Genomic DNA, 59,386 nt, shown 5'->3' with positions numbered 1-59,386 from the left:
CAGAGTAAGTTCACCCTCCAAGATCCTCCTTTCAGGTGCTGCCTTTGTCCTCCCATTTACTTTATCTTCCTTTTATCTTCCAGTGATTATAGCTTGGAATTGCGCAGTTAATTGCAAAGTTAATTGTACTTAACTTTGGATTCATTCTCTTGTCATCTGAATTGGTTTTTTTGTGTCTTTAAGTTATATAAATCTTCCCCCTGCTCCTCCCCAAGAAATAGAAGGTGAAGAATTGGATGCTCCTTTTTTACTCTGTTATGCAACACTGTCTCACTCTGGAAAGGCTTTCATTTGTGTGTGTTGTGCGGGGGAGGGGAACTCCTTAATTTTGAAGCAGCTTTTACTGCATTAAAAGAAGAGTGAGACCACCAAATAACACTTGATTTTTTTAAAGTTGGACACAAAGTTTTAATTTGATCTTCTGCACAAGGATTCTGAAATGCTTCATGTTTAAGGCTCAGCAACAGGTAAATGTTACACAGATTTCCATCGTTAAGCTCAATTGACAAAGGCCAACACAACTTTTTTTTTTTTTTTGGTTGTAATTTTATAACCATTTATGTTTGAGGTGAAGATGTTAATATGGATATTTTGGGAGCTGGGAATGACTATGGACTCTATCAGTGTAATTTATGACTTTACATTTAAGGCCAAATGTAAAGGCATCTGCAATTGTTTTATATCTCAAGGCCAGCACATAGCAGTTGTATGAAATTTGGAGTGTTAGACATAAAGTTTTATTACCAAATTATAAATAATTTCTACCACTTACAATGTTCACCTTTCAAGTTCATCTTGATTAAAACACAAGGGCAGCTTCCCACTGATTTCACTGAATTATAAACTTCAAAAAGGCTTTGTCCTAGTTCATGATGAAAAGAAAAAGCAATACGGTATTTAAAACAATCTATTGAGATCGAAACATACAAAGTTTTAGATCTAAATCCATTTTCATTTGGATGAGTGAGACAGAAAAAGATAAAATAAAGTCTAAATTTTATTTTCATTTTTGAAGCTTTGAAATCATTAAAAATTCCATTAAATATGGATTATGTAAATCCTTCAAAGACCACCTTTCTGAGGTCACTTAGATTTTGTCATTCAGGAAATGTAGCATTCTTTAGGCTGCCCATTAACAGAGGTGCTTGCATTATCTTTCTGAATATATTAGCAAAGGAATTCAACAGCCTTTCATCCCAGATGCAAATCGCACTACACCAAAACGCTGAACAATATACATCTTATTGCACTGAGGTCAATTCATCACACAGAACGGCTCATGAGACAGTTTCAAGCCCTAAAGGAAACACTACAAGTCACCAAAGAAAGGGAACCGGGGCTGAGTTCGGATTCCTGATTCAGTATCTTTCACCCTGAACTGCAGGGCACCAAGTATGTACAGTTCACAAACTCAATTCCCAGGCCTGAAACTGGGCAGGTTAGGGAGGTTGTAAAACCTAATCTTGTTTGTGAGCTCGATATGACATCAAAGACAAAATCAAAGACATTTCACCTGTTGAATAGTATAAAATAAAAAGAATAGGAGAAAGAGAGAGAGAGAACCAACATGAATAGGGAGCCATCTATAGACTAAATGGTTCTGCAAATCAGGATCCTGCAGACTAGTGATGAACAAACAAACAGAACTTCTTTAAACACAATTAACATAGAAAAATAAATAAAAATTACAAAAATGGATAACCTACAATCACAAAATACCACTAGTCAGATTTGCAAAAATTGTTATGCAAATTGAGCAGCTCACAAATGCTCTTCGCCCAGTCTTTACCACACTGACTATTGATAATGGGAAAACTAGTATTTTACCATCAAAAATTTTACACACTGAAGACTGGTGGCCAAGTTAAATTTTGCAAGGCTGTCCCCAGCAATGACTATTTTAAATTCCTTTTCTGCTTCAAGTACTAGATATAATCACGTAGAGTTGGAGGCTTTTGATTAATATGATTGTTGCCTGGCAACCCAATTACAATGTGGCTCCATTTATTTGGCCATGCCCATTCCAGAACTCCTAGGTCAGTAAGATTAACTTTATCAGGTTCACAGACCTTGCTTTTTAAAACACTTTTGGCTTAACCTTTAAGAAAAATGTTACCAAAGAATGTAATAAAAATATATGTTAAATAACTCCAAAGAGAAGAGAAGGAGACCTTCACCAACCTGTTTTCTAAAGCTCCACACTCCACTCTCTTTTTATTATTTGTCATTAATCATTTAATAAGTTATTAATACAATAATGACTGATGAGACAGGATGAATTAAAAAATCCACATCCCAGGAACATTTCTAAGTGAACACAAGCAGTCCTGTCCTAGTCCTACTGCCCTAAAGAGAACGATGCATGGTTCAGTGATTAGGGTGTTAGCCCTGGAGACTCAATTTTTTGCTTTGCCACAGTCTTCCTGGGTGACATTGGGCAAGTCACTTTGGGTAGGATTCATAAGGAGTTCGGTGTCACTGGCATTCACAAAGCCCCTGCTCAGCTGGTGCCTATATGCCCTAGGTACTTGTTTTCATCATAAAAGTCCCAAAAGTGCCTAAATTTCAGCAGCTGGTATTGCACACAACCACCTTGTTCCAACACTAGCAATTTGGCACCTAACTCATGAGTAAGCTTCAGCAAGATTCACAGACTAGGCTTGTCTTTTGGGCCTCTTCCAATAGGCATGTTCCAAGCACACCTAAACTCACATAAAACAGCCAGAGGGTGAGGAGGTGGTGCCAGGATGTAGGAAACCCAAGTTTATTTCCCCCCTCTGCCTAGTGTGGAGAAGGGCTTTGAACTTGGGCTTCCCCCCTCCCATGAGTCCTCCCTATGAATCACACCCTTAGTTCCTCTGTGCCTCAGTTCCCCATCTGTAAAATGAAGATAATAGTATTTCCCTACCTAACGGGTGTAGTGAGGATAAATATACTAAAGATTCTGAAGTACCCACATACTTCAGTAATAGGATCCTTATGAATACTTAAGATAGAAACAAGAACATTTGGGCGTTAATAGAATTATATTCTACATCAAGTAATTTTTTCATAAGAAATCTATTTACATTATTTTCTGCTATAAATGTGAGTAAGACACAAAAAAACCCTCCAAAGTAGATTCCAAATGTGAATCATCCTTGGAACATTCAGACAATTTTCTTAGTGGTTTTATGAGAAATCAATATTGCTTTTGCATTGTCATAATTCTAAAATAGGTATGACTTATGGTCTTTAACAAGATGAAATTTCACATGATATAAAATAGACATGGAATAACAGTCCAAAAATCTCAGATTTAAGAAGTAGAGAGTTCTTTCTGTGAGCCAGAGAGGCTTTTAATATATTAGGAAAACATACAATGTAGAATTTTGACAATTTCTTTCTCCTCTTCAAATTTGTGCATAATTCTCTATTAATGGGAAAAGCAAAAAATGACAATTATAATAAAAGAACTATTGTAGGTTATTTCCCAGGATGTTTATTGCATAATCTCAAGACTTCAGATATCTGGTTGGGAGGATCTTCAAGGTCCATTTTAAAAATACTATATAGCTCAAGATGGAATGTAGAATTCTATATCTGAGTTTTGTCCAAGATTAATGTGGAGTATGCTAGAATCCATTGCTTACCATATTGCAGAAGAATTCCAAGGCAGCTGCTGCAGAGAGGTCCAGTACAGTGGTAACTGTGTCCTCACTTCATCTTTCCAGGTACAGTAGTAGAAGGACAGAGGTCAAGGGAGAGAGTTATGGTTAACTGGGGATAAATTGTGGAGTTCTGTATGTTAGGAGAAGGCTTGCAAGGGGAAGATGCTTATCAGCAGATACCTCTCTGCCCCCTCCAGTGATAATCATCCCACCTCTTTTACAGTTGAAAAGACCTTCTGCAATGGCCTTTGTAGCACTAGCCAATTTTCTAGGAGCTGCTCCAGTTATTTATAAAACATCAACAAAAACAATATCACAAATTGTGCCAAATAGTGCTTTATTGACAGTAAAAGCCAAGAACTGAACAGGCATAGAGATTAAACCAGATTAGACTAGATTAAACCTAGGGATGGTCCCGCCAAAACACTCTGAAGCACACTCGGAGACTCGTTATGAGGAAGCTTGCATGCTGCTGTACCTGTTCTGTAACTAGAGGAATTAAATTTCCACTGTTGTCAATCAAAAATCTTTCCTAAGCATAACATTCAATTACAAAATACTGATAAACACAAGTAGAGATTTTTATGCTGATAAAGTTCATATTAAGCACTGTCAAATAATGGGCAAGTAGAACATGTTAGAGAAGTTTTCAGTATCAGCCATAAGCAAGTCTGTGCCAGAAGTTAGAGCATGGCTGGAAGGCATTCATACCACATGACTTGCCACTACCCCTGCTTCACACATTCCAACACCTCGGACTCGACCAGATAACAGCTTTCTTAGGCCATGTCTACACTAGCACTTCTGTCGGCAAAACTGTTGCCAATCACGGGTGTGAAAAAAAAAGACGCCCCTGAGCGACATAAATTTTGCTGGCATAAGCGCTATGTCGGCAGAAGATGCTCTCCCGCTGACATAGCTACCGCCGCTCATTGAGTCGGTTTTATTGCAATGGGAGAGCTCTCTCCTGTCAGCATAACAAGGCTACACGAATGCTCTTACAGTGGCACAGCTGTATCGGTACAGCTGTGTAAGCTTGTAAGTGTAGATATGGCCTTAGAAACAAGACAAAGGAGGTAGTGTATTTGAAGTTTGGACCATTAACCTGTTAGATGATATTATCCTCTGAAAAGAGAAGTGAAGACCAGGGAGAACTTTTCACATGGCTCTAAAATTAATAGTATTGCAACAAAACATATATGAAACACCAGCAAATTAAACCTTTCAGCTCTCACAGACATGTGTTAGATGGACAGATCCTTTGGTCTGGTCATTATGTACTGAAGAGACAGATGCGACACAGGAAGAGGAGGTGGCACATGGGTCACATGCCCCCCCCAGATTTCTGCTATGGTGGGAGTCAGGCTGAGTGCAACTGAGGGGAACATACCTGGCAGCACATCTCCACCAGAGGAAGCACAGGGAAGCCCCGAGTCCTGTCCCTTCCTGGCCCACAGCTACAGTTACCTGCTCAGCAGTAGGTGTCCGGAGGTTGCTCTGACTCATACAGTACCCACAGCTGGGAGGTGATGGAAGAAGTAAATGGGGAGCTGTGACCAGGGGCAAGGTGGTGTCAGCTTGGAGCAGGTGTGGAGGATGCAAGGGGAGAGGGAAAGGGGCCATAGGTGACACATAGGGCAGTCATGTGTTCCCCCTTAAATTATGCCCCCCCACCATCAAGAGATACAGGTCATCTCTACCAGGAGAACACTAGCCAGACGTGATTGAAAGCAAGTCCATACGTACAGAGGGTATGGCTGAGCTCTGTGTTACAGCAGCTGGAGTGGGCACAGACTAATGAGACTTTCTGTATTGGGTGACCAAGTGACTTAGGGTGGGATCCATGCAGGCAGGGCTGTCCCTAGGGGAGTGCAGGGTCTGGGGCAAATCACATTCCCTCAAACCCCTACCGGGGATGACTGACTGGCAGCTGTGCACCCCAAACCCCAATCTGCACAGGTTGCAAATCACAGCCAAGGTGGGCTGCTCCTGCTGCTGGGTCCAGGCGAGCAAGGGAAGCATGCTGTGGCTGGTCGTTGAACTATTGATAACGTGTGCAGGGGATGCAGCACAGGCGCACTGCAGCATAGACTCTCCCCCTCCCTCGGGGTGAGGACAGGGAGGAGGGTCGCTGATGGGTACATGTGAAGAGATGTAACATGACACAGTGATGTCGAAGCATGGGGCCGGGGGTGGTCACCCTAGGGACAGCTCTGCATGCAGGAACTTAGGTGTTGCAACATTGAGCACCACAGTACCTACATTTTAGTTGCCTAGAAAGTCACAGGAACAACACTGTGATCCACAAAGCCGAGTTAGTTGCCCAGGCTCCATATACAATAAATGGGGAGACAGGAGCCTTAGAATGTGACCCACAAAAGCCAGCATGGTAGGCAGGGAGCCACCTAAGCTAGTCAATAGAAGAGATGCTCATGAGAGAGTGTGTGCTGAGTGCTGCCCCTCTCTCGGAGATAGGCGCTTTAGTCTATGCTGCTGGGAGGCACCTATTCTCTGTTTAGCTATCCAGGAACAGGAACCAGTGCCTAAATTGTTTCTTGCAGAAATGAGTTATGTGCCTTCCTTGCTTCATGCAAAATGGCTGGAGGAGGGGGAAGTGGTCTCCTTCTCCTTCTCGCTTTATGGTCCAATGACTGTTCCACTGTGGATAAACACTTAATAGGCATTGAGCTAGAAAGAAGAAGAGCGTGAGAATGACTCTATAGCGTGATGGTTAGGACACCCACCTGGGAGACCCTGGGTCCAGCCTCCCTGCTCCAATCACTATTTCATTATTTATCCAGAGTGGAACAACTTCAACAGGCTAGACCAGCATTTCCCAACTGGTGGGATACGGCACAGTGATGTGCCATAAGACATGAAGAGGTGTGCTGTGGAATTTTGGAAAAGTCATACATGAGACAAATAAATAAATTAATAAATTAAACATTGTTAATATAATTTAGTTTTGTGGATGGAACTAAATTGTATTTTGGTCATTTTACTCTTTCAGTGTACTAATACAGACATGAGACGCATCTAGTAAAACTGTTCATGTGGGAATCGCGTGTTGGTGGAGTTTTTGCGGGTCATGCAGTTGCAATGGCAGTTTTTTAATAGTGCAATTACCAAGCCTGGTGTCTTCTTAGCTTTGAAAATTCCCCGTCGCTACAGAAGGGAGAGGGGAATTTTGTAAAAGAAAAGATTCTGATGCTTCCACATCTATATACAGCGACAAAGCTGAGCCTGAGCACAAGAAAGTAAAATCAGACCCTAGTGTGAGCAGACCCTAGTGTGACCATTATTTGTGCTATAGATTTTCTTATACTGGGGAGCCATCTTGCCTGATTCCGCTATGTCTTGTGTGCAGGGAGAAACTTTCTAATCATGCTATGGTTCCAACTAAATTGAAATGACATCTTATGACCAAGCACCAATTTCTTATTAAAAAGTGATAAAGACTTATCCCTGGTCATTTGGTACAGTAGATCTTATAACAAAGGCAATGCTATAGTCAATCCCATAATAAACTATCTAAGAGTTTATTAACTGGGAAAAAGAAATAAGAAAGTTATTTACAGGTTAAAGCAAGCAAACCTATACACACAATGACTTGCCATCTAAATCCTAAAAGTGATCTGTCTTTCAGGGCAGTTCCTGGGGATCTCTTGCTTCAGTTTAGAGTCTCTGGACCTTTTGAGTTCAAACAGTCAAAAAGATGGAAAATTTTCCTTTTTTTTTTTTTTTCCTTCATTCAACTTCAAAGCCCAAGGGTGGCTTCCTTGCACATAGCATTTCCCAGGTATGACAGGGCCATTACCCATCTTTTGTATTGGTATGATTCTTGATGACTCATCTGATTTTGTAAATCCTTCTGGATTAGGGGGGGATGATTCTTGGGCCTGAGTTCACAAATTCAGGGCAAACATTTTCAAAGCTATAAAGCCAAGCGTACAAGTTTTCGTATAGCGTGGAATACCGACACGACTCGTGAGACTAATGCATGCAGCACCTTCAGAGCATTTCACAGAGTCTAAACACGCACCACAGTCTTATAGGACTAATACCTATCTCGAGGCAAGCTGACATACAGATGACCAGGTCCGGTCTCCGGCTGTGAAGGGATCAGTCCTTAGCTACTGCCTGCAGCCTGGGCAAGAGCTGGCGTCTGGCCTGCCAGCCTCACAGCAGTCTCTTGGGAGGTGGGACACCCGGATACAGAGCCTTGCTCCTACTCCGGCGGGGGGGACTGAACCTGAGCCTCCCACCCCGCGGGGTACGCTAGACAGCAGAAGCTAGCATCACCCCCGCCTCCTCCTCCTGCGGCCCGGCTCTAGTGACCTCGTGGCTCGGTCACTGTGCGGCTCAGGCGGGCGGTGGCTCGTGGCAGGGAGCTGCTGAGCGCCGGCCCGGACCTTTATTGTGAAAACGCAGGCGCGGCCCAGCGATCTGAGGCGCCTCCAGGGGGTTCTGTGGGGGTCTCGGTGGAGCCAAAGCCGGGCCCGAGGCCGCGCCGGCAGAGCAGGGCGGGGCAGGAGCTGGAGGCACAGAGAACGGCCGCAAGGACTCGGCCGGGGAGGTTGGCGGGCAAAGCACCCGTTACACCCAGCACCGGCCACTCCAACAGCTCCCCCTCCCCCAGCCAGGAGCAAAGGCTCGCTCGCTCCGTCGCTCGTTGGGCACTTTTGGCTCTGCCGGCTGACCGTAGCAGAGCCGGAAGTGCAGGGGAGAGCGTTGATTGGTTAAGCCGCACGCGCCGCTGCCAGTCGCCCGCTCGGGAAGGGAACAGGCGGGCCGACCGACCGACCGTCTCCAGGCCAGCGACGTCGCGAGGTAGGCGCGCGGGAGCTCGGGGCAGCCGGGGACAGGTGGCGGGCTTGACCGCCGCGCGCCCGCCCGCCCGCCCGGGGCGCTCCCTCTGTCCGCACCGGCCTCCACACATGGCCAAGGCCGGCGCGCGCAGCCGGAGGAGAGCTGGGGGCGCGCGGACCGGCTCCTCTGCCCCTCGCGCCCTGCGTGTGCAGGGGACCCCGCGCTCTCCGTGGGAGGGTCCCGCTGCCTGCTAGTGCAGAGGGGCTGTGGGGCTCCTCCCCGGGCCGGGGCAGCGCCTAAGGGCGGCTGAGCCCAAGCGGCAGCAGCCACTGGGGCTTGGCGTAAAATCCCAGCGAGGGGGGCACGGCGGATGCGAACCCCTGGTCTAAATAGGGATTTCAACCCCCCCCCCTCCCCGCACCCAGCGCCTGGAGCGGAGTGGCGCTGATTGGGCAGCGCTGCCACCTCTGAATACTCGCTCTCCGGGCTCCAAGGAGCTGCTGCGTGCGGCGAGCGAGGGGTGAAGGGTCGGGCTGGGCGCACTGACAGCGAGAGGAGCCCCAGTAACTTACAGACAGGGTTGGACGGTAGCAGGATCCCGTCACAGAATTTGGCTCTGTAGAGGCCCTTCTGCTCCGCTCCATTGTGAAGCACAGAAAGGATCTAACAAAGGGGGTGGAAAAGCCCCCAAAGGAGGGTGGGGAGTGGGTAGTAGAGTCCGTCCAAGTCCCCCATGCCCACCAGTGGCTGTTCGTCTCATTGGGGGTAGGGGTGTCTCACACTGGGACCTTTTAGCTTGGAAAAGAGATGACTAAGGAGGAGATATGATCAAGGTCTATAAAAACATGACTGGTCTGGAGAAAGTAAATAAGGAAGTGTTATTTATTCTTTCTCATAACACAAAAACCAAATGAAATAGGCGGCAGGTTTAAAACGAATAAAAGGAAGTATTTTTTAACACATTGCACAGTCAACCTGTGGAACTCTTTGCCAGAGGGTATTGTGGAGGCCAAGACTATAACGGTTCAAAAAAGAACTAGATACGTTCCTGGAAGATAGGTCCGTTAATGGCTATTAGTCAGGATAGGCAGGGATTGCTGTTTGCCAGAGGCTGGGAAAGGCCAATAGGATGGATCTCTTGACAATTACCTGTTCTATTCATTCCCTCTGAAGCACCTGGCATTGGCCACTGTCGGAAGATAGGATACTGGGCTAGATGGACCATTGGTCTGACCCAGTATGGCCATTCTTATGTTCATTATCTATTTCTGTTTCTGTTCTGTTGCAAAGTCAACCTTTGTCTGGTGTTTTTACATATGGTCTGTGTTTTGCATAGGTTGTTCCATTTGCTGGGGTTTTTCTACATGCTGCAACTAAGTTCAATGCAACTATTACTAGATGAGTGACAACGTGTGAAGTCCCATTAAAATCCATAGTACCATTTCTGAACTAGAGTATTTTAAATGAGAGATGAAAAAATAACCCAATATATGTGCCTATTAATGTAATGCAAAATTGTTACCTAGACAATATTCTCAAGTATGTTTTATATCTCTCAGTCAGTGGGGCCTCTGCTGCTTCCATTGGGATGCTATTACACAATTTTGTATAAAGTAAGGAAGCATTGCTTGATCTTTGTCTTATTTATTGGTATATCAGAGTGTGCTTGATGCTAACCAATGCACAAATATAAAGATTGTCCCTGAGCCAAGACACTTTCCTTTTTCTTAATTTCATCCTGTTGTTGCTGGTTATATCTCCTAGAACCACACTAAACAACAACTTCCTTCTGCTTTACACTCAAACTTCTTGTATACTGTTATATTCCTCAGTCATCGTTTAGCCAAGCTATACATAGTTATTTCAACCTCTGTGGCTCTTGATTCACTTTGCTGCTCTTGTCTAGGTTCTCTCTAATTTATCAACATTCTTCCAGTTTTGAGGTGCCTGGAAGTGGACATAGTAGTTTAGGTGGTGTCTTACCAGTAGGGCTATGATTTTGTCATGGAAATTATTAATAAATTTTGTGGCAGAGGTGCAGACAGAAAGGAGGGAGTGGGAGGGATTTGGAGAGCAAGCCCACCTCGCACTCTCCCCACAGCAGTGCCTGCTGTTCTGGGGTGCTGTGACCTGGCGCATGGGGTTGGAGCACCACTCAGGATAGGCACATCCCACCAATCTATCTCCATCTACAGAAGGGTGGCTGGGCCAAACCTGAGTGGCGCTGTGATCCCTTGCACTGGATTGCAATGCATGGAGCTGGGAACTGGGGTTGGGGTCATGGACTTTATTCAAATTAATTATTACCATGACCTCCATGCCAAAATCATAGCCCGTGTCATCTAGGGAAGAACTGTAATAGTTCCTCTTTGTGATGCTGCTTTGTATGCTGCCTATACCTGTGCTGTAGACTCATCTCTAGCGAACTGTTTACTGCCACCCCTGAATTTCTTTTGGAATTGTGGATTGCCAGTTAACTTTCTCCCATGGGGTTTAAAATAATTTTTTCCCGTGTGTGTTAGTATAGGAATATTAACTAATAGTTTATGGACAGTTACAAAAAATAGATGTTGAACAGCTGCTGGCTCAATCAGATTACAAAGATAAATTGACACTGTCAGGACTTTATGTATCGTGCCTTTCTTGTATTGATTGTCTTCTCACCCTCACCCAACAATTTCTTCAAACTGTGTAGATATTGTTTATTTCCCCATTGCAGAACAGTGCGGTTCATAAATGCAGAGGTAGTGAATTTCAAGTCTCAGTATCCTGTGGCAGACATGCAGTTTGTAAACTGTAGCACTTGCTGGTGGTCTGAGTAGAGTTGGCTGGTTGCATGGTTCTGGTTCTGCTTGTTTCCAGCTACTTCTGCTAGTGTCCAGGCTCAGTAGCGAAGAGCCTGGAGGCCTGTAAAAGCAGCTTGGAATGAGAAGGCAACCTAGTTGCCTCTCCTAGATGCTTCTGCTACTTTGAAAGAGGGGAAACAGGAGCTATCCTAAAGACTGGAGCTGCCAACCACTAGTGTCCACAGTATGCCTAGGGGAAAGAGGAGTTAAATGTTAGGGAAGCATGTGCCAGGGAGAAGAAGACAAACGCAAGTAGGGAGGAAAGAGGAACTCTTGGGAGAGTGTCATGGATGAAGGGTAGAAATAAGACTGTTATTTCCCTTTATGAAAAGGACAAAACGCTTACTACCTTAGGGTATGTCTATGCTAGAAATGCTACTGTGGCACAGCTGCAGTGCTGCAACAGCACCGCTATAATATTATAAATATTACAGTGATAAAAGGAGTTCTTCCTTTACTGTAATAAATACACCTCTCAGAAATGGTAGCTAGGTGGACGGAAGAATACACCAGGGCTTAATTCGGCTTAATAAAACCACACAGAGTTGAGTGATGAAGTTAAGCCAACCTAACTTTCAAGTGTAGACCAGCCCTTAGACAGTTAACATCTATTAAATACACTCCTAATATTTTTCTTTGTATCTTTTGCTGTAGTTGACACAGAGATGATAGTTTGTAATCACAACAGAAGGGGAAGTGGTCCATGAAACACTATATTAAGATGCAGTCCACACTGTACAAAACTTTGCTCTACTTCCCCCCCCATTTAATAGATAAGTCATTAAACAAGTCATTGGGCTCAATACAAAAGTAACAGGAGGAAATCCTGTGGCCTGTGCTATACAGGAGGTCAGACTGGATGATATAATTGTCCCTTCTGGTCTTAAAATAAATGCATCTGTAATCCACTAAAGCCCATTAGCAATATTCTTATGATTCGGTCTATCTTACCTGTCTATATAATGAGAACTACTCCAGATTTTCTGGCTATATAAACCTACAGGGAAGAATTAAATACATTTTGCATACAAAATCTCACACACAAAGTAACATACCTTGAGAATATTCAATACAATAAGCAGAAGTGTTAATTTTAATTCCTAGGTCTTTAAGATAAGATGTTCAGCCTTCATCTTTGATCAAGAAAGTCATTTTATGCCATTGGCTTCAGTCAAGGTTCTATGGTATTGTATTAGTCCAAGCCTTCTGCCCTGGAAGATGAGAAACAGTTTATAGAATTTCTGGTCTTGTCTTAATTCATTTAGAATTTAGAAGATGAGAAGTAGAGAAGGGATGTTAGAATTCACAGATGCAGAAACCTAGTGCAGGTATAAGAACAGACTTGATAATATATATTCTGACCTACTGAAGAAGTATAACCCATTACTTCCACCCTTGGCTGTCTTGTATATTTAGATTACAAAAGAAAGTTCCTGTAAATTTACAATGTGATTTGTACAGTGCATAGCATAATGGGGCCCTGAATTCAGTTGGGGTCTCTAGATGCTACTATAATAGAAATAATAACTAACAGTAGTAATGTAGGAGTGTTCCTAAGAAGAATTTCCAGTGTAAACTCGTAATATTTTTAAGGAGTCCTAAAACTTGGTTGTTTAATTCACATCTTACAGAAAATTAGCAGTGAACTTAATGTCAGCAAGTAAAATAACATGGTGGTAGACCTGAAATTATGGTCTTCCTCTAATAAAGGATAGACACATGCGTTTGCAGACACACCATACTGATTTTACTATTGTGCCCATTGCAGTAACCTTAAATCCATTTTAAAAAAAACTTCTGCATACCCTGGACTTTGACATTCCAACTTTTGCATTCCCTCTTCCTTCTCATCCCCCATTCTGAGGAAGTCTTTTTATATTGGAAAAACTAGTATACTAAAGCTGATCCTTTTTTGAGGAGGTAATGGGTTCATGTAAGCTTCAACGAGGGGTATGTGAACCCCTTGAAGTACGCAGAGGTCTTCCAGAGGGTATGTCAGTTCATTAAGATATTTGCTAGTTTTACAACAGTCTACATAAAAAGTACCAGCAAAGCTGGTACAAACTAAAATGTCATACATGATTTGTTTATACTGCTCTATATACAGTTTACACTGAAATGTAAGTACAATATTTATATTCCAGTTGATTTATTTTATAATTATATGGTAAGAATTAAAAATAAGCAAATTTTTAGTAGTAATGTGTGACACTTTTGTATTTTTATGTCTGATTTTGTAAGCAAGTAGTTTTTAAGTGAAGTGAAACTTAGACAAATCAGACTCCTGAAACATTGAGAGCCACTGATGTAAGCAATGTGCGATGCTAGACATTGGTTTTAGAAACTACTTTTGCTTTTTTTTTTTTTTTTTTTTTTTAAAGCAAAAGTCACTGAAGAATGTAGTCATGTTCAGATACTTCTTAGGTCTTTTCTGTAAAAACATCTTATTAAACTACTAAAACAAAACTCTAAATATATTTTAACAAAACTAAACAGAAGAAACATGTTTTTTTGCTGTTATTAGCTTGGTTTCTAAAAGTGAAACTTTGTAGCTGAGTCATAATATAGATCAAGTTCTTAGTGTGTTTTTAATGGAAATTAGAGCATGTACAGTACATACTCATGATTATTTCTGTATGTTGTGTACATGATGCAAAGTGGCTCAATTCTGAACTCGCATACTGGTGTAACTTCACTAAGTTTGAGAGAATGATTTCAGCCAAATTTTTCTTAATTTGCATTAGTGCAACTAAGATCAGAATCATGCCCAGAATTTTACTTTTAACACAGTCCCTTTGCTCTTTCCATTTTAACATAGCAGTCTGCATATAAAGCATGTATTGTATTTCTCTAATTTTTTTAGATATGAAACACTCATTAGCTATTCTTGATTCCATGATTCAGGTAAAGCTACTTTAGCAAAAAGTATTATGGAAAATAAAAGCCTTTGCTGGCTACACTGAAAGTTTACAAGATGCATAGCATGGTGAACAGATGTTTAACAGAAAAACATATGAGAAGTCCTCTTAAGAATTTCAGAAATTACAAAAAAGTTAAATGGAAAATTTCATGCTATGGCTGTGGAACTGCTGTTTTAAGTCTGTCCTCTTTTTCTGAAGAGTTCACTTTTATCTACTTCTTTGATATTTTTTCCCTAGTGAACACTTTGAGAGCCACAAGACTGCCTGTCTTAGCTGAATATTTGTTTTAAGATCTGTATCTGAGTTATTTATCTAAACATTTTTCTCCCTCCCAGCCCACCAGGATCATCACAATGAGTCTACGGAAGCAAACCCCTAGTGACTTCTTAAAACAGATTATAGGAAGGCCTGTTGTTGTAAAGTTAAATTCTGGAGTTGATTATCGAGGTAAGTTCTCCCCACCCTCTCCCATGGTCTACATTCTCACTGTTTAGGGGAGGAAGGAGCAAATACAATGCTTTATTTTAAAATAATGACAATCCCATAACTAATAAAAGCAAAAGGAACTTGACAGGAATGTTAATTTCTTGGTACTTGTATTTGCTTTCTGAGGTTGTGTTCGTATGGTGCCTTCCCTATATCAGGAATTATTGCTATAGTAGTAATAGCTTGAGTTGGATTTTCAGGTTTGTGTTGACTGATGCAACTCTTGTGGCCCCAGAGTTACAGTTCATTTTAGTGATTTACATAAGCCCCAGAGAGAATTTTGGTTGGGAATCTTGAACTACGGATCCGAGTTAGTAGTGCAGTGATTTGAAGTGTCAGAATAGCCAATTTTAGATTAGGCAAAAGTTGTCATAATGTTAAATAAAAATAAACAAGTCTAGAGAAATTGCTGATAGAAAAAACACTTGGTTTAATGACTAAAACAATTTGTCTAGGTCAGTGGTCTCCAGAAAGTTCAGGATACCATCAGAGAGAAGCAGCATAGGAATTTTGAGTCCTCAGTTTGAGGAGTTGAAAATATTGACTCAGATTTCAACTGTGGAAAGTTCCAATTCTCATCTCCCCTTGGAACTGCCCTTTTCCTCATCTTTCCCTTCCCCAGTTACTGGGTTAGGTCTAAATCCAGAAAAGCATTTAAATGTGAATTGTCCTATTGAAGTCACAGGTGTTCCCTTGCTGTGCAGAAATCTAAGGGAATAGCATGGCCGGGATTGAAGTCAGTAGGAATACTCATGTGCTTAGTTATGCGTATGTTTAACTGTTTTGTTGGATTGAGGCTTTAGGGTGGGATTTTTGAAAAGCACTTAAATAATATAGGAGCAAAAGTTCCAATGGCTCTAAGTAGGATTTTTGCTCCTACATCACTTAAATGCTTTAGAAAATCCAAGTTAGTCAGGATTATGACTTCCTTTTAGTGGAAGGAGAATCTTCACTTACAGGTGTAGTGTCCCATCCTGACTTCTAGGAGTACCAGTCTTTCCTTTAGCAATGTCATCAGAGGATTATGCTGATTTGCATTCAGTGAAGAAGAGGAGACTAGCTGGGACCCAAAAAACTCTGTCTAACATTAAACTATACATTTCAGTCCCCCTCTACAACTCCTTCCCCCCTCCCCCCCAAAAAAAAAAAGAAAAGAAAAGAAAAAGGGATTTTACGAGAGCGTCAAATATTTAAACATTATGGGCCACATACTGATCATAGCAGTTTTTACATAAGTATAACTCAGCTGATTTCACTTTATACTACTGTGAGAGAATAGTGCATGTGTTATGGTGAGGAAAATTTATTTAGGAATTTATTGTAGTACATGAAACTGTAATGTAAGCTGCATTTGTGAAACTCCTTAAAGCATTTTAAAAAACTTTTTGTTCAAAAAGGTTTCCAGACTCCTGTTACAAATTTGTCAACAAATCTATCTACTTCTGTTTCTAGACTGTGTTGCTAATTGTACTTTTTTGACAAATGTCACCTAATGCAGATATGGCTGTGTAATTATAAAATGTCTCGATTTTGTGCCAAATGAATGCCTAATAAGGGAAGAGACAAAGAAAAAGTACAAACCATATTTGGTAAATTACACATACAGGTATGCAAGTCACACAGTGTATACACATTTAAAATGTAAATACAAGTTGGGTAACAATAACATTTAATGCCAGTAGTGGCACTAGAATGGAAAAATACAAGGGAGAAGAAGAATCATGAATGTACACTAGGAACAAAAAAGGCTGGGAAAATACTGCCTTTTAGGGCATTCTGAGCGATATTTTTAAAAGGGATACAGTCAAGTTAAGTCTCTCTTGCCTGAAATTATTTTTACCTACTGTTAAAAGTAATACCCAAGATTACGATAACAGATCAGAGGGGGGAAGGGCCTTTCATTTTCTATATTTTGTGCAATTAACCGCACTTTGTGTGTAGTCAGTTTCTCCTGTTTGTGTGGAAAGAGGAAAGAAAAACACTTGTAGGAAAATGTGATCCTAAGACCATACAAGTTGGCAGGAGGGTTTAAATTCCCAGTTATTTAATGGAAGATCTTAAAGTAACACTGCTCAGACATGAGCGTGTGCTAGAGGAGAGTACAACTGGGCAATTTTTTCCACATAACTGTCTTGATTAAAGAATAGCAAAGTTATAGTAATTATTTGGAACTCAAAAAGTACCAGGTTCTTTCTGATCCAGATGAGAGCATAGTCCCAACCCTAAAGAATACAGTCTGATGACAAAAATGATGAGGAGTAGGGGAAAGGCACACAACATAGAAAAATACCAGAGTGACAAGGCACATATCTTACTAGTTGCAAGTTTAGTGTGTTTAGCAAAAAAAAAAAAAAGAGAGAGAGAGAGAGAAAAAATTCTATTCTTTGAGCCATCCTCAAGCTGCAGTTCTAGTGTTCCTAGCACCTGTTCCTCCCAACATTAAACCCCTGCCCTCTGCATAAATGAACAGTTTGTTCATCAAGTAAACAGAATAAATAAGTAGATGGCTAAGATCTTGATTTTGCCTTGAGTTCCATGGTGGTGGAGCCCTTTTGAAGAAACGGCCTTATGTCGCTTGTTTCCTGTGATATCACAAAAGAAACAGGTATTGAGGAAAGATTTAAGGGGCTTAGCAGACCATCTCAGGAAATGCATTCCGTACATAGAGTGCAGTACAGCAGAGGACTAAGAGAAAAGTGGGAAAAGAAGATAGTTTTTCAAAAAGCAACATTGCACTTGTATTCATTTGTTTAAACTCAAGAAAATAAAATACTGAAGTTTGCAGCTGACACAAGAATTGGGGGAGCAGTAAATCATGAAGAGCACAGATCACTGATTCAGAGCAATCTAGATCGTTTGGTAAACTAGGCACAAGCAAACAATGTGTTTTAATACAGATAAATGTAAATGTATACATCTGGGAACAAAGAATGTAGGCTACACTGACAGATGGGGGACTCAATCTTGGGAAGCATTGATTCTGAAAAAGATTTGGGAGTTGTAGTGGATAATCAGCTGAACATGAGCTCCCAGTGTGATTCTGTGATACATAAATAGGGGAATCTTGAGTAAGAGAAGAGAGATTATTTTACCTCTGTATTTGGCACTGGTACGACCGCTGCTGGAATCCTTTGTGTGTAGTTCTGGTGTCCACAGTTCAAGAAGAATGGTGATAAATTGGAGAGGGTTCAGAGAATAGCTATGAGAATGTTTAAGGGATTAGAAAACATGCCTTATAATGATAATTTCAAAGAGCTCAATCTGTTTATCGTAACAAAGAGAAAGGTTAAGGGATGACTTGATTACAGTCTGTAAGTACGTATATGGGGAACAAATATTTAATAATGGGCTCTTCAGTCTAGCAGAGAAAGGTATAACATGAGTCAATGGCTGGAAGTTGAAACTGGACAAATTCAGACTGGAAATAGGATGTAAATTTTCAATGGTGAGAGTAATTAAACTTTGGAACAATTTACTAAGGGATGTAGTGGAGTCTCCATCAGTGACCATTTTTAAATGAAGAGGGGATGTTCTTCTAAAATATATGCTTTAGGAATTATTTTGGGGAAGTTCTATGACCTGTGCTATACAGGAAGTCAGACTAGATGATCACAAATGGTCCCTTCTGGCCTTAGAATCTGTGAATGTTGGCGCAAGAACAAATGTATATAAATTGGTTGTGAACAAATTCAGGCTGGAAATTAGAAGGTTTGTAACCATCAACAGGGTGAGGTTCTGGATCAACCTACCCATAGGAGTTGTGGGGGCAAATGACTTAGAGTTTTGAGAAACAGCTGGACAAATGTATGAGTGTGACTGTATGATTGGGTTGTGATGGTAGGGGGCATGGCACATTTCCAGTTTGTGTTATGTTCGTGAAAGCTCATGCTTCAGGATTTCAGCCAGCCACTTGCAGGGATCAGAAAGGCTCTCACCCCCCACACCCCACCCCCAGTTCCCCCCTCTCTCAAATATCTTCTGTTGATGTTTTTTGTTTTTAAATCTCCTTTCTCTGAAGCATGGGGGATGGACACAGCTGGAAATGGGACATTGGATGGGGGGGGCCAGGGTTTTGACTTGGCCCCAAGCATGCTCTCTCTCTGGTCCTTAGCTGGCTGGTTTTTGCTTACCTACCTAGGGTCTAACTGATCACCATTTGTGGGGGTCGTTAAGGAATTTTCCCCCAGGTCAGATTGGCAGTGACGTCGGAGGTTTTTTGCCTATCTCTACAGCATGTGGGTGTGGATCATTTGCCATGGTTATCTGGATATAGACTCATAGACTCTAAGGTCAGAAGGGACCATTATGATTATCTAGTCTGACTTCCTACACAGGCCACAGAACCTCACCCATCCACTCCTGCAATAGACCCTTGACCTATGAATGAGTTATTAAAGTCCTCAAATCATGGTTTAAAGACTTTAAGGTACAGAGAATCCACTAGGAAGTGAGCTGTGTCCCATGCTACAGAGAAAGGCGAAACCCCCTCCCGAGCCTTTGCCAATCTGCCCTTGGGGAAAATTTCTTCCTGACCCCAAATATGGCGAACAGATATCTCACTTAATCATTTCCCTGCCCTTGTGGGAGACCTTGACAGTGGTACACCTTGGTCCCTTCTTTTCCCTGCTAGTGGCACACAATAGTCTAGTCTCCTATGGGCTATAATACTTTCATCTAATTTCAGTTGTTGAGTTTAGTGTGAGTGCTGAGTGGTGTTGATGGCCTGTGATACACAGGAGGTCAGACTAGATGATCTGGTTGGTCCCTTCTGGCCTCAAACTCCATGACTCTGTTATGTCCCTGACATGTCATTTAGATAAAAAAAACTCAACCTCTTTTATATAGACTTTCCATTCAGTTAATTTAAGTGTCCCCAGTTCCCTTCTAATGCATGGGGCTCTATATTGTCTATATTCTATATAATATAGGATATTAAGGGATATTTATCTCTTGCTAATACATAAATGAATTGCACGATTTTCAACTTTCAGAGCAGAAGTCATTGATCTTGTGACAAAGTTCTGCTTTATCACAAGCAATAACGAGGCTTTATTTTTCATTTACGGAGCAAGTGATCAAGATTTAATCGCTAGCTGATGGATGATGAGGATATGGTGACAATTTTTCATTGTACCATTGTTGACCTGCTTTCTAATTGGCTTAGAGTAGACTGTATGCTTCAGTTAATCAGAACAGTTTATCTATAGAGAGAGGTTTGATTGTTAGTATGCTATATTTGATGAATTCAAGACTGTCAGATTTATGTTTACTCTTTATTTTGAAATCTATTCTGTTTTGTAGAATTTTTTTTATTCTTTGTTTAAACTTCTTGTTAATGTCTTCAGGTGTCCTGGCTTGTCTGGATGGCTATATGAACATAGCACTGGAGCAGACAGAAGAATATGTAAATGGTCAATTAAAGAACAAATATGGGGATGCATTTATTCGAGGAAACAATGGTAACTCTCCCTCCCTGCAATACTTTTAATTAGGAGATTGGTTTTGGCATGGAATTTTGCATTTGATGCATGTATAAGAATAAAATTAGGTGACTGCCTGTCTCCAACCACATCCATTTCAAACTTTCTCCTCTTGCTAGAGGTGTACATGATCTTTCCTTTACGTACCATCTGTGTTCTCATTTCATTCTGCTCCTCTATTCTGGTTTTATGCTCTTTCTTATTGATCCTTCTGGCTCCTTCCCCTCTCCCTATCTTTTACCAAGCACCCTCTCTTTCCTATCTCTCCCTAAAACTGACCCATCACATGACCTTTTCTTATCTTAAGTCATCCAGCCTATAACATTCACCCGAACTGTCTTGTCTATCTAGGCGTCCCTTGCTTCACAGTGCTTACCACATCTTGCTCTGTAAAGCATTATGTAAATTTATAAGGTTCTTTGGATGTTGATAGCACTGTAATATACTCTCATAGTTTGGTTGTCCAAAACTGAATGTTGACTAAATTAACTGTCTGGTGCAGTTTATTAATATTTAAGACTGTGCTTACAAGTAAAGACTTTACCTTCAGTCAAGAAGATTGCAATAATTAACACTGACTGGTGATGCATTATAATGAGACTTTCCAAGGCTCAGCTACCATGGAAATGGGTGGAGTAAGAGTATAAGCAACAAGACAGATAAGTTTTAGTGTGGTTTAGGGACAGGTAAAGTCCTATGCCCACTACAAAATGGTCTTATTTTTAACTGTATTGAGGGATAATGGTATTGTAACCCAACTCCTTGAGATGGACGTATTTGTAATAGAGGCATACTTTTCACCCTGGTAACATGAAATGCCAGGAAGAGAGGTTGGGAGGCAAAGATTCAACAATGAAGTGAGAAGGAGAGCTCACATGTGCTGCAGAGGAGTCAGCGTAGAGAAGAGAAGGCACGGGAATGGGTGAAGTCACCCAGGGGCAAAATATAAAGGGGAAAAAAGGAGAGGTCCAGGAACTGAACACTATGAACACCCAGAGGCAAGGACAGAAAGAGGAAAACCAGGAGAGCACACAGCCCACATAAAAGAGAGAAGTTACACAGTCTTTCAATAGGAAGATGAGACTAGAGAAGCAGCCTTTAGGTTTGGCCTGGCATCTCTTACAGAATTTGGATTGGTGAGTTTAAAGTTGAAGAAGCAAATAAGGTCAAGGGGCTTTTGTCCCACATACTGCCCTCCCCTTTTTTTAAAACTTGGAAATAAGAGCATGGTTTAAAGGCTGCGGGAAGAAGCTGCATGATGGCGAGGTAGTGAGAAGTTTTACCTCACCTCTCATGATGGGGTGGGCTGTAATAGGATCTAGAAAACAGGTTGAGCTGAGAAGTGAGTTTGAGAACATGGTTAACTCTGAAATATTTCACACTCTGGGCACCCAAGCTGCAATTATCATGGCGTCCTCCTCCTTTTCCTCTATCCTAAAGGAGACCTTTTCCTAAAAACTTGTGGGAAACCCTTCATCACAAGACACCCTAGTACTGGCCCAATAAGTGGAATGTGCAGACTACTTCATAAGTTACTGTTAGCTTTGCCATATGTTTTAAATGAAAAGGAGTGAGGATCCTAAATCTTTTGTTGTCAGATCAAGACTGTTATTTTTGACACCCTTAATCTCGGCATCCTGAAAATCCGGTTGCACTCTCCTCAGCATCACAGAAGGCAGTTCCAATTAAATTGGTTTTAGGAACAGTCACATTATAGAACCCATCTGCACACCCTCTCTCTCTTATAGTGCACAGTTTGACAAAATAATATATTAAGCTAGGTGCTCAACAAGAAAACTGGAATAGAAACTACATATATGTAATTTGACTCAGTTCATATTGCTGTTGGAACCTCAATTTTTTACATTTCCTGATTTCTTGATTTAATTGATGAGATGGAAATGTGATGTTTCGAGTAAACATGGTACTTTATGTACTGGAATTCTGTAACATGTTTCACTTTTTCCTTTTTACAGTTCTGTATATAAGCACACAGAAGAGGAGGATGTGAAGATGCCTAAAGAGGGATATTTTGTACTGCTGCATTTTTTCCTGAATGATGACACCCATTTGATTTGTAGTTAGTAATTCTTGGTTGAAAAATACAGCTGTTTAAATATTGCTCTTATTTGCTGTAAAGATGGATTTATTGCAGTGACTATGGAGGGAAGGGTTGTTTTTTTTTTAAATCCAAACTAACAATACAATTGTAAACTTTTCTGAATACTTTAGTTGTGAAAAAGTCCTTTGTTATACTGCACAGAATTAAATAAAAAATGAAAAAGTATGTGATGTATGTATTTCTGCAAAACTAAATTTGAAGCAACATTTGGTTTGGTTACTTCTGGTACTTCCAGGAATGTAGATTGGAAAATGAGCATTTTGAGAATAACTCCACACTGGAACCTTTAAGTGTTGGTAATGTGATAATCACCACTCCCTTCCTACATCTGTACAAATGCTTTGTTGAAAATAATGTGGCCCAGTTTGGGGGGAAAATAGGGCCAAATTTAAATACTGAACCATACTTAGAGTCAACAGGATAAAAATGTTCAGCGCTGACTGGTTAAAATGGCCAAAAACCCCTTCAATTATCAGTCTGAATGGGGGATGTAACAGTGATACTTCAACAATGGGGTAGGGAAAGAATTGAATCAAATGGAAGAAAAGCTCCAGGGATTAACACTGTGGCAGCTATAGAAGTCAGTCAGGCAAGTGAACAGCTTTTTATCTGGTATGCCAACAGAGCCAGTAGGTCACTTCAAATCCTAGCAACTCTTTCCCAGATTGCAGTTACTTTTAGTTTGCATTCCTTCTTCTTCTCCTCCCCACCAACACAATAACGAATTTTTAAAACAAAGTTAAAATTTGTTTTATTTTAAAATACATTAGCTTTTTTTTTCCAAATTGCTCCTCAGATGAGGCTATTAGTCTCAGTGCTGTGTACTTACATAAACACATTGTGTCTCCTGTTCATGTCTTTTATTCCCACCCCCTTTCTTATACTACACACACCCTTCCATTCTTCAACTATGCACTAGCCAGCAATGTGAACAAATAGATATCAAGCTCTCAGCATGGAGTGTGTCAGCAGGATGGGGAGAGAGAGAGAGAGAGGAATTGCTGCACAAGCAATGAAGTAAAAAACTGTTTGCATGTATCCCACAGCAACTTTAAGAGATTAAGTCAAAGCTCAGTGAGTAAACTTGGCTAAGTTTTGGATGGCTACTTGCAAGCTTATAAAATACTTTTCTCTCTTTAATTTCTGCCTGATTGCAACAAAAATAGTTTTAGGGTACCTATGAAGCTAAATCAGAGTGGAAAACTACACACATACCCATTACTTAAAATGCTTTCCTGTTGTTCAGTGATAGGTTACAACTTTGGGTAATGTGCCTCATGCTGAGATTGTTTAACCAATTTGTTAATGAGTTTTCTGAAACTCTGCTTTATTCTCTGAGCAGTTTATGCTGCCTTCAGGAACAACAAATACTTCTGACTTGTGGATGAATGAGCACCAAACAATTGTGAGAATATTACATTGGCCCATTCTCCCCAAATACCAACAGGTTCTCACTGTATGTAGGCAATGGCAACATTTCAATTATCCACGGGAGGGAAATGCATGGTGTCTTTAAAAAAAAAAAGATCAGGGAATAATTCCAAACAATTTTGTAATTAATAGTTAACCTTTCTACATTAAACATTGTGGAGGACTCTGCAGAACACATACAGATACCACATTTATAATATGCTTCAATAATTTATCATTTTTTGACAAGGATCCAGCATGTAAGTAGAAATCACCAATTTGCTTTTCTATAAATGACTTCTTTTAAGAAGAAAACTGATGTGCCTCCAAGTGGAGCGTGCAGTTTCTCATTAGTTTTGTAGTATGTGTGTGGTTGGCAGATTACTGTGTCCTTCATTAACTGAAATTGCTTTTAGAAGTAACTAATTCTTTTTTTACAATATCTAGAGCAACTTATTTTGTGAAGCTTTTATTATAAAAATTCTGCATCTCCACCTTCATAATTGCAGTTTTTCTACTTCCAGGCTTAACCATGGAACAACTTTTTAATCATGATAGCTATATAAGATGCTACTTCTGAAATGTCACCAGAACACGATTTGTAATCATGCAAGTTGTTTAACATTGAGAACGAGAACTTGCAGAGTATCTGCCAAGTGCTAAGATTTTCTTATTTACTAAAAGAATAAAAATTAATAAAATACTTACCATTATCTTCAGAGTCCTGGAAAAATATTGGTTAATCCCCTATGCCTCCTGTGACGTAGATAGGCATTTCCATGTTATGGATGTACAATTGAGCTGTTCATTCATCAGGTTAGTAATTTTGATTATTTTTTTTTTAAATTATTCTTTCTTGGTGAGATTTCCAAAAGTGCCTAAAGATGTGCGACTTTCAAAGGAAGTCAGGTGCCTATCTCCTTTAGCCAATTTTGAGAAATGTCACCCTTAAGTCCCATTTCCCCCTACCCTCCCAAGGAAAACCAAGAAGCTATTAATGAACATCACTCCGGTCTTTGCCAAGAATTCCCATGTTTAGATGTAGCTCTCTTTGGATGTCTGATGTCTTTCACCTTGGATTTAGTTCAAAAGCTAAATGAATGAAAGGCTGTTGTTTCACCATCGTTTGTACCACAACAAACTTGTCCACTGCAAGTGAATCAGGCAGGGATGGTCCCCTGCTATCCAAGCATATGTTGTAAGATTTACAAGTAAAACCCATCAACATGTAAAAGCAAAATAGCAAGTGTACAGACAAAATAAATCAAAATGGGCCATTTCAGTATATAGTTACTGTGGAAAACGTAGGAAATGTCTATTTTTATGCACTGTATGTGACTTAGTTTCCCCACTCACTTTTGTAGTGTTACCCACTGGGATTAATTTTCTTTCCAGGCACAGAGGATCAACAAGGAAGTGACTGGCTGTGAGTCAGTAGGCATGTCAGGATCAATATGATTAGTCTTATCAAGAACTGTCAATATGTGAATGGAGACCAATGGATGGATTTTAACAACTGCTGGCCAAGGGCCACTACTTTTGAAAACAGCTTAATTGGTACTAGAGACAAAGAACGGAGGTCTGAGCAAACTGCAGTAAGATTCCTGATGTTTCAGTGCAGAGATTAAACTCGGAGGTTGTGTGAATGTAGGCTTTGCTTTACCATGCTCATCTAATGTTCCTAAATACTATGTTCCAGCTGACTAATACATTGTCTTGTTTTGAAGAGGCTGTTCTGTGTTGCTGTAAATATCTGTGGGTTCTAGAACTCCCAAGAGAGTACGTCCATGGTTACACTAGGGGAACTATAGTGGCATAGCTACGGCAGCATAGCCATGCCAGCATAATCCTACCATGAAGATGCAGCCTACAGGGACAGAAGTGGGTTTGCCATTGCTGTAGGACCATCACCACACTGAGCGACAGTAGCAAGGTGGACGAAAGCATTTTATTTGTTGGTGGGGACCAGCTCCTTCCATGAAGAAATTGGCCCTGATCCTTCTGAAGCCCAAGATCCTAGCTGTGGAAGGAAAGGATATGCCACTTCATCTCCCATCCACACTTAAGTTCAGAAATAAATTCTAGAAAGTGTAGACACCTAGCATATACTTGATCCCTAAATCTGACTATAAACACTATTTCTCACAAGCATGTGAAATTTGGGAAAACCAAATTTTTAGCTATAGCCTCTCAGCCAATAGCCTGATGAGGATGAGTACATATGAAGATGTGCTATACCATCAGGAATGAGAAAAGAAAGGGGAAAAAATCCTAAAGGGGACTAATTACTTACTAGCTGGAAGAGATGGTGTTGCATCCCATAGCAGTCAAAAGCAAAGTGACCCTTCTGGGCCTGCAGCTGGCTGTATCTCCCAGATTTAAAGGGCCAGTTACCACAAGAGCATGCTGGGATCCCTTTAAAAAATCCCTTTGAAAAGGTAAAACCCAAACCAATGGCCAAGCAGTCAGTTCTTAGGGAAAGGGCAAGGAACAAACGTCCTATTGCTGAGGGAACCTCATGAAGACCAGCCTACTATGTTTTATATTTGGGTTAGGCTACAGCTACACTGACGGTGGCAAAGTCACCGCCGTCAGATTGATTGCTCTGGATCGACTGAGCGGTCAGTGAAGACCCGCTCAGTCGATCCAGAAATTGACGTACTAAGACCACCTTCGCAAGTGGTGTAGTGCTGCGTCGACAAACGCGGTTCCTGCCGGTGCAATGCAGTGAAGATGGCGCGCAGAACAGAAGCACAGAAGTTGACGGGAGTTACGCAAGTTTTTTGCATAGCTTGCGTAACTCCCATCGACTGCCACTGAATCCCACAGGTAAGTGTAGACAGGGTCACAGTTCTGTCCAGCTTTCCTGTGCTTCGACACTACATTGACAGATGTCTAGATCCCTTTTGGACATTAGTTGCTGCCTTTACTTGAGATTTGTCATCATGCTATAGCCCCAAGCTTGCAAATACACCCACTTTAGTACCATACGTAGTCCCATTGACTTCAATGGGTTAACTCAAAATTAAACGTGTAAGTGTTTTCAGGACTGGGACCTAATAGCGTTGGAACAATGGAAGCAAATAGTGCTTACATCTTTAATTTGTATCCCTTTGCTTGTTGCCAGCTTTGACCCATTGTCATTTTTTTAAAGCAAGCAGTTGCTCGGTGAATTGGTTGATACTTTGTTATTCCAGTCAGTGCCACTCTGTTCTCCCAGTTACACTGTTCCTGTACAACCCTGTTGAAGTCAAGGGAAATATATAGGCGTAAGTGGGAGCGGAACTTCTCCCATGATCTTTGCAGACTGTAGCTATTCACCAAATGAAGGGTTTTTAAGTGTTCTCTTCTTTGTCTCCAGCCTCATTTAGACATAGGCCATTGCTATCTGTTTTAAAGATGAACTGAGTGCTTTTTAAAAGAAAATGAAAATAAGTTTTGCTTCGACCATAATTATTTAAGGGCCCGTTACTGTAACTCCACATGTGGCACTGCCATTGCTTACATTATGCCCACAGTGCAGCACCCCTGCCAACATGAACATTTACCAATGCATTTTAAAGTAAAACATCTGAAAATTTCTCCTTGAGCTTTTTTTCCTATTACAGTTAGCACTATTACTGCTGACACCCCTAAACTGAATGTTTCTCCCACAACCATTTTAGATATTAGTGTTATCAGCTTTTGAAGGTGGAACACAAAACCCCGATTTCTGGCCTTTGCAGGTAAAAAACTTTTCTGTTCACCTTCGCGACTCTCCTTGAACTCTTTCTGCAACATACGTGGAATTTTAGTGATAGCTAAAAAAATGTGTTGTGTAGTTTGCAAGTAGAAAGAATGTTCTGCGCAAATGCATGGGACAGGAGTATTATTGGGCGGATGCTGAATCTGACCCCCTAAATTTGATGAAATTTAAAGTTGTGACTTAGTGGTTTGTTTGTTTGTAACTTATCGAGCTGCTATAGAATTATGTCTGACATTTTTATGTCTGAAATTAGGTTTCACAATAGCTTTCTTACAGAGAATAGTGATGAGAATAAATAGGATGCAGGTTGTCTCATCCCCTGCAAAGCAAACCACAGCAAAATCAAAAAGGAAACTATTTTCCTGTTGACAGAAATGTAATGTGATATCTCATGTGTGTCCCATTATGTGTGTGAGTGCTATCAAGTGCCTTACCAGTGTCTGGTTGACACTGGGGCATGGATGAGTCTTGCTGGCAGAAGAAGAATCCAGAAAAGGCAATGTGCTCTGTTGGGAGATGCTACCAGAAGATATGGTGAGGACTATATCATCTTTTCATTGAATGTGTATGCCTGCTGATTGCTATTGAAGTTCACACTTAGAGGTTGCTGTTGAGTGATCATGTAGCAGTACTGATCATGATGGCTTTTTTCCATTTCTGTTTGAGTAGAAGATTGTGAATATTTTATTTGGATGCAGACCTTGTAGCTTGTAAACTATGCCTTTGACAACAAAGAGTAGACTACTGTGATGTGCTTGACAGAGAGTTACACTTGAAATCAGTCCAGAAACTAAAGGTAGTTTAAAATGCTGCAGCCTGCTTCTTAAACAGTTTCTCTTGCTGGGAGCATAGGACCCACTGCTCTGTGTTCTGCATTGTCTTCCTACCAGTTTCCAGGTGAAAGCTGCTTATGAAACAGAACTGGGAGTCATTGCAGACAGCTCGTGGAAAACCTCTGGTCTCTGTGCAACAGCAATGAAAAAAGAAACCAAAATATTAGGGTGCATAAAGAGTGGGATAGAAAATAATACTGAACATAAATTGCTATTATATGAATCATATGTGCTTATCTGGAATATTGTGTTCATTTCTGATCACTTTGACCTAGAAAGGATGTAACGTTAGCCATAAAGATGATCAAAGGCATGGAACTACTTCTATAATAAGAATAAAAAGAGAGGGACAGTTTAGTTTAGAGATAATAGGGGATATGACAGGGATATACAAAATAATAATGGCACTGGAAAGGTAAATTTGGTCTGTCCAATTTACCCTCTCAAATAATACAAGAACAAGGGGATTGATCAGTGAAACCGAAAAGCAAAAAATTAAAACTGATAACAGGAAATACTGTACAATGAACCCGCAGGACTCATTGCCTGAGATATTACTGAGGCCAAGAGATTGGTAAGATTCAAGAAAAGCTTGGTCATAGGGACAATGAGAACATCTGTAGTTTCTTTAGATAGGATTTAAAACAAAATTTTTGAACTGAAATAAACAGTAATTCTTTCAAGGCATATCTGCTAGTAAATGATGAGAGTGAGGAAGAAATTTCCTCTGAGCAGGCTTTGTCCATATATGTTATGAAGTTTCAGAAAGCAATTTTCTATGAAGCAGCTGGTATAGGCCACTGTCAGAGGCCAGCTACTGGACTAGGTGAGCACTGGTCTGATCCAATATGGCAATTCCTATGTTCCTGTATTCCATGAAAAATAAGTACGTTGCGGTGAACTGCTTGTGGCACCTCAAGGTATGGGAAGCCCTTTTGGAGTATGGGATAAATGTTCAGCAGTGTAATTCTGCACCATGTTGACATTTTAATTGTTAGCATAAGTTTCCAGAGTTAATCCAGCTAGATGACTGGAGTGAGAATTTATGCTTCTCGGAGCTACTGCCTCATCATCTTTGCAGACTGCATCAGTTTGCACTTAATTCACATTAACAAAGTTTTCTTGCAACCCCGAAGGCTAGAATTTTTTTATTGCAATGAACGCTTAGAGCAGTATTCTGTAGCAAGAATTCGATTCCACAGTCGTGGAATTGCAAAGTACCTGGGGCCCTGAATGTTAGATACACCAACAATACTGAATATTATGTGGCACTATATGTGTATATCATTAATATGGAAAGTCTCAGTGAATACATTTTAGTATGGGAGTAAGCAAAGTAGAAACCTGTTATCAAGGGCTGCTGCTTTTCCTCTGGACAGTGACTTATCTGTGCTCTATCCTACTAACAGATTTTTATGTGATGCAGTATTATTTATACACAATTTTATGTTAACCTTAAAGTGCATTAAAATTAAAAACAAGAGTGTTTAAAATACAAATGATTTAACTTTAAAATGGCAACAAAATTATTTCAAACCTCAACTAAAATTTGGTTTGAAGGATGGCTAGTGATTCATATTTGGTTCTCATTTATTTGAACTGGTTCACTCAGCTCTGAAATGAACTAGTGTGGAGCTATTTGGCTGAGCTCAGCAGTCTGAAAGTTCACAGAGAAAATAGCACTTTTCCCTATATGCAAACTGTTTAATTTATTTAAAATGAATACATCCATAGCACTAGATACATGTACTCATGGGTGTACAAAATAGAGGCAGCTACAGATTGGAACAGCAGCAGCCAAACAAGATATTGCTGCCATGACTAAGACTCTCCTTCCTTCACTTGGTCCCCACCACTTAGGAAAAGAAGAAAAATATATCCTGAAGATCAGTGCATTGAGGCATGCTCAGACAAAGATAGGTAAGAGAGTTCCTGCTGAGAACACACTGCCACCAGCTTCCTCACAGTTAAACCTGGGAACTGTTAGCTTGCCTGAGAACATCCACTGACCTCAACTGAGGAACCAAGTACTTTTTATGGTAGTCAGCATTCAAAGATTTTAGAGCTTTATCGGTCAAAACCAATACCTGAGAACAGACTGGAAGTCTGTGCTGGCTACTGAGCACTGGGGGACACTGCTAAGTAAGTGGGATTCTGTATTTTGCCTCAGCTGAGAATTTCAAATTGTTTTCTGGCGAAGCCACCAATACAGTTGGTTACAATAATCCACTCTGGCAGTGACATGAGTAACAGTGGCCAAATGTATGTGTGAGAGAAAAGGTATCTCCTAGCCAAGCAAAATGGAAAAATGCACTCGTGTCTGCTGGGACTACCTGGATATCCAGAATCAGCCTAGGATTCAATAATGCCTCCAGTTCATGAACCTGAGTAACAATAAGACCCCACCCTCCTTTAACTGAGGGAGTCAGTACAACCCCTCCCGTTTCCTCTGGTTTATTCTCCCCAGCCTACTAGCGTTGCCTCCTTTCAAAGCATGTTGAGTCTGGGCTAACTAGCTTTCATTCAAACCTGCAAGTGCTGGGGGAAAAAAATCAAAGAAACATACTATCTGCATCTCATGAAACAGATGTACAGCTGAGTGTCACCCACATATTGAAGTCAATTCAGGCTGCGATGCCTCATTATGTACCTTAATGTCCACCTATACCCATTGGATAAGAAATGTGACAGAACAGAGCTCTGTGGTATCCTGCATGAGAGAGCTGTCAGTACAGATGAGAAATCATCCAAAATTATGCTTTTGGGATCTCACAAACAGAAAAAATGGACCAATCAAGTCATTCCTGCTATCCCTGCCAGAGTCTGCAGCATATCAATGGTATCAAAGTCTCCTATATCTGAAAGCTAATGGTGCAAAAGTGCTGTATCAAAGTAGTGAATTTGGCAGCTAATCTTCATCCATTGCTAGGAAGAAGTCACCAACCAATGATAATAGTGTATTCTCTGTCCCAAACACAGGCTGGAAATCTGTGGTGTGGAGTGATGGATCAAGGAAACCTGAGAACTCCAGGTATTATGCCATCACCTTTTACATAATCTTTTATAAAAGAGGGAGATTAGATCGGATGATAATTTGGTAATATTCTCAGAATCAAGTGAGTGTTTCTTGAGCAAAGAATTGATAATCTTCTTTTAAGGGATACTGTCGCCTGCTAGCCTCTTAGGGCATCCATGACAATCTCCACATCTAAAGTATACAGTACATCTGTCTGCCTTTAATCTGCCTAATACCTCTCCAACCCACTGGGAGAAAGGGGTAAAAGCACATTTCCTGAAATTGTAGACATATTTTTAAAATTTATTTTATTAACATTGTTTTAAAGGACATGCTATTGTCAATATTAACTCTAATGAAGTTTGTTTTTTTGGGTGGGGATTTTGTGTCTAGGAATATGGGCCACATTTTACACAGCACCCATCTGCAGCATACATACTACTTAGTCTGCTTTCATGCTGAGAATTGTGGCACCTACATTAATTACTAGTACCCAGGACCTAAAGACAATGAAATGAGCTTTAAGGATGAAGTGAGAGCCTTTTAACTTTGAAAGGCTTGGCTCTGGTACATTTAAGTGTCAGTTGCTTATGGTTACTCTAATGCTTTTTTCTACCTGCGTGTTGCTTTTGCTCCTCTGTAAATGTGAGAGAGAGAAAAAATTCAGACAGGGCTTTAATGACTAAAAAAAGCTATGGCTTTGTTTTGCAAATCTTTACCGTGTGAGTTAAAAAAGAACAAGGGCCCCATCCTGCTAAGTGTAAAGGAATCGCAGGGTGATCCCGTACAGAACCTATTGCTTTTTTATTTCTGTCTTTATTTTCATCCCAGAGACTACATGGCAAAATAAATGGGTGGGATATGAGGAGGAAAACTAATACGATTAAAGCTGATTTGGGCACTAGCTGTGAGTTCCTGTGGGTATTAGTAGTAACAGCTGGTGCACTTCCCATTAGAGGAGAAAGTGAAGGACTTTCCTTAAAGGATGTGTCTCTGGCAAGCTGAGGGGGAAACAATTACAGTGAGCCTGAAGGAATGTGTCCCAAGGTAAGTGAGTGTCAATGGCGGGGTACAGAGCTGCAAATGGTACTGGGGACTGTCTGGTAGTCACAGGAGTTTGTAAAGGTCTAAGACACAGGGGGAACAACCAAGGGAAAAAAGCAGGGAGTGCAATCTGGTGAATTCCAAAGGCAAAAATCGGCAGTTCAGAAGTATTGTTTTGAAGTCCAGGGAGACATCATCTCTTGCAAGGATGATTTAGGCAGATCCAGGGAGAGAGAGATTCCAACCCAGCCAGATTTCAACCCACAGCAGTTTTCTCTTCAATTTGGGATTGGAATTTTAAGAGGGGCAACTACTAGCTGCCACAAGCTCCTCATGGCTCTTAAATGATTGGCGTGATGGAGTTCTATAAAAGGTTGAACTGCCTAGCTGCTCTCTGCTTGAGGCTGAGAACAAACTTTCATGTTCAGTGGCAGTTTTTCAGAATCAGTGACAAATTCAGAGAGGATGTGAAAGGTGATGTAAGTGAGACTCCTTTAGTCTCAGACTCCCTCTGACTTGTATATATCCACTTACTGATGTGTGAGCTAAGGAAAGCTAAGCTGCTATAATTTACACGGTGAAAAGGAGTTATTTGAAAGTGTACATTAAAGTAGGGACAGCCTGCTTTAATGGACACATTCATTCACACGTGTGAGAAATATTTGTGTATGTGTTCGCTTTCATTGCTTTTCAAAAGTATATGATAAAAAACTGGAATCAGTATATTTTGTCTGGCTTAGGCATTTATTTAGTGCCAGTAACCGTAGAATCTGGGCAACAAGAGCTGTAAGTACTTGGATAGATAGCAGGCATTAACGACTTTGTGAATAGTGCTTCCTCGTATTAATATTAGAGTTTATAGATGAAATCTGGATATTAACCAAAAATAAGGAGATATTTATCTTAAGCTACAACTGTTGATTTCAAATTTAGCATTGTGCATGTTTCACTATCACTAAACAGTGCCAACAGAAGAGGAAAATTTAGAAAACTAGTTAAATATTAAATACTGATGGACATAGTTAGCCTAGACATGCTGGGGTCAATACAACCCATGCTTCTAATGCCTTGAAGGGTTTGCTTTCAGCAGAGCTGCTGTGTTTCTGTTGTGCACAATGGAGTCAGGATATGCGCTCTCCTCCACCCATGGCCATCCGATTCAGAGCCCAGCTCTGTGCCATCTCCATGGTGCAGTGTGAGATGGAGCAGGGACAGAAGATCTGCTGCAAAATGGAATCTTTCACATGGATGGGCATGAAGTAGTTTCCATGGAGCAGCTCCACTGACTTGTGGGGTAGATGTTTTCCTCTCTTTCCCCATCTAGTGTGCTGCTCAGTTACTTGGGCAAGGTGGTGAGTGTACTCTTTGTAGACGAATGAGAACTTGCAGAATCCTTTCTGCTGACACTAATGGTAATAAGAATCTTTAGCATGATGGTTTTCCAGCTTTTTTGCTCTGTGGAAAACTTCACAAGAAAAAGAATCCTCATATATATCATCTTCCTCTGCCTCTCAAGCCACTTCTTAAAATGTTCCTTTTTGTGGATTACCAGGAAGGGCTCCATGAGTCATGGAGAACATTTTTTTTTTAAATTAATTGAAAGGTTTTGGGAAGTATTTATTCCATGTTTCAGTTAATTCAAAGATGACACATGTGACATGCTTGCTGATTGTATCTTCCTAGATATTATTACTTTGAACTTAACCTGTTGTTTTGAATAACATAAGGTGGAAGATGGGATGAAAGTCCAGGTAGTTATCATTGGATGGGTGTGCACCACCTTGTGCTTGGTTTCATACACTGCTGCCTTCTCCCATGGGGCAAGTCTTTCTGCCTGTGCTGACATGACACCCAAACATATAAGAGCTCAGCTTCAAAATCCGCGGAATAACTATATCACTCTCCACACCAATATGTCCTTCTACTTGCCAGGTGATAAAGTACCAGGTAAGGAGAATCAACTAATTTTACAACATAGAACATTTATGAAAAAGCACAATACCGCTAGTAGTTCTTTCCCGTTGTGGGTCAAGACCATAAATGCAAATCACAGCAGCCCCGATTCTGAATACTATGACCCTAGCAGAGACATTTTTAGGCGCACTATTGACTCAAGGAGTAATTATTTAAGAGGAAACTTTCATACATATAAAAATACATGATAGCTAATCTCAGTTAAGACAATCATCTTTGAGTGATGAGGGATAATCTATGCATGGAAATGCTATGAATTAGTTACAGCATCTCTCCTCACAAGGAATAAATGTAATTACAGACCGCAACCTTCACTTATGCTATGTGTATGCATTCTTTTTTCTCATTGTTCATCAAAACAAAGGATTATATTCTACTCACAGTTACACTCAGGGAAATTCAGGGACTGAAACTACATTTTAATTCAGACTTTCACCACGTTACAGATGCTGGGCCCGATGCAACTCCCACTGTAGTCAATCAGGCCCATTGATCCAATGGGAGAGTCTTACACAGAGAACTTGTAGGACCGGGCCCTAAATTTTTAAAATGGCAAATGAAGAGGAACCTGACTTGTAAATACATCATCCATCCTACCTACCCACATACTCATTCCCATTCAAAAGAACAGTTCTTAAACAAAAATGTAGCATGCACTCCTGTGTGCAACAGAACAGTTTGTTATATGTGCATATATTAATATTGTATAGATATCTTTTTTTTTCTAGTGTAAACTGATTAGTAGTTCATAATTAAAAAATGATACAGGCAAAATTTCCATGTAACTTCCATGGGAAAAAAGTCAACAGTAAAGAATGTTCTGATATTTTCAGAATGCTCAAATGTAAAGACCCAAGGGCAGGAGAGATACAGGAGAGATTCCATACGGATTCCCCCTGAATTCACCAGTACCAATGGAAATTCTATGGTAAATGATTCATGTCAGAAATGGAAGTGGATGCCTTGTACAAATTGCTCTTTGTACCACGGTTTGCTTTGCAGTGACAGTGAGGAGCACTCGTGATTTCATGGGCTTTTTGCTTCAAGCTCGCAGGGTCTCTAACGATCAAGTTGCTGGCACTTTTGTTTTCATTCCTCCGGGTTCCAAACTGCTGACTTGTTTTGAAGATGGCGATACTGTCACCCACTCTGACAAGTCACTGAAGAGAAACCTGTCATTTGTGTGGAAGGCACCAGCCCAGCCCATTGGAGACATCAAGTTCTTGTAAGACTATATGGTTACTAACCCTAGTTCATATCTACGGAAAGGAGTCCCTTGATGCCCTGGCAGTTTGTTTGCCATGTTCCCTGGGGGAGAGTCGGGGGACACTGGCTTGATATTTCTTGAAATTCACCAAATAATGGAGTAGTTTCTCAGCTGCTGTAAATTGTCATGAATTCATTGCCTTTAGTGACAATTTACAGCAGCTGAGGATCTGTTCCTTTGAATTTACATGGTCAGCCTTCTCCTCCTAATAAACAAATATGCAGATGAAAATGACAGCCTAAACATTTTGGAAATCAGTAGCTCTGTGTATGATTGCACTGATTTTTTTTTTAATTTACCTCTTTTAAAAATGTAAATATAAATGGAATTGTTCACAGAACAAATTATTGTCTTGCATCAAGTAGTAACAGAGAGGGCACTAGCTATCCAAGATAAAGTAATATAGCTCAGTTTAGCCAGTATAAGTTATGAGTTACAGTACTACGTATTACATCCAAAAATACATGCATTAAAAGAATGTTAAGATTGCAAAGTGAAACACTCCAAAATTAGGAAATGCCAGAATTAAGGTTGCCTGTGCAACCTTAATTCATCCCATTGTGTGTAAACTTATGGTAGACTCTTTAGTTACATCATTATTTTTCCACTTTTAAAAAACATTTTCCCCCTACTATTTTTTAAAAGTCAAACTAAAGAACAAACCCTTCAGAAATTTCATCATGTGAAATCCTGTTGCCCTTCACATTGGTCATCAGCAGAGTTTGAACTTTTTAGATCCACAGCACAGATCTTTAACTCGTAAGCTAACTGAGTAGCTGGTAGCAGTAGTTGACTGTTATCCTCTCTGTGGATGAGGCACTGTAGAGGGAGGAGATATGCACTTTGCCAGGGGGCTTCACAGCTACTTAGTGATAGCTGAGAAACATAAGGTATGTCTACACTGGAATAAAAGACCTGTGGCACGGTTGGGGTCAGGCTGTGAAGTTAAAAATTGCTGTGTGGATATTTGGGCTCAGGCTGCAGCCTGAGCTCTGGAACCCTCCCCTAAGGTGACCAGATAGCAAGCGTGAAAAAGCTGGAGGAGGAAGTAATAGGGTCCTATACAAAACAAAGCCCCTAATATTGGGATGGTCCATTTGGTCACCCTCCCCTCTTGTGGGCTCTCGGAGCTGGGGCTCCAGCCTGAGCCTTAACAGCTATGCAAAAGTTTTACAGCCCTGCTCTGTGAGCCTGAGTCAGCTGACCCAGGACCACCATGAGTGTTTAATTGCTGAGTAGCCATACCCATAAAGACTCAGGACTGCTGGGTTCAATTCCAGGTTCTGTAGGAGAGTGTTCTTGAATGGTTATAGACCCTTCTGCCCCATTCCTCCATCCCACAGCTTGCCTCTGTCCTTCTCTGGCAGAAACACAGCATGGGAAATTTCAGCTTGAATGGTTAAAGTTTGGCAAAGTTATAAGTAATTGAATAGAGGGACTTATAATAGAAAGCGTCCCGCAATCTTATTTATCAGTGGGCTACCAGCCCATCTATAATACTGTTATAAAAGTTACAGTGATGATTCTTTTTAATCAGTAAATCCCACTTTTGCCCACAGAAGATTTTAAGCAGAGCCAGTCAGTTTTCCAAATTTATTTTTGTTAAAATTTGAAATTAATTTAACGTCAATTAAATGTTTTATTTTCCCCTTCATTTTTTCACCAGCCCTAATTATAAGTGACCCTTCACCCAGCACTTGCTCTATGGTTTCTAGTGTGTTTTGTTTTTAATATAAAAAGTGCTAATGCTAAAAAGTGCTGTGCTAATCTATTATTTTTTCTACTGATTGTTTTTAGTTTTTTAAAACATCCCTTTTGATTAGCTAAATGTGCTATTAATGGTACAGGGTGACTAAATTCTTGCATAACATATTATTTTTAACAGTTTATCGGTAGTCCAGTCATATTTTGTTTACTGGGTAAGGATTGAATCTACTGTTGTGTCCCACCAAATACAAAACAGAACACCTACTGATAGTACAAAGTCCAGCACTATAATACCAACAGCACTGCAGAAACCTACTGATCCAAAAATAACAGTTACAGCAAGCAAAGGTATGTATTATTTTACTGAAAACTTAGTTCCAGAAGAATATTTTTATGGCATATTCTCTCATTCATCTAACACTAGTGACATAAATTAACCTCCAGGTTTCACTTAACATCTGAGGAGATACTTCAAGTGAGGGCGCTCATCACCATCCCAGGCCAGAGCTTTGAATTACGGTCGTGATTTACGGTTTACAGTGTTGCCAACTTCCATGATTTTATCATGAGTCTTGCTATGATTTGATGTTTTAATTAAATCCCAACCTCCTGGAGACACATGATTACATGAGAATCTCAGCTTTCATTTAAAACAAAAGAGCCTCATGGTTGCAAAGAAAAACATGACGTGAATGCACTCTATAGATTCAAATATAAAGAACCCGAAATGTACTCTTTTTCTTTTTAATCTCAAAATTTTAAGCTAGTTTCATGATTTTGGAGACCTGATGTTTTTTGGATGCTTTTTTGGTGTGGCATTACTGTTCATATAAGAGAAAGGCCTATATTTATTGTCAGTGTGACTGTTTGCATGACTCAAATATGTATTTTGGACAAAAGGCAGGTCATAGGTAATTTCTCTCTGTTTGGAGTGAGCAGAGCTTTTCAAAGGGAATGCACGTCTGGGTAAACGGGTAACTATTATCATTGCTTCAGCAGTCTCAGGTGAGTGAAATACCTTCCCCTCCCAAGATGGAAAGAACTATGAATCTAGACTTTTTAAAAATTAGCCTTGTTTCTGAAAATATTTAACATGGGACCATGGCTTTAATTATTTTATCTGAACTTAATTTGGGGAGGGCTTTCTTGGTTTACTCTCCAGTTTTTCTGGGATGCCTAGATAGCTATCTTAGCTTTGTGCTATAGAAATCAAAGTTATTATTTTTAGTATACAAATGCAGATTTGTAATTACATTGATTAATACCTATTAGGATTTGAAAAAAACAATACAGGGAAAATACACTTTTTTTTTTTGGTGTTCCTTAAGGTTCCATTTCACCCAAAAGTCGTGCCATCTTTACTCAGTCTGCAAAATTTATGCCTGCAAGGCTGATTAGAATTGCAGTGACAAAAGCATTGGAGCCTGCTTATGGAAGCAGACAAGACACAGAGCTACTTGATAATGGAAAGCAACAGTTTGCGTCCTCTATGGGTTCAGTAGCTTTGAGGACCAACAGCAGAAATGGAGGAGAGCAAGCCAACCGAAGCAGCACCTACAGTGATCAAAGCCTGGAGCCCTCTCTTGAGTTTCAAGGGCTGGACATGGCCAACACCTTGCAAAGTTTCATCTTACAAGATTATACCTCCAGTCCCAGCACACGTGATGGGTACTGTATGAACACTGATTTTAATGTACTGAATATGAATACAACTACTTCTCCAAAAGTTATGGAAGGAGTAAATCAGCACCTGTTTCTCCATGGGACAAGTGGTGCCCATGTGGCGAGTGGTGCATTCCTAGTGGGTATTTGCATGTTGAGATTTTGAACATTACTCCGACCCTTTTGGGGTTGGGTGTGATGTAAAGAGAAGCTAATACTACAATGGGACCACTATTTAAATAGATCTGAGACAAAAGGACTTAAACACCATTGTGATAAGCACACTATAAATGCCTCGATGGACAAGACTAGAACGAAAGGTGTTTAGACTTACAGGACTAAAGATGTAATCAAAATCAATCAACTAATATTTACATTTTAAATATTTTTCTAAAAACAGATGAAAACAATCAAAGAAATGATTAATTTAGCGGGGCTATCTTTCCATCATGGGGGAGAAAGAACAGGGGAACTAAACTAGCTGATTGCGAAAGTTTAGGTTCAGTAGGACTCGGGCAGGACTGAGCCCAACAGACATCTATATAACTTGGGGGGAGGCGGAGACGAGAGGGAGAGAAAATTTTGGCCCAGAATGTTTTGCATCATCATATCTGTACTGTACTTAAGTATACTTGGGTCAGATTGTATGACTGCTCTCTCAATAGGCCCCTCGCCTCACAATGAGTGTGTATCTCAGGAGGCTATTCTAGTGAGCAACAGTTGTAATAAAGTACAGTCTGGGTTTTTTCATTGTATTTTGTATAGAAAAGTGAAATACATTAAACTTATCCTTCCTTTTTCAATATTTTAGACCACAAAGCATCTCAAGTGCTTCCACATCACAGCTGTGTTTGACATGTAAGGAAGATATACAGGTAAGAAGGGTGTGGAGTGTTTGTTTTGTTTTCTACTTTTGGGGTCCCCTTGAGACCTCTTCCACTCAGTTCCCCAAGAACTCAGTTCGACTCCAGTCTCAGCACTGAGAGTCCTTTATCGACATATAATCGAATTACATTTGAGTTGATCAGGCTTAAGTATAGGGGTCGGGTGCAGGGCATACTACACGTCCAAAGTTACACAGAAACCCAGTTCCTTTATATACATTTATACATTACATTGCATCATAAGTATTGGGATTGGCTTTGTATCTTTGTAGGAATCAATCCACAACTTACTCTTTACCTTATTTTAGGTTCTAGGCTTATCTGAGCCATTGTTATCTTGTTCACTGTAAATGGTTTGCTGGACAGTCGCCCTTATCTTAGCTAGTACACACGTTCTGTTTCCAGCTTCCTGATCCATTTACCTCCCTAATCCGGTCTCCCAGACAATGAGGTCTCCTCCATGTCCAATTACTCATGTCAAGCCAGGCCTACATCTAAAAAAATGGAAAATTATTGGAAGAAGGTGAAAGTTCTAGCAACAGCTGACAATAAATCCAAAAGCAACATGTGTTCTGTATATGCCACATATGTTACTAAAGCTATTTTAACACTGTTAGAGTTTTGAATGTTTTTATTGGGACTGTTTTTTGCATCTGACTACCAGTAGAGCTACGTGCCTTGATTACTATGAGTTCAAATGTAAAATGATCTGAAAAACCTTTTCTATACATAGAAATGACATGATTTTAAGGTGCAACAATTTGAGATGTTTTGGTCTAGAAGCCAGCATTTGTTGCCCCGGGGGGGGGGGGGGGGGCTGGGAATCTCCTTTTTCCCGTTATCCTGTTTCTAGTCCTGAAAGGCTGATAGATATTAGATATTAAACCTCTTAGTGTCTAGAACTTACTATTGTCTGTTCTGAGTCTCAGACAGTTGTATTCTTTTGAGGGAGATTCCACTATATACATACCGAACTGGATCTATGTTTTTCTGGCTGTCATCTGTCTTACCACAGAGCACTACCTGCATCTTCATTACATCTCTTCTCTCAGTGATCTTTTATTGCAGAAATGGATGGGATTACGGATTTGTTTTCCTGCTTAGCTTTAAACATTTTGCTAAACATAAAACTCTTTAAAATAGACAAAGTTTACCCTGCTGGAAATACTGACTTCAAAACATATGCCTGGTCCAAAAAACATATATGGCACATGTACAGCAACTTACTATCCCTTTGAAATAACAAAAATAAACCATGATATATAAGGTGCTCACACAAATTTATCAGGAAGTCAATAAGCTTAAACAGGCACTTCTACATGGGAATGTAGCACTTCTGAATGTACAAGCACAACTTAGCTTTGATTAGGTAACAAAATGCCCCACTTCTTATTTTTAGCGGTTATACTTTGCTTTAAAGCATTTCATGCAGTTCCTCTTTTCTTTTAGCATATGTTCAGACATAATTAGGTGATTTTTATTAGTAGATGTTCTCATGCCTTGTGACACATAACGTGTTGCTGTTCTGATCTGTACCTCTGTCAACATCATGAAATCCTCTTTAGCTTGCATGAGGTGCCCAGACCCAGGCTCTGGGGCTGTTTCTGTTATCACTTACTTGGGTGTAAAACGGGATCAACTCCACTGAAATCAAAGCAGTTACACTCATGTAAAACCATTGTAGGTGAGACTGGATTCAAACCCCTTGTGTTTATGGGTATCTGGCTATCTCTGCCTGTTCCTGCTTTTACCAGACAGCTGGGGCCACCCTCGCCCACTTGTGAAAGCTACTGCTGCAGGAGCCCTCCCAGCTTGCAGGTAGTTCTTTCAGGAGCAGCCTCCTTCTTTGGCAACTAGGGGCTGCAGTGGTGCCTGATGCAGCTTTTGCTTTGTTTTGCACCCACTGCTCCCTGCTCTCATCCCTGGGGCCTCTGTGCTTTAGGGAAGGCAGCAAGCAAGCAGCAGGGAGAGCAACAGATTCTAGGTACAGCGCTTATCCCATCCCACACAAATATGTTTCCTCCTCTCCCCTATGTTTCAGAGAGGGTAGGATCTAGGGAAGAAACACTGAGAACGAGTGGCTAGGCATGGGGGGTGGGAGGAAGAGACCGGAGGCAGGATCTGAACTTGATAAACAAGGAAAGTTGTGGGTGGTGGATGAACTGAGGAGGAGGGATCGTTGGAGGGGGCAGTAGGGGCTGAAGTGATGAACTGACAGAGACCTGGAGAGGCATGAACTGGGAAAAGGAACGCCTGGAGAGATCAATTGGGGTGTGGGGGTGACTGACTTGGAAGGGGACAAGCTGGAGATGGAGAGAAGGAAAGAAGCATTGGGAGACCCAGGGGAAAGAACAACCCTAGGGAGAGAAACAGGGGGAGCCTAAGGATGGGGAGGAAAGATGAACTGGGGACCTGGATAGGAACTAGGGCAGAAGCTGAGAGGGAGAGTTGATCTCGGTAGGGGACAAGGGGAATAGAGAGGTGATATGATATGGTCAGAGGGAGAACACTACGCAGAATACAGAGAAGGGGAGCAACAAAGGAAAATAAAGTCTGGGGTTTGGGAAGTAAGAGAATGACATAAGGAGAAAAAAAGATGGGAAACCAGAGAATCAAGATAGGAGAGAACAAGTGAGAAATATTTAGGAGACGGTGGGAGAGAAAAAGGAGGGGGGAGGGACATATATGAGAGAGCAGTGAGCAAATGGACTAGAGAACAGGTGCTGTGGAGTCAAAGGCAAGCCACCATGCAGCACTTGGGCAGAGGGCACGGACAAGAAAAAATGAATGAAAGAAAGGAAGAAAAGAAGAGACATACACAGGGAGGATAAGAGAAGAGAATTTTACAAATAAGGAAAGAAAGAAAGGACAGAATAAATCCAAAATGGAAGGAGAGAAACAAAGAGTGAAGTAATGGAGGTAGGAATCTGCAGGAATAGACATGTTTTCCAGTTAGTGAATTGTAGTTAAGTCCCTACTTTCCATACTATTTTTCCAGGTAAATAGCCCTTTTTCCTGTAAATGTGGGGGAAGGGAATGGGACGGCTGTTCTAGGCATCTGTGCTGTATTGACACTGCTAGCTAGCTACTTTAGATTCTGCAGTTTAATTACTGAAATTCTTGTTTGCTGTCTACATTTTACTGTCACATTCACCTTCTTCATCAGTAACCTCTCCCACAAACTGAGCTATTGCTCTGTCTATCCCTTACCTTGCTGCACAGCTCACCAGAGCTCCTGCCAGAGTGGTTTCCCAGCAAGCTTTGTGAACACCCACTAACAACAGCAGAGGGCAAGAGTTTTTCTGGTGTAATTGATAGATGTGTTGAAGTGCCTGCTGGGCTGTTCAAGTTGCATAAAAACCAGCTACTAAGGGCCCGATCCAAACCCCAAGAAACCGGTAAAAAAGACTCCCATAGGCTGCACTGGTTCTGGATCAGGTGCCAGCTATGCAATGTGAAGGTAAGAGTTCAGTGCAGGTCTCAGATTCATTTCTTTCAGGGAGCCTCAAACTCTCAGATTGCCTCCGTAGCCAGTCTTGATTAAGATCGGTAGTGAAGTCTAGGCTAAAGAGTAGTATGGGGTCTGTCATTTTGTAACTGCTAAAACAAGATGCTCTGCAACAAGAAGAGACTGAGAAATGTGTCTGAGTTAACAAAATAGTAATTCACATTTTACGAGCTGGTTCAGCACCATTTACAAGCTGCAGTTTTCCAACTGATAGTGTAGAGCAGGAAAGCAGGCAATTTTTGGCCAGGGCTGGGTCATTGAACTTTAAAATCCCATGGACACTTTTATTTTTATTTAAATAGTAGTGAAGGGAGAGGGAAACTAAATTCTTCTGCAACTCCCTGCCCTCAGGGCCTGATCCAAAGCCCAAAAAAGTCAGTGAAAATCTTTCTGTTGATGTCAGTGGCCTTTGGTTCAGGCCCACAGTAACCAAAACATCATGTTCATCTTGGAAGAACAGCTCTCTTGTGGCAACATGATCCTGGTGTTAGTGAAGTGTAATCGCTCAGATGTCTATTTTAGATTTTTAAGTGAGGTATTTTAAGTGACCGCCCAGTGCTGGTGCCAGAAACTGAAGTCCTTTATTCAGAGACTGGCACCTTGATGGGATAAAGCTTCCTATTCTGTCCTACCAACGTGCTTCCACTCTGAACCAGTGGGACCAACTTAGAATATCTATTCCATCTATGGCATCCTGTGATGAGATAGCAAGCACAGGTGCCTGTTGTGTCCACTAGGAACCCTGTTGAATCCACCAACTCATTTCACAAAGGCCAATAAACAACCATGGGCTGTTGTTCTTGATTCTTCCCAGACGAGGTTGATTTAAACCAGTGATGAGGAGCCAAAAGATACAGTTAAATCCCACAAGCTGTTTAGCCTCTCAACAGATATTTTGTCACATATTTTGCTTTTAAGGAGGTTGCTGTGAACTCCAACCTGGATATGACAAAACCTGTGCTGCATGCTACAGCTTCACTTTCCACCCAGCTTTGGTACACTCACCTGCTTGCAGTTACAGGGACACTGTCACAGCATGGAGATGGGGAAGCTGACTTGGATGACCTCAGCAGTTTATCATCAGCTTCGAGGCAGATGACAGAGAGACGGTCAGTGACACAGAAAGCTTCAGCAAACTTCTTACTGCAGTCAGAACATGCACTTTCTGGAGAGGAGGAGGAGGACTCTAACAAAGAGGAGGTTGCTGGGAATACACTTCCATGGGCGACCAGACCCATACCAGAGGCTGCGGTTCCTGGGAAAGAAAAAGAACGCCCCAGAAGAGGGACACAGTTCATAGCAGCCCAACTTGGCATTCTCCTTGGCTGTACGGCTGCCCTCGGCATGGCCCTGGCTGCTGGGCTGCGCTGCATCCATGCTCAGTATTGTCACAAGCGGACAGAAGTGTCCTTTAGTGAACCGGACACTGATGTCATCACAATGAGAGAGGGGGGGGAGATGATGCAGTTCAGGAAGATACGAGAAAACAGCTTTGTGCTGGTTCAGGCAGAGTACAACTGGATCAGCCCATCATCAGGCAGTGGAAAAAAGACAGTCATCTAAAACTACCTACAAATCCCCATTTTTAAAACAGCGCTGTATAGATTAGGCAGCATCATATGTAGGGCGGATTGTAAAAATCAGAAGGCCTAACACAAATACGGGAAGCTGTTGTAGTGTAGAGACTCTACACACTAGCTCAGTAAATATCCTCAAACTGAGAAATGATGGAAATAGATGCAAGTTCTGATCACAGAACAAATGCAAGCAACTCAGTTGCTTACAGATATTATGAAAATTAGATGTTCTAAATTACAGATGCTATGAAAATATAGGTAGATGTGTTGTTTAAAGTGTTACACTTAACTCAATAAATATTGTATTGTACCTACTCATTAACTGAGCTATTGTAGCCATTACATTTCCTTTGTAGCCTTAAGGTATGATCAGAAATAGAAATGCTTCCTCTGCACTTCGCTGTCGTCTCCTATTTATTCTCTGCAAAAGTTTCTGGTGTCTTATTTTCTTCTTCTAGGAAACAGACAAAGTTGATCTTACCCTCAGTTCTCACTTAAAACATCATCTATTTTGACTGTGTGAGAGAGACTTCTCAAATCAGTAAAATATTTGACACTTGAATTCAAGTTCTTGTTTGAAAACAAAAAGAAATGACATGTCAGTTGAGAAAATTGATCTGAAGAAGGCAAAAGCTGGCTGGCATTAGTGAAGTGATCTAAAGGAATGAAACACACAGCAGTAAACACTAGCTTTTGGGGAGAAACATGCCTCCTTTCAGGTGTAAATGGAAAGAAAGCCTTTCCTGTCCATTTACACCTGATAGGAGACATGTTTAAGGCTAACAGCCAACATTTACTTTTTTATTTTTTATCAGTTCAATGCTGCTATTGGCACAAACACATACTGCGTCTCTTCCTCAGGTCTTTTCAGGGAACCCAGCAAAGGCCAGATGACAAATTAGCAGGATCTTTGAACTCTGAACTTTAGCAAAACTTTTCTCTGATTTAGATTGTGCAGCGTTAGCTGCGGGTAGCTAACAGAATGGGCACTTGGTTAGCATTATGCTCTTCGTAATTTCAGAATAAGATGAATAACTATATGAGCAGCAGCAAATTATTTTTATAATGAAGCTTTGAATAAGCAAGCAGTAATAATACCCTGGAAGAACGTATATTTTAGAGCATTCTTACGTAATTCTGCCAGCAAGTGCCCCGTCCTGCCTATGCTCCTAATGTAGAGGTGCCCAAATGTTCCCTTAACAGTTGGCAGCTTATCAGGGACATATTTAATTTGCTTTAAATGAAGCCCATTTACATGGAATGCTCCATCTTAACCTAAGCAGACTCTGCTAGCCGTAAGGGCTACACCTCTATATTGAAAGAGGAGGTTGCAGGCAGAGTGTCACCTAGAATTCAATGGGTCATCCGCAGGCTAATTTGTACCATCTTATCTTTGATAGTCACCATGAAACTGATTATGCTCTGACTTGCATTTTTGTCCATCTTCACTTTGCTTTACACACCGTCTTCAGTGTGTCTGGAGGGGAGGGAAGTCAGCCCAGAAATTGGTCCAATATGTTGCTTCCCTACTATTCCTCTTCCTGAAATGTTATGAGCATAATGGATTTAGTTCTTTTGCCAATACATTTTTGTATCCTAATTTGCTATGGAGAAAGTTTAATTTTTGCAATGCTATGATCTGTGGTGTTAAACCTTTCAGGCCACAGGTGGCCAGATTCTTCTGAAACTAACTTCACAGGCACAGTGAATATACACACAGTGGGTGGGGAAAGGTCTAGCTATGTGGAACTATCCAAATGCGCAAAGCTTATAAAGGTAAACTCGATAGACTTAATCTTTCTTTATTATTACAAGGAAACTATGACAATGACAACACCCACATCCTTTCACTTCAGAATAATCAAATCTTGGGCACACCGCTCGTTTTGTGAAATACATTTGTTGCAAAACTCAATAAAAAGCTGTTATTAAATAGTAGTCATTGTTACGTGAATGTTCTTACCTTCATTATATTAGCTGAGCAGGATGTTTATGCATTATCTATTAGATCTATAGACTTACAAGAGGAAAAAAGGTCCATTCGTCCCACATGCAGAACATTTTCTCTGGTATTTCCAATTGAGGTTCTGTCCTCTATCATCCTTTTAAAAAAAATAAAAATAAAAATCACAACTTTGTTTAACTCAATATAGTTAAACTGTAGTTTCTAAAGCACACTGTATTCAAGTAATTGTTAATGCATCCAAAAAAGTCCTAATTAACTGAGAAAATAGGTCAACAAGCAAATAAATATTTAAACAACTATCACATTTTATTTTAAAAGTTTCCTATGACGGCTTAGCAGTACATGAATAAATTACAGATGCTTATGTCCTCCCTCACCATTTCTCTGTCTGTCCATGTTTAATATTATCAGATAGTTATAGCTTAGGAAGCTTAACTCCCCCACTCCCACCTCCAAACATTGCTTGGTAGTAGGTTAGCTGGAGAAAGTAAAGGACGCCAGAGTTCTGAAAGATTTGGTTAGCATGATGGGATTCATTGGGAGACATGGGCCAAATCCTACTTTCAGTTACATTCATGCAACTCCATTTTTATTGGTAGTAATATTTGTATTGTGGTAGTGCCTAAGAACCCTCGTCGTGGTAGGTCCTGTACAAACACAGAACAAAAAGATGATCCTTGACCCACAGAAACAATCTAAGTAATTGTTAACCCCTCCGGTTGGCCACAGTGGTGATTGGTGTGAGAATTGCATCCCAAGAGCTCATCTTATCTGTGATGGAATGAAAATGTGAATATATACATTGTGCTGTGCCCCTGAAGAGATCATTGCTTTTGTGTTTCGAAATGATGTTTCTTTTATTATAATTGTGGTGAAAAAAGGGAGTTGTCAATTAGTAGTAATCATACTAATATTTAATACCTACATACAATACTTTTCTTTTAAATCATTTACAAATATTAGTACATTAACTTATTAAAACTCAAATCACATTTCAAGTAACAAGTGAAAATTTATTTTCCCTCTGTCCACAAACTATTGATATTAACATAAAGATGGCAAAGGACTTGAATGTAGGGTGACCAGATAGCAAGTGTGAAAAATAGGGGCAGAGGATGGGTGGTAATAGGTACCTATATAAGCCAAAGCCCCAAATATCAGGACTGTGCCTATAAAATCAGGACATCTGGTCACCCAACTTGAATGTATTTCTTTGACTTTATTTTTACTACAAGATCCTCATGCTTAAACCACAAGTTGGCAGAAGGGGGTCTGTAGGTTGTTTTAGGCTGGCATTCTCCAGCAAAGTGATGGTGTTTTGCAGGCTCATTGGTGGAAGAGTAACAAAGAGCAGAAGTTCAGTTCTAAGAAGTATCCATTCCAAATTGTAGCCCTGGACTACATAACTATAGGACATCAAACAGGATTCCTGTGCCACCCTGTGTTTGTTGTCCAGAACCTCTTATCTTATCTGCTCTACATTTAAAAATATCACGTTTAGCAATACACAATCCTTTCAAGCTAACCTGTGTACAAATACACCCATTCTTCTTCTCACCTGCTTACTGTAAATGTCTCTTCTTTGGCCTCCCTGGTGCCTCGTATGCCATCCCTCTCCTGCCCAGACAAACCAGGACTGTTCAGATCATCTTCCTTGCGGGGTGATCTGACTATTTTTGAATCTCTTCATTGGCTCATCTTTTTCCAGTGTCATGATGTGGTGTCAACTGCTCACCTTCAAAACCTCGCATAATTTTGCCCCTTTCTATTTATTTGACCTTAGATCGTCATGCTATGCTATCTCTGCCCCACCTGGGGACTACCCAGCACTCAGAGAACACTTGGCTACCCTGTTGGATCAGCTTTACTAAAATAGTACAGTGGGCCCACGTCAGGGTAAAGAATCTGGCTCCAAGAACACAGTGCAATCATGTTGCATTTTGGGAACTTGTTGAATTGGAGAAAACATCTGAGCTGAAGAACATCACCGTTTCCAATGAAAACATGCCTGGGGAGACTGTCTGGGAGACCAAACCTACAGGAAAAAGTCCAGGGTGAAATCCTGGACCTACTGAAGTCAACTGGAGTTTTGCCATTGACTTCAGTGGACTCAGGATCTCACCCCCAATATTCAAAATGTACTGCTGGGCCCGTTGAACTCAGCTACAACCCTAATTTTGGTGGCTGGTACAACAGGGATGCACTAGTTCATGGTGATGAATGCAGTCCTCAACAAAAGCAGTGTTAGTCACAAACTAGTTTTGCCTGTGTCACTGTGTCTACATGGCCAAAAAAAAACAACCCCCCAAAATCCCTGCTGCAGTAAGTCTCGGGCCCAGGTCAACTGATGAAAGCTCATGAGACTTGTGGCACGCTGCTCAAACTAGCAGTGTAGACATTTGGGCTTGGGCTGGAGCCCGGGCTCTGAAATCCCACAGCAGGAAAGGGTCTCTGATCCTGGGCTCCAACCCAAGCCCCAATGTCCATTTTGCTATTTTTAGCACTGCAGTGTGAGCTCTGCAACCCCGAGTCAGTTGACCCAGGATCTGAGACTCACTGCTGTGGGTTTTGTTTTTTCCCCCCACTGTGTAGAAGTACCCACTGTATGGCTGGAAGATTCTGCCAGCCCAGGATTGGCATAGTTCTCCAGGCTACTCATTACAACACAAACCAAGAGAGACCAAGGAAGGTGAAGGAGCCAGGCTATTCTTATGGGACCTCGGATGCAAAAAAGAGGCCACACTCTGAAGACTAAAGCATACAATGTGCTCATGCCATACATGTCCAGAGGCAGAAAATTATATTGGCTGAGTAACCTCGGCTGAGGTTTCCTCCACTCCTGCCTTTCTGCCCAGTGCCCAATCCAGCTACTTGGTCTGGGTGCTGAGCTGAGAAGCTGCTCTTTATTTATTTAGACATAAACAATTAAAAATGCCCATGCAAAGAGCTCTAGGTGCCCTAACAATTCTTTAGATCTACAATCACAAATGATCACCTAACAGCAAAATGTAATTGTGTACAGTTAAATCAACCCAACCAGCCAATAAATGGAAGCAGCAAAAACAATCCCTTTTAAGCCCCCTCAAGAACAGACCCTCAGCTCTCCCCCCATGTCCTGTCACATAAATGGCTTTTGCAGCATGTTCGGCAAGTTATTAGGTTTGGCCTGTTAATGAGTAAAGAACCACATTAGACCTATGTGCAGCCCCGTTTCAGTTCCTTAACCCCCTCTCTGACATGCCATGCCGTGAAGTCTTGTCTTGGCACACAGCATCAGAGAAGCACTTTCTAGTTTTGCTAGTTTCCTCTATGGAGTTGGGGCATCATAACCCTTATATACTCCCTGACTATTTGTGCTTTTTTCCCCTGCCTCCCCTTTAGCCACTGAATTACTTTCCCTCTTCAGATCTCATTTCCAGAGTGCTCTTTTCTCATTAGTTTATGTTTGACTCTCTCTGGAAAGCATTCTGTTATATAGTGTATGAAGGATTCTGTCTCAAAGTACATTTTCTTGTATATTTCAGTGTATGCTTTGCTGATTTACCGTTGGTCTAGCAAACATCTCCCTTTCTTACTAGAGTGGGTACATGAACCATACATCAGCTCTGAGTAACTATTATTAGTATGTTCCAAGGTTATGTTCTACAATGAAATAACATGTAGGAGGGAGGAAAGACTCCAGTTTACAAAGCTACAGTCAAAGTTCACAGATGGTCTCTTTGAATCTTCAGATTGTAATATCCATTACAGATTGCACCTTCTAATGTCAAAGCATAATTTGTTGTTCAAACAATGTCTTTGAAATAGCAACACAAGTCAAAGATCAGAATCACTGTATATTAATGTACACTGATGTACATTAGGAAGTGGTGTCCAGGTACCAAGGACATTAAGCTGTTGCTGTAGAGGGATATGTAAAAAATGTGACTTCCTGATCTGTATTATGCAAACGCATGGCCCAAAGTGGAAGAACAATTAACCCTGTCAAGTGAAGTGTCACCAGTAGTTCCCAACACTTAAATGTATTGCAAATGATACTTGTCAGACAAGTTAACTGTGATCTTCTACTTTAGTTACAGTCTTTGGGGCAGACCAACCCTTTCCGTAGACATATGTGCGAAGGGATAAATATACAACCACAAAAACAGGAGAATGGGAGAAAATTTCTCCTGTGGAAAAAGTGCAGCATATTCATCTCTTATGATCAGAGTAGCTGTGCATTGAGGGTGAGGTATGCTCAGGTGTGTAGGCCAGAGATCCCAAAGAAACTCTGGGGCAAAACCCTCAGATCTCATCCAAACATATGGATTGAGCATCCTCCTCCAAGCTTCCCAGTCTTAAAGTGGCTGTAAATGTAGTTTACATTCCCTTTAAGGTTTACGTGTCAGGGTGGTTTAAAGAGACCTTAAGGTACCTAAGAATCAGCTCCTAAATCTCTAGACACTAAGGTGTTTAACAATGATTTTTATGTTTACCCCTTTCCAAACTGAAGGGATATGAATACAAATATGGAGTTGCCATGCTATATAATTATCTTTTATTTAATCCTAAGGAAGAGGTAGAAATAACCTAGACAGATTTTCTTACAAGCATTGGTGCAATTTGCTGTGACAAACTAAAATCACTGAGAGTATTGTACATCCCCCTATCTCCAGCTACAGCACCTAGCATAGCGGGCCCTGATTTCACCTGGAGCTTCCAGGCACTATCATAATACACATAATTAATAATAATAAATGCCTGCTTGACAATCAGCTCCCTAGGACACCTGCTATAATAAAGGCCAAAGGGTGGTTTCTTAGCCCTTCTATCACTTGAAACAAGCCTTCCACAGGTTACGTATGTTGGAATTCTTGATGAACCTCATTGAACGACCAATGTGGATAATGTTTTCCCTAAAGAATGGTTGACGATATGTAGGTTCTATCTTTACATATAGATTACATTTTTAAAAAGTATGTTACAGAGATAGAAAAAGATATCTGGATTACTTTGTTTGGGGATGTCCTTTATCTATGAGATTAAGTCACAGCAGAAACATTTTGTGAAGTATCCCCTCACCAGTGACGGGAGAATAAACAGATGCCCTGGGTAGGTGAGGGAGAAAATTTAGTACTGCTGAAAGTGAAAGGCTAACACCAGGAATAGTACAGATAGGTACTCGGAAAAATTCTTAACACTATACTGCGCCTCAATTCTTACCTGCAACATCCCTGGCTGGTCCAGTCGTCGTCCTTTCCTGAGACTCACTTACGCAGCTGGTTTGTGATGTGGAGGATACACATAATTTAAAGTTTATAAGGAAAACACTACTGAAATCTTTGAACTCATGTCTCCAGAGGTGAAGTACTAGTTTGTTAGCTACTGTAACACTTCGGTCTACTATGTGTGGTTTATGAAAACTACTCCGTGGTAATCTAAGCAAAGAAATGAGGCTTTATTAAAGTTGTCATAATAAATAATACTAAGACCTTGGATGGCATTTTTCACCATTAGCTCTCAAAGTGCTTTCCCAAAATAAATAAGAATAAAATCCCCATTTGACAAACAGGAAAACTGAGGCAAATACAGTTTGTCCTGTGGCAGAAAACACTCTGAGACAGATCTGACGATGTGCAAAGTGCCAAAATATGCTATGTTGTATTTACAGTACGCATACTGAATCCTTAAAACCAAAGACAAACTAACCAGCCTCTGACAGAATTCCACTGTATGTATTTAATCTGGGTGTGAATGTAACACCCAACATAGAAGTGAGAGACTAATAGCACTGAGAAAAGTCATGTAAGTTTGCTCACAAGGCTCTGCCAGGTGAACCTCAACAGAGGCCACTCTAGCTACAAGAGAACTAGGCAGCTGCCTAGGGTAGTAGATTTCTGGCAGCTGTTCCTCTGTCATGACATGGGCGGCTGGGCCAAATTTAAATGGCATGCGGGGCAGCACACTGAAGTGTGCCTAGGGTGACAGATTACCCAGGGTGGCCTCTGCATTTCAATACCAGCCTGCAACCACTTTGCTATTTCAGTCAGACTCCTGGGTGTCTCTGTCAATCATAAAATTATGCTATGATTTTATGATGCTGGCTAAGTGTCCATTATGGAGTATGACATGAGAGCCTGAAACTCGTTCTCACTTGCAAAATAAGGATACAGTTTTTCCAGGCACTGAGCACCTCTTACTCCAACTGAAAGGCGTGGGAGTGGAAGGCATTTAACACCTGCCACAAGAATTCATTCCCTGGCGGGACCTCAGCTAGTCTTTGTACCCTGGTCCATGAAGATGAATGTCACTGGGTCAGAACCTGCTCTCAGTTACAGAAGTATCAGCCTAAAGTAACTCCACTGATTTAAAATGAGTTATTCTAGATTTTCACTGGTATAAATGAGATCAAAATCTAGAGCACCACGTAACTTATTACTGTAATATTATATTATACTACTTTGTACCTGAACATTCAAAACAATAGGATACAAAACAGGATTTATTAGACCCTCCTAAAAGTATATCAATTATTAACATGAAATTACTTTGACCACGTATCTTAAGTTTGCTTATATAAGAAATAACTTGCAGCTGTTTATCTGAGTTATAGCTTCTAGCTCCCCAAGACATTAGCTTCAGTTTTCCACTAGAGGGTAGCATTGGTAAATTTATTGTCATTGTGGCATCTTTCTGGATTTTTTTCCCCAAGAACACTTGAGTTTTAGCATAAAATCTCTATTTTAAATGTTTTATTATTGTTAAAGAATGCTACAGTGTAAGGACATTGAGAGGCTTCTGTCAGCTTTCATATGGCAATAGCAACATACCGGTATGGGAGCTGCTATGTAAAATCCAAACTTCAGCCCAGACTTACTTTCATTTCTTTCTATAAATGATATGCCATTATAATTCCAGAGCGGAGGGAGGGGGAAGAGAAAAGATACCATTTGATAAAACCGAAAGCCCCTATTATCACTTTCTCACCTCTAGCTATTCCTCCTCTTTGTTGAAGATTGTACCCACTTACATAATGGACTGGTATTGATTCACTCCTTTGAAAAGTGCCAAAGCAGGTCAAAGCTGTAGCCTGAGGGCTGTGCAATTAGAAAACATGATTTCAGGACCAGAATCAGTGTATTTATCTCCGCAATATTATTAATAGGGGAAGAGGAAAACACTGTGAATTTAAACCAACTACTCTGGTGATTTTAAATACAGTCTATTTGCAATATATTTCTTTGATTTTCAGTTTGAAGTACTGAATCTTGCAAAACACTTGATATACTGCAATACACAGTATTTATGAATACACAGAATTCCTTGGTATACAAAGTGAAAAAAGGCATCTGGAATTATCTTTCTTATTTTCTCTCTGAAAAGACATCATCGCAAGAGACAACAAGATACAAATTTAAAGAAACAATGGAAAGTGATAGCATAGCTTCTTCAATTAGCAATAGATTAAGAGTATACATTTATTTTAAATACATATAGGGCCTGATCCAAAGCCAATTCAAATTAATGGAAAGGATCCCACTGACTTTGATGGGCTCTCAAGCAAGCTCGTGGTCAGCAGAGGGTGAAATTCAACAGTGTACAGATGATCAGCACCAGGGGTGAAATCCTGGCCACACCAAAGTCAGAAAGTTTTGGCATTGAGTTGTGTTCAAGTCAGGATTTCATTCAAGGTCTATGGACCATTTCAGTCCCACCTGAGCTCTCTTGTGAGGATGCAAAGATCTCATGCCGGCTGGCTAACAAGGCTGAATTTCAATCTCCTGTGCAAGCTCTCAGAGGACCTAGTTTGGTGATAATCAGGTCCATGGACGGGGCTTATCAGAAAAATAATTAGAAAACTGTTTCTTAGTATCTTTAAACGTAATTACTTACATATCTGGCCCCTACAGACATGTGTGGTCAAGAGCCGCAGAATCTTTAGTATACAAAACAAAGCAGAAAACAAAAGATGTTAAAGAAACAAATCAAGGAGTTAGTGCTAAAAATCCAAGCTAAGAGGCCAATCTTAAATCATATACCTAGAAACAAAAACAGACAAACGAAAAGGTACAAGCAGCATCAGCCTGGATTTGAGTCTTGACATCACTTTCAAGTTCTGTTTGAGGATTGCATTTTCCTTTGGGTGGTTTGTATGCAATAGCTATCATGTGAATTAATCATTATGGACTTTTAAAAAACAGGTATTAGGTACAGTTGATAACTTGTAACAACTCTTCTTATCTTGATAAAGCCTTTGAGGGCTTTTTTAGTGTGTGGATCATTGAGCCAACAGACCACAGCAATTATTGGATCAGTATGGGTTCTATGTATGTTAAAAAGCCTTAGGAAATTTTCTCTGGGAAAACCATGGAGAGCATATTCATTGGAAAAAAAGGTCTAATTCATTTGAGAACAAGTGCACAATACAAGTGATTGATTATCAGTAACGTCTGTTTTTAAATAGATTTTTTTTAAATGGAAATAAAGCATCTTTATAACTAAGGGCCAGATTCTGTCTTTATAATGAGGATTACCTTACTCAAGTAGTGCCATTGAAATCAGAATCTGGTGCTTCAGGGTTTTTTTTTTTTTTTTTTTTTTAAGTAAATCATTTTTCTTTATTTAGGATCATAATGTTTAATATCTTTTAAATAAATGACTTTTTTAAAACATTTTTTCCATCATGGTGTGAGATGGTGATTGCCAAATTTCACCCACAGCAAACAGTTGATAGCTAGCAAACCCTGGAAGCCAGGAATTGCCATTGGATTCTGAACAGCAACAACCTGAATGATTAGATGATAATATCTTAATATTTCAAGTTTTGTTTCTTGAATATTTTGTTAATATGGACAAATATATCCAGAAATTTCCCATGTTAAAACGGAATTTAATTTTTAAAAAGTATGAAGTAGGGCTGTCATGCATAACTGCACTAAAAAACAAAACAATGTAGAACTTTACAGCTTAAGTCCATTCAGTCCTACTTCTTGTTCAGCCAATCGCTAAGACAAACCAGTTTGTTTGCATTTAAAGGAGATAATGCCGCCTGCTTCTTATTTACAATGTCACCTGAAAGTGAGAACAGGCATTTGATGGCACTTCTGTAGTTAGCGTTGCAAGGTATTTTCATGCCAGATATGCTAAACATTGTATGCCCCTTCATGCTTCGGCCACCATTCCAGAGTTAATCGCTTAACTGCGATTAATTGACAGCCATAGTATAAAGATTAATTTCTGCAATTTGCCACATACATTACATTGGAACATCATTTTATATATAAATCAGAGCTAAGTAACCAATTGGGACTGGGTAAATTAGCAGAGTTTGCTCTTACAACAAAAGGGTGGACTAATTCAACTTCTTAAATATTTTTAAAAAATCAAATTATGGTACAAAAAGGTTAATGATTTAATATAGCTTATGTGGAGAACTGTTTTTCACGTGCAGTACTCAATTCCAAGTATTTTCTTTTAATTCTTACCTTAGAATTTTTTAAAAAATGACCTGATAAGAGCTGATCTGAAGTGATTTGCAGAACTTCATATGTGGTGGTATATACACCTGTATATATATCTGCTTGTGCCTTTCCAGATCGAAGATCCAACACCTGATATTATAACACAACACACATACAGGGCCCCCACAGACTACAGTATTTTTATTCTGTTTTCTACTGATTCACAAAAACCTCATGCATCACAACTCAGTTATGCTCTTGCACTCAGGGGCATTTGCTAGACTAGAATACAGTGGCAAAAACACAAGCACACAGTAGAAGTACTTATCCCATGTTGCCAGAAAGGTTGTTAATGTGGATGTGGGGATTTGACTCCACCATGGAAAGATCGCAGTGTTTAATGTCCATAGGCAGTTACAGCTGAGCTGAACAGAAACAGCTTTCCGACGTTAACACTCCATGAATAGCATCCAGCACAGTTATCATATTATCTGTTTGAAAATGTGTCACACTTACTTTTTAGTACAGTATGGTGCTGCTGGGAGATATTTTATTTATTACGGAAATAGATCTAAACAGATGATATACCCAACTCTCTCCAGGAGGCTACAGGGAACTCTCAACCAGGTACTTGAAGGACATAGTGTGTGTGTGTTTTGGAGGGGAGGGAAGTGGGGCTGATGAGCCACATATTGTAGATGTCATGTATCATACTGCTCGCTCCACCATAAGGCACTGTTCAGTAGTTATGTTAAATTTTTCAGATAAATAGTCTTCTAAAAGATTTCACTGAAAAAAAGAGTTTTCTTAATTATTAAAAAAAAGAATTGAAGTCCTTTTGGAATTTCCCTAGCGCAGCAATATCATGAAATGTAACAAGATGCAGTTTGCTGAAAACCTTGATGAACAGACGTGCAGTGACTCCTCAAGGTCTTTACATGACCCTATGTCAGTGCCAGAAACATCAAATGAAGGCTTTGAACCAGGAGATATCAAAGGGAAGCTGGCCCCTGCTTATTCTGGGCCAGATGTTGTCCTGCTTTCTTGTGTTGAGTAGGAAGTCAATAGGATTCCTTGCAGCATAAATGACTGCCAAACATCCAAAAGAGTGGCAGAATCTGGCCTTTAATGCATATTGCACTGACAATTGGAGTTCTTTGCTAGGGAACGTTTGGATTCTATAGTGAGGTGGCCAGATGTCCTGATTTCCCAGAATATCCAGGTTTTACAGGGGCACTCTGGTGGATGTAATTATGTATTGTCTGTATTGCCGTAGTTTGAGAGGCCTCAATCAGGAATCCAGGCCCCATTGCACTGGACATGCAAACAAACAAACAATGAAGAGAGGCTTTGCTCCCAAAAACTCACAGTATAAGTACATGATGAGACTAGGGAGAGCACGAAATAATAAACAGCAGACACAGCACACTAGTTGCCCAGCCACTGGCAAGCATTTTGTAAGCATCTCAGCCGACCCTGAGTTTTAAGATGAGAGTTGGAGGATGACTTTTTTTAAAAAAAAATTCCCAATTTCGATATAAGCACCTGACTTACGGTTTCTTGTCCAGCAACCCCCCAGCACTGAGATGGGTTTGGGATCCAGCTAGCCCTACTTTGGTTCCTATGTGGCACCTCCCCATTGAATTCTCTTGCAGGTATATGTGATGGAATCCCAGGAGTCTGACAAATGGCTCCAGACTCAAGGCAAGGCTACTAGAGTATCCTGGGTTGCTTCCGGGAAAAGGAGAGTTGCGACGGGTAGTTAGGAGGCAGTGGTCATTGGGAACCATTCTAAGAGACAACCTCCTATCCCAAACTCCTCTTGGGGTATCTCCTACTATGGCTTGTGGCCAAGTGTCACAATCTAGTCCTAAGATGACAGAGGTTTTAGTTATGTGGGGACAAGTTGGTTTAACTAGGAGTAATTGGATGAAATTAAGAAAGAAAGGCTGCACATCAGGAAAAAAACTTCCTGACAACAATATCCATGGAATAGCTCCCAGGGAAGTGGTGGAAATGCCATCATTTGGAACAATCAAAACCAGACTGGGCAAGTTATTAGTGAATAGTAAACAATCTAGCACTAGCTGGGAGATGGACTGGGTAATCTAACAATGCTGTCTTATCTACAACTTCTAGGATGCAACAGAGAAAGAAAGAAAGACTGTTCAGGAGGAATTAAAGAGAGAGGGTGACTAGAAATGGACAAAAATATACAATTTTCAACTAATGGAATGTCACCTGCAGATTTTTGTGTGTTTTGTTTAATGTGATTTTGAATCTCTCAGTTCATACTTTCTATGGTATCTTCCAGCAAAATGCTGATTTTCACATAAGCTCCCCATATTTTTGCATTTTATCAATGAAATAATCTTTCTTTATGGACAGTATAATTTCTGCTAAAAACAGGCCATTTCTTGGCACATGGGCCTATCTCACACCAAAACATTTCTATAAACAATCCTTTTAATTAATTTTTTTTTCATGAAAATGATGCAATGGGCACATTCATAATGGGCAAACATTTGCATATTGAATAGCTCTGGCTTCTGTTACAATTATTTTATCCTTCTCTAAAGTTGCCATCCACTGGATGAGGTGACAAGACAGGCCATCCCGCAAAGAGGCATTTTCCTTTTTATTTACTGGGAGAACAAGAGCTGTGCCTGGCAGGTGCCAGTAACAACCATCCTCTAGAGAAAGGCAGCTTTAAACTCTGGGGAGGGCTTCCAAGAAACCCCACTGGCAGCGGCTCTTCTGGAGATGTACTGAATTACCCCGCTCTCCAGGTGCTTTGGCCCCAATCCCCCTCAGGCAGGCCAACTCATTTTGGGCACTGCAGCGGCCAACTCACGGCCCTCTGAGCAGGGATTGCAGCAGTTTCTGGTACTGGGCATTGCTCCAGGTGGCCCAACGTCTGGGTTGGCCAGGAGAAACCAGCCAGTGAAATCTGGCCAAGGCACGCATAACACATGCATTAACAGCTAAAAGAGTTTAGTCTATAGCTATTTTAGTAGCCATATAGCTCCAGTGTAATTT

The 59,386-nt window shown here is 40.6% G+C and overlaps 2 protein-coding genes across 2 annotated transcripts; both read left to right on the top strand.

Moving 5' to 3' along the window:
- Positions 1-8,066: 8,066 nt before the first annotated feature.
- Positions 8,067-22,479, top strand: LSM6 (LSM6 homolog, U6 small nuclear RNA and mRNA degradation associated). The gene is made up of 4 exons (XM_067552001.1): positions 8,067-8,480; positions 14,562-14,673; positions 20,058-20,171; positions 22,169-22,479. Exons 2-4 carry the CDS (start codon positions 14,580-14,582, stop codon positions 22,201-22,203), a joined length of 243 nt encoding a protein of 80 aa, XP_067408102.1. The 5' UTR covers positions 8,067-8,480; positions 14,562-14,579; the 3' UTR covers positions 22,204-22,479.
- Positions 22,480-32,353: 9,874 nt separating this feature from the next.
- On the top strand, positions 32,354-44,927 carry REELD1 (reeler domain containing 1). Its single transcript, XM_067552000.1, has 7 exons — positions 32,354-32,365; positions 34,090-34,309; positions 35,339-35,561; positions 37,489-37,658; positions 38,639-38,978; positions 39,784-39,847; positions 44,283-44,927. Exons 1-7 carry the CDS (start codon positions 32,354-32,356, stop codon positions 44,925-44,927), a joined length of 1,674 nt encoding a protein of 557 aa, XP_067408101.1.
- The last annotated feature ends 14,459 nt before the right edge of the window (positions 44,928-59,386 follow it).

Source organism: Emydura macquarii, unplaced genomic scaffold (assembly GCF_026122565.2).
Source record: "Emydura macquarii macquarii isolate MOO-44397 ecotype Brisbane River unplaced genomic scaffold, CSIRO-AGI_Emac_v2 contig_1363, whole genome shotgun sequence".
Lineage (NCBI taxonomy): Eukaryota > Metazoa > Chordata > Testudines > Chelidae > Emydura > Emydura macquarii.
This window is presented reverse-complemented; position numbering and strand designations above follow the sequence as displayed.

Coding starts and splice junctions, on each gene's coding strand:
- LSM6 (XM_067552001.1), top strand. CDS start 14,580: ATGAGTCTACGGAAGCAAACCCCTAGTGACTTCTTAAAACAGATTATA. Junction 14,674..20,057: donor TTCTGGAGTTGATTATCGAG/GTAAGTTCTCCC, acceptor TAATGTCTTCAG/GTGTCCTGGCTTGTCTGGAT. Junction 20,172..22,168: donor ATTTATTCGAGGAAACAATG/GTAACTCTCCCT, acceptor TCCTTTTTACAG/TTCTGTATATAAGCACACAG.
- REELD1 (XM_067552000.1), top strand. Junction 34,310..35,338: donor GCCAGGTGATAAAGTACCAG/GTAAGGAGAATC, acceptor TTTGCTTTGCAG/TGACAGTGAGGAGCACTCGT. Junction 35,562..37,488: donor ATTGGAGACATCAAGTTCTT/GTAAGACTATAT, acceptor TATTTTTAACAG/TTTATCGGTAGTCCAGTCAT.